Here is a 72,089-nt window from a genome sequence, read left to right on the forward strand (position 1 = left end):
GCTAACAAAAAGGAAGAGGAATTCACAAATGCCATAGCTACAATCAATGAAGCCCTCGCATCTGCTGACCAAAAGGTACTTCATCTTTAAGCTGAAAGGGAACATGTAAATAAAGCACATGCAAAAAAGTTAAAACATTAAATGAGATGCTCAAGGCCAAGTCCATGGGGAGATGGAATAGATGTCCAAAATCCACAAACAGGAAATGGAACAAATCACTCAGCAACTTAAGGACAACCAAGGGTTTTCAGCAAAAAAGCTTCAGAGGATTGAAGAGGCTCAAGGTTTGGAAGCATCAACCAGAAGAGCACAGAAAGCTGCCACATGCAAGATTGAGGACTTGGATGCGGCTAGAATGGTTCGAGAAACGGCAATATCAGCTCTTCTGTCAGTTAAAGACTCAAGAATACGGAATTGGAGCGCCAGCTTGCTATAAGAGAAAGAAGTGCAAGACAAGAGCTGTCGGACAAATTGAGACTGCTGATTGAACAAGCCGTGGAGATAGGTTCATTGGCGGTGACTCCTCGGGCCCCTCCTCAAACTCTAACTCTATTTTTATCTACACTAACCCTCTCATTACTTCAATATGAAATTAACTTATCTGAAGACCTCAGCTTAGGTGATTTAACACTAATTAAGCAAAATACAAAACGAGATGCAAAACCAACTATAATAATGGATTTTCTTTGGGGGGATTTAGTACTAATAGACCCTAGTGATATACTCTTTTATCCCCTGCATCCCATTGTGCTAAACCTACGTAGTTGGTGTCGGGTGTTGCAAAATTCAGACATCCTAAACAACAGTGTCGACAAACTTGACCTATTTGTACACCAAATGATATCCCTACTACACCGGCCAACTACGAGGTTGTAGCACGAAGTTATCAATGGATAATTAGTCATGGGTGGTTAGAGGTCTATAACACACATTAGCACTTAAATCTAACTACATCCACACTTTATCACCCATATGGCATTCTTAATCTTTATTGATATATACATAAACATTTGGAAGCCATGATGACTAATGTCATATATAAATTTGATAAAGTACATATCGAATATCCTGATATAACTCCTAAAGAAATCATAGAACTCTAGGAGTTTATGAAAGTTAACAAGCCCACCCACTCACCCCCTAGCTCCAGAGAGGGTCAAGAGGAAACACGAAGTTCTTCAAATCTTACCACTTATCCTGTTTTTTCATCTATAGTAAGTAAACTACTACATCCATACCCTAGTATTACTCCTACTAAACAAGTTTGACGTGGATTGTATATTCTCTCATCTTCCTTCTATCCCTTTAGAATTTCCCACTGACACTCTCACGCCCATCTACTGCAGATTATGAAGGATTAATCAGAGCTAGAAATCCGTTGCTAAAGCCAAAGCTGATGTTCAAGGTGTTGATGCAAATCACACCATTTGAACCCACCAGACGCATAATGCCAGAAGCTTACTCTGAAGTCACATCTACACGATAGCCGTATGTACCATATCCTCTTCGTGCACCAATTCTAAAACTAGAGGAATTATTGCTAGTAGCAGGAGAAGGAACTTTATGGGCGAATGTGGCAAAGCATACCAAACTGGCCAACCCTCATTTGGTGGATCTACTAGAGATCAGAATTGTTACCTTTATGATCAACTATACTGTTTTCGCCAGTGGTGAAAAGCACATCCTGTACATACACGAGGGGGCTATACCACAATTGTCACACGGATGATGCAAATCCTAGAATAGAAGATTTTGGTGTACAACTAGCATGGCGGAGGGAGTACTTAACCATTCCAGAATAGAGTCAACAATACCAATGTCCACCACCCACACAGAGAGTGGGTCCACTGTATATGCCCATCAAAAGAAGGATGACGCCACTCGAGTTTCATGATGCAAAGCAGTGGGATTCACATGTTTGCTACAGCTTTCCATTATTTGTCCCAACAGCTTTTTTCGATATAGTGCAACAAAGACAGCACATGCTGACATGGATACATGCCTGGCATCGTATCCCAGATCCAACTATCGTGGCGAGTGTCAGATTCCTGAAGCTGATCGTGGTGCTCATTGACCAACCAAAAGAAAGATATGATGGCTTTGAAGCATCTCAAACTCCTCTTTGACATGAACAAAGAACCCAATGAGCGAGGTATGATGTACTACCATTGCCTCAAAACTCTACCATCTTACATGCATGTCACATTTGAAGATATGGTAGACACTAGGTTCTAGACTTCCCACTCTGCATTCGAAAGAACCCTAAAAAAGCTTCAATCTCGCTGAAACTTCTATCAACATGAGTTTGGTGGTATTTAGACCTCGGTAACAAGTTCAGAGGATAGAACCTACATCAGATAGGGGGGATGTTAACCCCATGTTGGATCGACAAATATGCTCCTCCATTTGAGGAAATTAATAAGTGTCATGCAAATGCACTATAAAAGTGACATTATGAGATACTGGCCACCCAAGGCCTTAGTTAGTAAGTTTTGGGCATCCAAGTGTGAATCAGGGCTAGTTGTATATAAGGTATTTTCTCATAATGAATGGACACAATCCCCCTTTGTGCTATGAGAGCTCTTGCCTTGTCTAAGAGAGAGTGTGAGAGTGTACTCTAGTGCATGTGCCTTCTCTATGCTTGTATGCTTGTGTAGAGGAGTGAGAGAGAGAGAGAGATTACCTTGTGTGGTGGTGCAAGCGACTCTATGGTGACAGCGTGGAGGTGGATCTTGGAGGATTGGAGCTTCTCAAAGTGAGCTTAGAGACCTCAAGGGACATGAGCTCGAAGCATTGGTAAGTACCCTACGACAGTTGTGATCTGTTGCTCCTTTCAATGGGGAATGTTTAGAGTTCCTTCTTGGGAGGTGTGGCAGCCCATAACAACATCATTATATAGCTCTCGTGGTGCTCCATCCCACCAGATAAGTGCACCCTTGTGCCATCCATGTGTCCATAAATGCTCACATTACATGTGCCATCTTGTGCATTCCATGTGCTACCTTTTTTACCGTTAACTTCACCTTTTACATCATATAGCCATACAAATCAGACCTAGGATCCAGCTACAACCCTTAGTCTTTCTTTTTTCTTTCTAATGTGTGTATACTCTCCCCCTTTCTCTAGACTTGTTATACTTACCCCCTTGTTCTACACTTGTTGTACTCTCCCCCTTCCTCTACACTTGTTATACCCTCACACATTATTATTTTAACAATCCCCCTCAATGTGATGAGGATCTATCACCTAGCATGCTACACTAGACCTACACTCCAAGTCATGTGCTAGAGTTGCTACACTGGGACCTACACTCCTAGTCATATGTTGGAGTGGTCCATATCATCTTTCCCTTTGGTCTACAATGTCAGCTTTAACTTGACACTCTACAATGGACCTACACTCCTATCGTATGCTAGAGTGGTCCATCTTAGCTTGCCCTATGAGCTATAATGTCAGCTTTGACTTAACACTCTACACACAAGAGGATGGGGTTACAAAACTATGGGTGAGACTCATGCCTCTTTTCTATTTACTACCTTTATCAAACTTTGATTGCTAGGTGTATTGGTTTGTTTTTTGCTTCAGACTCGAAGGTTTTAATAGGCTTGGTCTTCTTGTTTGTGAATGACTCAGTGGCTATGTTCTTAGGTTTTTACGAGAGATATTTCTTTGCCCTCACATGCATACACTCATTCCACACGTGCTCATTCGGCCACGTTAACTCAAGGGTTACATCTTTTTTCAACTCATGGTTGAGGATTTGCTTGATCATATTGGTATCATTTGCAAAGGTTACACATTTTTTGTGAAAATATTTGCTGGTGATGTAGTAGATGGCCAAGCTTTTGTCGATTTTGCTGGGATGATTAGATTAAGATTAAGAACATATTGCCAAAGACATGTAAATGGACCCCAAAACACTCATGTACATTAGGATTTTATTTCTCATGTGTGAACAGCCTCTTATGGGGAGGAACCTTCCCACTAAAATTCTAAACGCTTAGGGTTTCAACCTTACCCACATAAAATATATTTTTCCTTATCTTCTTCTTCTCTTAGTCGAGTGGTTGTACAACAAGGATCCTCGCTTTGGATCACCCTTGAAACAAAGTTTTTTGGTAGCAAAAATTAGTATTTTTTCACTAAAATTGGCTAATCTCACCCAGTTGGTAAAGGAATTTGACATTGATCTCTTCTATGAAACATCACACTATTAGTCGTGCACTTAAACATATGGTTCGATTGAAAATCTAAATTTTCAAATGCTAAATTTCTTCCGTCACAAATATATAGTGTATATGGCATGTCCCAAACTTAAATAGGTAGACAATATAATTATAAAATATTAATAACTTCCTTGTTTTAACTCCAATTCCATCCCCATTTTACACACAAGGAAGGCATATAATGGAGATCTTAACTTAATTTATTGAGTAATTTTTACATGTAATTTCTATTTTAAATTAATTATTATGTATTTTAAAAGTATTCAAAAAGAGTTTTTTTTATAGCACATCTTTATAACAAAAATTATGTATTTTTACTTGATTGAAAGATCCAAGGATATATAATTATGAGGATAATGTGACCACATGGTCAAATTTCAACGGTTAGATTTTTCGAGATCTCTATTGGAAATTTACTTCAAAGTCTCACAACAGCTAAATAGAATTAGTAAATTAATTATAAAATTTTATTTTTATGTGATTATGTAAGAAAGTAGTGCTAATCATGTGGTGAATCTATGAAAAACAATTTGGTTTAATTTGAGTAAGAAAAGGTATTGTTTCATCCATTTTATGTGAAAATAGCTCTACGTGTGCAAGAAAGAGATTAGGGTTAGGGTTAGAGATGCACTCAAGTGGAGTACCAAGTCTGGGTCAGTCAAGTCTAGTCAAAAGAGTGTCAGAGGACATCTAGCTGGTCTAGAGAGACTCTGAAGTTAGAAGTTGAGTTTAGATGATGTAGGAGGAAGATTCGAGAGCCCAAAGGACATTTTCTTGATTGTGGCAAAGGGGAGGATTTCTGTGTCAAATTTCAGTTGATTCTAGATCAGTTGGGGCTATTCAGGTTAGCTAATGGTTAGGGGAGGGCCGGCTGAGCTATGAGAAGCGAAAGTCAGGGTTGTAGGAGCCCTGGGCTGACGTGTGCGGATGATTACAGGAATCAACTGAATCTGTTTGTGGTGAATAAGGTGTCAAACTGGGTATGATGGTCAGAAAGGATTCAACTAAAGGGTGCTGGACAAGTGCAGTGAGGCTCTGGAGTAAGGCTTTGAGGTTGGTAAACAGGGGAGGACACTCTGGAGGAGTAAGGCTTTGAGGTTGGTGTCGGAAATTCCGGACACGGAATCACCTGCCTCTATAGCTGTCCACTCCAATAGCCTTGGAAACACTAACACGAACGGGGGCACCACCAGCCACCGGCTGGAACACTTCTCTCACGGCTCACCACACCACCCACACCAGAAAGACAGCACAAAACAGGGACACCATAATCAAAGTAAACACCCAGCAATTAAATTCCCAGTCAACACATCATACAAGCTTCTCACGACACAGAAGCTTACTCACACAACCATACAAACACTCAGACTTGGATTTACTGTGCCAAGGGAATTCGACCACGGCCTCACAGCCTCTGGAATTGCAACCTTGCGTCTGACAACCAAGCCATCCAGCCACGAACACATCAACACTTTGACCTGTCCTCACTGCCAAGGATACACCACATCCTCAATCGGCACATGATCCACTGCCTCTGCCCACAGTCGACTTTTTCAATCGCCGCGAACCTCTCGCCTGCGTGCTGTGCCAACCACCCAGAAAGAACCCAGCCTCTCTCTCTCTCTCTCTCTTCAGAGGGCGCCCCATCAGCAACCCTCAACTTCCTCTGTAGCCCATCACTTCTGTGTGTGTCGCCAGCAGAGCAGCTACTCCAACACCTCCAACACCAACCATCTTCCTTCACTTCGTGAAGCTCCCTCTTCGCCAACCTTCTCCCTCTTCTATTCTCCCAGCCTCTGCTCCTCTCCATTTTGCAGACGGCCATCACCCCTGCTGAGCCGCCCCAGGGCCCCGACCTCCAAAACCACCACTTCCTAAGTCATTGTCATCACCTCCAACGCCTCCGCCACCACTTCGAAAGCCGCCAGCAGCTGTCTACACCAAGTGTCGTCTGTCGCCACAGCACCAACTTATCGCCTGCACGGCTGCGTCAACCACACCTCTCCATCCACCCCAGTGCGTCTGCGCTCCACCTTCACAGGCGGCCTCCCACCAGCCCGTCGCTCACAGTCTCCAGCCTTTTCTCTGTTGTCGCCAGCGTGCTGCTAGCCACGCTCTGTCCGGCTCCACTCCAGCTAGTCGCCTGTGTCAGTCACCTCTATATCCCGCTTCTCTCACATCCAGTCGACGGTCCCTATCATCGCCAGCAGCTACCACGCATGCCCAGGCAACCTTCTAGGTAGCTCCCCAGTCGACGTCGCCCACCTCCTCTAGCGGACCAAACAAAACCAAGGCTACCTCCTGTACCCTTACTCCCCCAGGTGGCTCCCTCTCTCTCAGCACCAGCCTTTGCTCCTGCACTCGCAAACGACCATCACCCCCCTGCTGAGCCACACACCAGTTCTGTCCCTTGCGCCTCCACTTAAGGTAATCCTCCCTTCCGCTTTTTAGCAACTGCGCCTCTGGCGTCTTCTGGAAGAACCCACGTGGCCACATTTGGCATCCTTGCTTTTTTATTTGATTCTCATGCGCCACCTCCTTCCTACCTTGAACATGCCCATCCAAACTTGACATTGCACACCATCTACAAGGCAACATTGGCCCCATAATATTTAATTGCCCTCATCTCCATGCACGCCTTCAAATACAGCCTACGAGTGCCCACTTTCTATCTAGGGTGAGTAATCTTCTTCTGAATCAAGTTACAAGGCAGAATCCAATTGTTCTACGTCAAGCTAGGGGTTGTTTTTGTCAGTTGGTTATCATCTATTGTTATGAGAGGCTCTTAGAAGAATAATCGAAGGTGCTAGAGGTGAGAGCTGACCAGAGAGGACAATCAAAGGTGGTTGCTAGGCCTGAAATAGAGGTCGGGAGGGTGTTGAAGTGACCAAAGGAGTTAGCTAGATCTAAAAGGATAATTTCCAGTTTGGTTGGAGCCCTTGGAGCTAGGATTCTAGTGTCCCCAAGTTATAATCCCATTGTGTCTTCTTCTTGTGTGCCTGCTGGTAGTGTAGTAGAGGCCATCACCCAAAGGCCACACATTGTTTGGTGCCCCCACTGAGGATTAGAAGGTTCATTAGGGCCTTGTTTACTAGGCTGGAAACCACTTGGGAGTCAGCTTAAGCCTTTTGATGTGATCATGGATTGTCCTAGGTTTAGGGGAGTAGATGGAGAGGATCTAGCTAGGTTTATGAGACAAGTGCAGCTATTTTACCTTTTGAGAAATAGGGATTGTGAAGTAGAATGGTTGAGGGTATTTCCTTGGCTTCTTGATGAATGTGCAAGTCTATGGCTTGAAGATTTGCAAGATTATGTAAAAGACAGTTGGACATTTTTGTAAACAAAGTTTCTCCAAAAGGTTTGTAAGAAAGATGACTCCAATTGAAGCTTGGAGGAAGGTAATTGTGGGTATGCAGGATGATGAGTATGTTACTGATTTCTAGCAGAGGTTTGAAAATGCATGTCATTCATGGGAGAGAAATTTTGCATGTTGAAGAGCTATCTTTGCCTGAGTTGTGTGGTGGTTATGTGAAGATGATGAAGTTGTAGACATGGATCAGTCTATTAAGCCCAGTCTTGAGGTAGATCCCAAATAGACCCTAATTGGCCTTAGGGTTATCTGAGTGGACTAGTGCTTTGCCCTTAGGCTTAGCATGAGATGGAGCCCCAGATTTTCCTTTGCCATGATAAGAGACAACAAATGCTTGATCAGAAGCAAGCATATTAATCCTATTGGAACGAGACTGCTCTTCCTGAAGCAAGAGAGTCACCAACTCATCAAAGATATATAACTCTGAATTTCTCTTTATTAGGAGACGGAGTGTGGTGCAAATCCCTGATATGATTCCAGAGAGTGTTGCTTTTATCATATTTGAATTTCATGCATAGAGGTATGCATAAAAGTTGATTATTTTATTATAAAAGTGTTGCTTTTATCTTATTTGAATTTCATGCATAGAGGTATGCATAAAAGTTGATTATTTTATTATAAAAGTGTTACTTTTATCATATTGAATTTCATGCATAGAGGTATGCATAAAAGTTGATTATTTTATTATAAAAGTGTTGCTTTTATCATATTTGAATTTCATGCATAGAGGTATGCATAAAAGTTGCCAAAGCTGGAAGGAAGACTTGCCAGGTGGATGCTTTTTTTGCAGGAATTCGATTATACAGTGTTGCATACTCCCAGAAATAAGCATGCGGTGGGCGGATTATCTCAGTAGGCTGGAGAATTCACAAGAGACACCAGGAGTGTCAGATCAGTTGTTTGCCAGATGCGAAATTGTTTCGGGTGGAAGGTCAGTCCTTTGACAATTGGTATGACCAAATGTTGCAGTTTTTGACAAATGGAGTGTTACCTTCTAATATGACAACAGATCAAAAGAAGAAATTTGCCTTGAGGAGTAGGCCATTTCTGATTATTGCTAGATCATTATATAGAAGAGGAGCAGATCAGATTATTCACACATGTGTTCCAAATGAAGAACAGAAGTTGCAAGAGGCACATTGCGGAATGGCTGGAGGACATTTTTCAAGAGAAATTACAGGGCGGAAGATTATGCAAGCAGGTCTATGGTGGCCATTGTTGTTAAGAGATGCACACAAGTTTGCCAGAGAATGTGTTCAATGTCAGAAAATTGGTCAACCAACTTAGATGGATCGTATGCAGGATCACCCAGTATTACCACTTGAACCATTTCAGAAATGGGGTCTAGATTTTGTTGGACCAATAAAGCCAAAGGCCAAGAGGACAGGAGTAAGATATATTTTGGTTGCAACACAGATTATGCTACAAAGTGGGTAGAAGCAGTACCTTTGAGGGACAATAAAGCAGCAAGTGTGGCCACAGGTTCCTCTATAAGAACATCATGACTAGATTTGGATGCCCAATTGAATTGGTATCAGATTAGGGTGTTCATTTTCTGAATTCAGTCATTGAGGAGTTGACATCCAAGCACATGATCCTCCACAAGAAATCTACCCCATATCATCCACAAGCAAATGGACAGGTGCTGAAAGCACGAATAAGGTGATGGTGAGGATTTTGAAAAACATTGTTTCAGATAACAGATTTGACTGCAGAACAGCATATACAAAGTGGCAACAGGTATGACACCTTTCAAGTTAGTCTATGGAATTGAAGCAGTTGTTCCGATGTTGTTCCGATGGAATATGTGATACCTAGTTTGAGGCTAGCTGTTCAGCATAGTTTGAGCCTAGAAGATTCAGTTTTGCATCGCCAAAGAGAGTTGCTGAAATTAGAGGAGGATAGGATTTACAATGCATATGCATATGATCAGCACAGAAGACAGGCATGGATGGCAAGGTAGGTGAAGTTCAAGATCTTTCAGAAAGGCGACTAGGTAATGCTGTATAACTCAAGGTTGGGGCCACACCTAGGCAAACTGAAGCTTAGGTATTTTGTGCCATATCACATAGTGGAAGAATTAGGCCAAGGAACATTCCGATTGAGGGATGTGTTTGGAACTCCGATTCAGAAGCCAGTTAATGGGTTCAGATTGAAGAAGTTCTTTCGGAGAATTCTTGAGATTCTTGAATGGATGATAAACAAAGCTGAGGACATTTCAGTTAAGTATGTGGGTGTTGATTTTGAGGAGGAAGATAAATCAGTTTTGGAGTTTGAAGAATGTCATTCAGACGCAGATTGTGGATTATTGGGAGTTAAAAGCGGAATCGGAATACCGTGTTGTCAGTCAGCATGTCATGTGCAGAGTTTTTGCAAGAGGAATTGTCAAATAGGGAGTCAAGGCAACGGAATTGCAAATATTCAAAAGGACAGCACTCATGAGATGACGAGACTGTCCCATTGCCACGTGTGAGAGATTTTCGATGGTGTGCGTTTTTTGGAAAACAATCTGCATGCGGTGCGTTGAACAAAGCAAAAGGAAATGATATAAGTGCATGGGTATGGTGTGACCATCCATCTCAAATTAGCTCGTGCAGGGCGATGATGTTTTCAGAAGGTTTGAGGCGGAGCAGCTTGCGCTCACACATGAACACACAAGTGAGTCAATGACTCAAACAAGGTCAATGAAGACCGCCATGGAGGAGCTGTTGCGACTGAGAAGGGAAAGTGTCCAAATCATTGAGGAGAGCGAGGAAGCAGATTCGAGAGTAGAAGATAACCCGGAGGAGATCGATGTCGATGAAGAGGGATTCGATGTGCAAGACAAAGAAACTGAGGTATGGCTCAAGCGAATTGGCTTGTATGAGTTTGCATGCTTACCATGGGCTGCATGGGAAAAGAACAAGTTTGCGAAGAAGCAGCTGTGTCATCTGAGGGAGAACGCAGGAGGATACATCATAGATGACAAGGAGGTGACGCCGAAGCTTGTCACAAAAGTTTTTCGGGTGCCGTTCATCCAAACACAAAAGTTGAAGAAAATCTCCTAATACTCTGATGCGGGCCGAGTTTGGACCCCCGGAGGGCACAAGGTCATACTATATGGTGAGGAATATAGACAAGCTGAGGAGTACCCATCTATTTTGGTACTTCGACAAAGTATGCATTCTAGCTAAGACAGCCTATATGTCAAAGGAGGCGTTTGCACCCCTCTACAATGCGTGACAGGATGCAGTTAGGGGAAGCACGTGATAAACGCAGGGTACCTTCAGAGGGAAAGTTAGCACCCTACTTGGCGGTAATCTTCGGATATTCGTTACAGGTGCCCACTATTTCATTGATGTCCCCATCAGGGTTTAGTAGAAGCGCGGAGCAGATGACAGTGGGGGAAGCGAAAAAGAGAAAGATAGAGTGGGAGCCATCGGCATCTGACAAGGGGAAGCCTATAGTGCAGATTAACTTGAAGGGCCCGAAGTTAAGTCCTCCACAAAAGCAGAAAGAAGGGTGTAAGTTCAGTTTCTTTCCCCAATTGCCAAGTGTTTCAAAGCCGGATGCAAAGACAAGGACAATTACAATATTCCCTAAGAGGTTTGGGGAAGTGTCGGGGGAGCAGACCCCAGTGACGGCATCGCAAAAGTTAACACCATTTGTCATAAGTGCAAGTTCGAGTTTGCCATGGATTTTTTCAGTGCAGGATGCAATTAAAAGCCTATCTGATTTGAATCGGTTCATCAAGAACCAAGAGGCTATGCTCTTAACACTGGAAGCTCAGAAATTGGATACTAAGCAAGTTGATGTGTTGGAGAGAGAAGTGCAGAAGCTGCAAGACAAGTTGGAAGAAGCGATGGAGGAGAAGAAAAGCTTGCAGGAGGAAGTGGAGCGTGTAGGAGCTGCGATGCAGGCCAAATATGTAGAGCTTTTATAAGCGCTGCGCAAGATTTCGGAGTGTGGGGCGGATGGCCTAAAAGTAGCCACAGAGTCTCAATTTCAGGAAATGGAGGAGATGATCACTCAGTTGATCACAAACAAATCACAAACAATAACTTTTTGCTGAATCGATTGACGCCCTTGGTGAAGATCGAAAAGGCAACCTTTAAATATATGTCTCTGCAGCACATAGTCACACAAGTTTCTATATTAGAGTGGTTTCTTGAAGTATTTAGTGCTCTTCTACATCATGAAGTCTCCTCTTATGTTTGGAGGTCATGCACTCTTAGAAAAATCTCATCAAAGCATGACTAACAATATCAATTCATGGACACATTATGTTGTTGCTCCACTTCAATTAAGTGTTTGCTTTATGGTGGTGGTTGGAGCCACTTTACTAGGTGGACAAACTATGAAAGTATTTTCTTTGTGAAGTTATACATATGGGAGGGTATAAATAGTCATGTCAATATAGCCATAGACATATCTTTGTTTTAAAATTTTAAATCCATGTGTTTGTTGTTAACATTATAAATCTCAACAAAGTAGTAAGTTTATGACTTTATTTTATTTGATTTTACAAGAAATGTATTATACATATAAGGAAGAAGGATCATTCCACCTTTATGCCTTTATTATTGTCTTTGGATTTTTTTGTACTACTACTCACCCAAATCCCATCAATACATTCACTATGACACTTCAACATGCTATCAATCTTATTATGCCTTGATTTCAGCCTATGTGTCTTTACTGGATCTCTTATTGCAGGTAAATTGCACACCCTTATACTCAACTTCTTAATAATTGCACACCCTTATACTCAACTTCTTAATAATTGCAAAAGCATGAAAATCTTCAAATATATAAGGTCTTGTTTCTTGTTGAAAAAGCATGAAAATGTTCAAATATAAAAGGACTTGTTTCTTTTGAAATAGAAAAAAAAAAAGACATTTCTTCCAATTGTTTGCAAATAGGTCTTTTCTTCTTCGGCCCCCATGGCCAGGGGGAGGTACACGAGAGTTTAACAAAAGCAGTTTCATGGATACATAGAATATATAAATGCACAAAGGGGTTTTTCAATTGCAAAAGAGAAAAAATGAAACATTAACATGTAGGTTTATAAGACTCCCTATTTACAAAAAAAAAAAACTCTTTAGAATCTTAAAACCCATGTAAAAAGGATTTCTATATAGCTGAGAATGCATGTGTTATATGGAGTTCCTATATATTGAATCCCTTAAACCTAAGTAGCACAGTAGTTCTCTATTTGATTCATGTGTGATAATGGAATGGAAGACGCAATAAGAATTTTTTGCTTATGTGTGTGCATGTCTTTCTATCTCTCCACATTGTTGCATCATGGGCAATGGTCATATTAATCAGCCATGTTGAAGGTTCATGGACGGACACAAGTGTGTGCGTGTATGGGTGTAGTGAGATGAGGACCTAATAAATCACCAAATGTGTATGTATGTGTGAAATCAAAAGCCAAATGTGTGTGCGTGCATGGGTAGTGAGATGAGGACCTAATAAATCACTAGCCAAATGTGTATGTATGTGTGAAATCAGATGTGTGTATATGTGTGTATGTGTGTATAATCTTGATGTGTGCATACGTGCACGCATGTATCTATATTTGCACAAGCCAAATGTGTATTTATAGAATCTAGATGTGTGTATATATGTGTGTGTATGTATGTGTGTGCATGTATCTATATTTGCACGAGCTAAATGTGTATGTATGTGTGGAATCTAGATGTGTGAATGTGTGTGTGTGTGTGTGTGTGTAATCTAGATGTGTGTATATGTGCATGTATGTATATTTGCACAAACTCATTTTCAGATTCCACTGTGTAATAAAATTAATGTAGTCTCCCTTCTAGCTGTAGATTTCTGCATCTAATAAAATTTCCACCAAACTGCAGGCTTTTCAAGAGAAGCACCTCCCAGGGATTACACCATTCTTGGCTCCGAGATGACTACAACGTTTGGAATCTTCGGTGCCATCTCTATGATGGTGACAAGCTATTCAAATCCTTTAGTTGTGGAGATTCAGGTAAGACAGGTCTCATAACTAATACAAAGTTTAGGTTCACATAAATTCTGTTTCAGGAGCCACGCACTAAGCTCTGGCTTTTTGACACGTTGGTCACATCAGCTATGCTATATGGAGTACAGATCTGGGGGCCTAGCCTAGATCGTCACAGTCGGTCAGGACGCACATACGATGGATGGAGATCGATGGAGAGAACAATTGTGTCCATGATCTCCAGGATGATTCGGGCTAAGGCCTCGGTACCCCATGAGATTATCCGAGCCGAGATGGGAGCACCACCGATCGTAGTAGAGGCTCTTGCCAAATCAGTGTCCTTCATTCATAGCACCCGGGAGCTTCCCCAGCACCGGTATGCACGACTTGCTTTAGAGTCCTCTCATCAGCTAGTCATGGAGGGAGACACTTCATGTTGGTATGCGCAGATAGCATCTTGGTTTGAGCTCCACGAGTTCAGCTTAGATAGACTTCCACCCTTCCAGTACTCTCTGGAGGCACCCTCTCTCACCTTGACACATTCTGAGATTAGTAGAGTCATCAGACAGGACCTCATTCAGTTGGACACTAGGAGGACATGGCTAGAGCCCTCACAGGAGTTGGGGACGAAGATGGCTTTCTATAGAGACCATCTTCTCCACACCACTGAGGATGGCTTTATCTTCTCCACACCACTGAGGATGGCTTTATACTTAGACCGAGCTACATGGATACCCATCTGTCTCATGGATTGAGGTGCGCCATTGGGCAGATCCGCACCTCCTCACATCAATTAGAGATAGAGACAGGCAGATTTATACCTCTAGGGGACAGGATTTGTCAGATTTGTTGGATAGAGCCAGAGACGGAGGAGCACTACATCTGTCGCTGCACAGCATATTATGAGATTCGAGGGCACTACCATTGCCTTTTCAGAGAGGGATTTGGACCACTGGCTAGAGTCATGGACTATTGTGATCAGCGATGCTTGCGTTTTTATCTCCTGGAGATCCGCAGACTCAGAGAGTCCATCATCAGGAGCAGACGCCCGACTGGCAGGGAGTCCACATAGAAACAGATTACTGACTTCTTTAGAGGGACTACCCGGGAGGACACACAGCTAACAGCCCAGCAGCGAGCACCCCGTGGGACTCTAGTTGAGAGAGCTATCCAATTGGGCAGATCTAGATGCCCGAGGGTTCGCGGATCCTCACATCAGAGACGGTGCCTACACCGGAGGATTCAGAGCATCATTGCGAGGCATCGGGCTCGCCCGACCAGGCATCTCACTATGGCAGATATCCAGGCCATCCGACAGAGACCCATGCTAGAGCTCCTAGGATGATTACGACTCCAGCCATATACTGTTGTACTCACTGTCACTTTTGTACTCCCCCATATTCATGTATTCATGTGTCCATGTACTCATGTACCCCATTTTGACTAGTAGCATTAGCTAACCACTCTCCCTAGTTGCTGCTTCTGAATGCGCCCCTTCTACTGGTGTACTGTGGGGCTAGATACTAAGTTCTTTCTTTTCTTTTCCAGACAGTGTATCAGATGTCACATGGTTGTAACTTTGGTCTCATAGGTCACTTTGGCCGTTAATATAACATTTCATTTCATTTCATTTCTCTCTCTCTCTCTCTCTCTCTCTCTCTCTCTCTCTCTCTCTCTCTCTCTAACACACACACTCTCTCTCCATAATGGGGAGCCACCCACCACTGATCGGGGGCAACCTGTTAAGGAGGCTACAATAGTAATCCAGTGGAGGGGCGGACCATCAGCTCCAGAACCTTGGAGGATGAGTCAAGAATTTTTTTTTTTCGAAGGTACATGAAATTTTAGAAACACACACACACACACCCAGCCTCCGTGAGGTGGAGGCGGCCCCGCCGGGATGAGGGCTGGCGAACCCATCGTACATGCTTATAATCAACCCATCAAGGGTAGGTACCTAACAAGGCCCCCAAGACTTGAACACAAGACCTTGGGAGTAGAGACCAACGCTCTACCAGATAAGCTAGCACTCGTTGGTTGAGTCAAGATTTAGAAGAATCTTCTAGGCAACACGGGGGTTGCCACATCATCCAAGAACTAAATGCTCATAACGGTTTACGAGTGGGCACTGTTACCTCGAGGGAGCCACCTACAAGGCGATGTGGCCAGTCGCGCATGTTGAGGCCTAGGGTGGGGGTCCGTGGGGGGCATCATCTATGGGTCTAACACTGAGAGCAAGATTGAGCAACATGACATCTACCTGGCTGTGCAGATGGAGCATTGGTTAGGCTATGTAGACTAGCGTACTCTACCCATCAAGTCACCCTTAAGCCTCGAGAGTGCAATAATCCTCCCAAGGTGGCAATGCAAACTCTAATGGACGATATGCCCACTGTCTTGGCCACCATTGATGCAGCCATTTGGCAGGGACTCCAAAACCTACCCTATCTCCTTTCGGAGGCTGGGAAAGTAGACTATCACAAGGAAACCAGGTACACTTGTGCCAAGGGGTCGGATGCAAGGTCGAGACCACGATGCCATCTTGTGAAAAACGCATAATGCCATCTTGTGAAAAACGCATGAGCATTGCGTATCACGATGGGACTTTGTTGCATCACACAATCAGCCTTTGTGCATGAATCAAACTCCACATGAGAGTAGCCAAGCCCAAGAAAATGGATGTCGGTGATTTTGACAAGCTCGTCGATTTTTGGGATTCAGAGCCTTGTGTGTGTCCCCTTAAGTGTGTGAACCCTTGTTTGTGTGTGTGGTTAAGTGTGCTTGTAGTGTGTGAACACTTTCTTATCGGTGGATAAGATAAGTGTGCCATGTGGCACTTGCTTATTAGTGTGTGTGATTTGTATGGGTCAAAAGACAAGGCTGCAAGCCTATAAAAGCATTGTACTTGGTGAAGGTTTAATAACATCAATCACTTATCATTGAGTTATGCAACACCCTTGAGCATTGTCATTCTATCTCTAGCTCTCTCAGTCTTTCTCTCTCTACACACACCACCTTAGCTTAGGTGCACCTATGTAAACCCTAACCCTAATTACATCTATTTGTATCCTAGCTAGGGCTAGCTTATCAGGGTTTCTGTTGTGTTAGGGTTATGTGATTTTAGGGTTTCTGGAAACTGTGAGCCATGCAGTGCCATCTTCGTTTGTAGTCACATGTGAGAGCCTAGCGTGCAGCCACCTACTGAGCCGTACACCTCATCCATCTACACTCACTTTCACCCCTGTGTGACAACCACCACTACCCATCGAATCTCATCTAGAGTACCTTCAGTTGCCTCGCTGTGGTCGCCTTGCGCCCTTGTCACTGTTATAGCCACCATTAGCTCGCCTACTTGCTCAGCTCCAATAATCACTTCAATGTCACCTAAGCAATGCTACCTGCACCTTATCGCGCCCATGCCATCAAAATCGACGCCATTCACTATCATCGTATGCCACCGTCAATGCCATTGTCAATAGCTGTACTTACAAGTGCCACGGCATCAAAATTAGGGTTTTTAAAAATAAGGTGAAATTCATGAAATTGATGCTCTTATGCTCAATACGGGTTTTTTTGCAAAATCAACCTTCGGGCACCAAATTGAAGCTCCTACACCCCCAAAAATCTGTGGCTTTTTTCGAAAATTTAGAGAAAATAATCAAATTAAAGCCTCCTACATTAAATTGATGCTCGCATAGTGCCATGGAAGGGGCAATGGCATGTTAGGATTTCGATCCTTGTGTGTAAACCCTTGTTTATGTGTGTGTGAACAACCCCTAAAAGGGTTACGTGCGCTTGTAGTGTGAACATTGAATAAGATAAGTGTATCATATGGCAATTGTGTGTGATTTGTACGGGTCAAAAGATAAGGCTACAAGCCTATAACAACATTGTACTTGGTGAAGTTTTAATATCATCAATCAATCAGTTATCATTTAGCCGTGCAATTCTCTCTCTCTCTCTCTCTCTCTCTCTCTCTCTCTCTCTCTCTCTCTCTCTCCAGCTCTCTCTTTCTCTCTCTACACACACACCATGGATATCTTCCATCCACCTTAGCTTAGGTGCACCTATGTAAATCTTATTCCATAATTGATGAAGGTTTCTTAGAGCAAATCTCAAATTTGTCTGGGTGCTTGGTGGCTCCCTACGATCTTGCAAACCTTAACCCTTATTCCATAATCGATGAAGGTTGCCTAGAGCAAATCTCAAATTTGTCTGTGCGCGCGGGTGGCTCCCTACGATCTTGCAAACCAATGAAGAGGCCGTGGGTGACAAGGGAGGATACTGTCAACACTAAGAGCTGGAAATCTGTCTTTGAAAATAGGCAAGGAATAACGCCCTCCCAAGCGGCTTGCCAAAGACCAAAACCGCCTACCCTTGCTAATGAAGAAGCTTAAATACCTACTTGACCAAAACCGCCTACCCTTGTTGCTAATGAAGAAGCTTAAATACCTACTTGACCAACAAAAGATGGAGGGTTATAGAGGATCAGGGAGTGCAAAATCAAGAGGTGGCAGAGAGGCGAAAGGGCACACATAGGAAAAAGCACGGAGGGCGCAGGGGGAATGCAAGTCTGGATAAGCAGTGAAGGAGAGGTGCAAGTGCAGGAGGGGGGCAATTGAAAGAGCAAGGCCGCATCAATGGCGAAAGTGCAAGGGTGGCACAGCTGATAGTGCACAGGGCAAGGAGGGCACAACCTAGTGTGAGGGAGGGGCTGGGGGGTGGAGAGGGCTACACGAGGGGGGCGCGAAGGTAGAGCTAGGCAATGGGGGATGTGTATGGTCTTATGAACCTTTTGATATATTTCATAAAAACTGTCTTCAATCATTATAAATAGTGCCATTAATACACAAAATCTAAAATTCATTTTCAATGAGAATATTTGAAAATAAATATTTACATAACTAACTCCCATATATAAATTATTTTAATTCTAAATATTATTATTTTATTCCTTCATATTTCATTTAAACAACTTTAATTTAAAAATTGACATCATTAAAATTACCCTTAAAACAACCTTACTAAAATTAAAATTGCTCTTAATAAAAAGGACCTTTAAATTAAGGTCTCCTTTCATGAAAACGACCTTCAAATTAAGGTCTCTTTCAAGGATAACACTTGTAGAGTCCTCTTTATTAGCACTTTGGGTGTTTTGGGGCAAAACTGGTAGAATTGTGTAATTGTCATTTATAGATAAGTTCGAACCATTAGGAAAAATTCGGACTAAAAAAGGGCCCTCTAAGAAGAGCTTTGTGATCATTTTTCTAGAAAAAAGAGGGCCACAGTGAACCTTATGTATCCTATGTCAAAACCCCCACATGTGAAATAGATTGGAAAGCTCTTGAAAAAGTAGATTCTAAATCTTCCACCTCCAACAAATTTGGACTTAATATGCTCGAGTTCTGCTTTCCCCACTAAAAGATAGATTTCAACGATTGTGACATCAAAGCCCTTGAAAAGTAGATTCCAAATCTACCACCTCTAACAAATTTGGAGTTGATAAACGTGGATAGTACAATTGTTGGAATCTACCTTTAGTGGAGAAGGAATAACTTGAGACGTAAGAACATACGATTCACTAGAGTCAATTGTTGGAATCTACCTTTTAGTGGAGAAGGAGTAACTTGAGACATAAGAACATACGGTTCACTAGAGTCCCTTTTTTCTAGAAAAGTGATTGACGTAAGATAAATAAGGTTGACCGTGGCCTCTTTTTTCGTTGCTCTTTTTTCTAGAAAAGTGATGACATTGCTCTTCTTAGAGGGTCCTTTTTGAGTCCAAATTTTTCCTAATGATATAATCGCTCTTTGAATTCCTCCCAAGTTGGTAGGATATCTTTTTGGATATCCACCAGTGGATAGCTGTGCCTTTTAAAGGCATGCTAGCATGACAAATTGTAGATTTCATCATGAATGCCTCATCACTAAAGGCTATGTCGAATTGGACATCGAAAGCCATAACCATGCTTGAAAACTTACTGGCTTATCGTAGGCCTTTAACTCTTTGAGCTTTTTAGCATGTGGCTTATCCCCTTCATGTCTTCTCCTTTCTTTCATCAACGGGTAGCCCTTGCCTCGTGTGATAAATTTGCATAATGATGTGATTCATGAGGGATAGTAGCATGTGGCCTATAAGTAAGAGGCCAAGTTTACATGTGGCCTTCCTAGTTGCACATATTCATCTTCATTTGCATTAGCCCTCTCATGTTCATTCTCGTTTGCATGGCTAGCATGAATAACATATGCAATACCTATATGGCGAAAAAATTTCAACGCATGATGCATGTGCTCATTATGCAAGAACTTAAGTGGCAATGTCTTTTTGCCTACATGATGTCAATCATTGTCATCAACATAGCGGGCTCACACGTGAAATCATGTGGGGTAGATGCATGATGAGAAGTCACTGAAGGCTCTTCTAGATTTCTACTTGCGAGAGATTGGGCCACCTGGTCAAATGTGAGGCATGGCCCTCAAATACATCACCTTGAGAATCAAATATGAGAGTGCCAAATCCTTTGGCTTCAGTCTCAATTCCCGTGCCATGGAATCCATAGTGTGATCACAAAAAGATTAATATTTCTTGGCCTCCACAAATATTTGGACGTGTGGGTAGTCCTCATGTAAGAGCTTTAACTCATTCTCCTTAGCTTGGAGAAGCCACAATCTTAGCCTTAGCGCCGAAGGCTCTTCCACTTGTACTATTTCTTTGCCTTGGGACAACTGTCCCACTATACATGATCCTTGACATGAGCTACATGTGCATGCCCATCCCGTAATACATCTTAAGCATGTTAAGACCCTTTAGAGGTGGGAATTTCATCTCTTTTGTGGTTGTCCATAATGACTTTATATGTATCTCAAGTTTAATGTGAACATGGAGTCGTCAGAATGTTACTAGTTGGAAAGAGCGCTAGGAAAAAACCGCCCTTTAAAAAAACTGATTGAATTTACCCATGTTTTTACAAAAACTGATAAAATTTATAGTTTTTTTTGTTGTTGTAAAAACAGGCTAATAATGAGATTTTGAATAGGGAAAACCGATTGTATTCCAACTTGTCTTTTTTCTCACTGGGCTGGGAAAACAGTTTTTCTCTAGCATTGGTTGGAAATACTAGCGGCACGTGGCGTCGCTCTGTTTTTGTGCCACGTTAGTTGTCAGTGACGTCATCAATGAATGTTACCTCGTCTTGTATTTTCGTGCCACGTCACATGGTTGGAAGACTAAGACAGATGACGATGATTATCCACAAGACTAACAAGTGTTATGAGAAATTGCGTCCACGTGGCAAAGCGAATAGCAAGAAGCGGGCGCCAAGTCAGAAATGCGTACGTGTCCCAAAAGCTATCCTCTTCACCCTCACGCATCTCCACTGTTCTTTTCGCTGCTGTTTGCCCTAATCAGGGCTTCAACAAGCCACCGGCATCGCCGAACGATCTGCGAGTTCTTTTCGTTGCAGGAAACTAAGCTTTTTCGCTCTCTCTGCCCTCCTTTTGTTCGCCGAGACCACCAGGTTTTCATCGCCATCGCCAATTTTTTCTTGTAACTCCGTCGCCATCGTGAAAGCTTCGTCTTCGACAGCAGGTTTCTGGTGCGCTAAGTCTTCATTTCCATCGCTGCTGAACTGTTCTTCTTTCTAGCGCAGAGGCAATTCGCTGGAGTGAGGGAAGGAATACAGGTTCTGCTGTCTTCCTGATTTTGCCCCACTCCGATTGAGGTAAAGGTCTTCACCATCTTTATCGCGCTGAAGCTTGAAGATAGGCCACAGAATCATCCTTGCAGGTTGTACTGTTTTGTTCTTTCCCTAAGTCGCTGTTCAAACCATCATCCAACATCAACATCATAATCATCATCGGCAGTAACAACACCAGCATCAACATCAACATCAAACATCATCGCCGGGGCGGCATCATCATCATCATCGGCAGCAACAACACCAGCACCAACATCAATATCGCCGCCGCCGTCTGGTCGTTATCAGCCTTTTCTTCTGTACTGATACTGCAGAAAGCATCATCAGGTTTTCTAACTTCCTTCAGGCTTGTCAGAGCTGGGCTCTGTTCCGTTTTCGGCCAAAGTTGTTGTGAAAAACCATTTTCATCATCATTAGCGCCATCACCATCACCACATCACCGACATCATAGTCGGTCAACAGGGCAACAAACTCTAATTCTGTCTCAAGAACCTCTTTGGAACCTTAACCCTGCTTTATCTTATTTCTGTCTCATAACCCTCTTTGAAACTTTAACGTTTTCATTGCATTAGGGAACAATCTGGCCCCTAACATCAGTCTTCCCTTAGTTCTATCATACTACAGATTTAGACTGCTCTCTTTGGTCATCTGTGGAGTTTAGCAGGGGGTGAATTGGCTCTAATACAGGCTTACTGCATGACAAGGTTCATCAAGTCACAATGCAAAGATTTGTGGACAGCGTTCTAGGAGTTGCCAAAGAGTAAGCAGTTTGTTTTCAGTTAATTCTTCTCGCTATTTTGGAGGTCGTTGAAGCAGGCTGTTTCTGGATGTGCAATTACCTACCTTGTAATGTCCTTCAATGTTTGAATGAGATAACTCCATTTGATGCTACCACGATAAATTCAGGAACTCTGTCTGCACAGCTTTGCAAAGCACTGTGCTGTCTTGACAGTTTGCATGGATAGCATTAATTACTCTTGAATCTGAAGCAATTTGGCATGTTAATGGCATACCCCCCCTGTTGGACATCTATTATATTCTACTAGAAACAGGCTGCGTTTGTGTGAATTTGCCAGTTCATTTGACTGCATATGTCAAAGCAGGTGTTTTTGGAAAAAGGATATGCACATAGCATGAGCACTCCTTGACCTCGTCACTTGAATACTTTTGCTGCTCTTTTCTTTTCAGGTCATTAAAGGCTTTCAGTCAAGAGTCATTCAACAACACCATAAAATTGATCAATGGCATATCAGCATTGATTCTTGCTTTTCTGCCTGGAAAGGCAACTATTTTAGAAGGCATTCAGGGATGGGAGTTGCGCCCTACCTTGAGAGCTCCTCGCTTGCCCCGCTGGATGGAAGAGTATGTTTTATATTTTTTTAAGTTTCTCATTTAACTTGTAAAGTATGGTGGCTTCTGCACGTGAAGTATGTGGCTTTGCATGTGGGAGGTCATGACACATCATTATGCTCTTTAGGTCCTGCACACATGGCATTACGATTTTTGTAAAGGCTGACCAAGTATCTCTCTCTTGAATTGCAGGGGGGTATCGTCTTTTAATCAGTTCATTCATGAGTATGCAGCTGATTCAGATGCAGACTCGGACTCAGAATATGAATCAGGGCTTGAAGACAATGACAGTGTTGCTCCATCTTCACCCTCCTCGCAGGCATCCCAAATTTCAAAAGCTAGCTCTTTTAGGTTTGAGAAGAGAGGCATTTTTAGGTTCAAGGGCGGTACTTTCTCGAGTGTAATTCCGGATTTTTTGAAGCGGCTCCTTGGCATCACTCCTTCAAGACCTCTCAGAAGGTTGGATTCTGCTCTGGATCCTCTGAGACGCAGTGGCTCGTCTAGAAGCTTGTATCGCATGTATGGCTTAGCGAGCAAAGGACTCAGTAGTGTGAAGGATTTTGTTGTTCACCGGACAACTGATCGGAGGCGTGGAGTAATTGAGGTAGGTATCTATATGAGCATTAAAAAGAACCCCTCAGGTTTGATTGTTTCCAGTAGATGGATTGATTTTCAAACTCATGTATTTTCCAAACAGGATTTGCAGCTTGTTGTGGAGCTTTTCATTGAGAGAGTATTTGACGTAGTACGGAAAGTGTTGCTGTACTGCCTTTCACCTTTACAGACCTTGAAGCTTCTCACAAGACAGCTATATATGCATAGCAAGGAGGATAAGGACTCGGTGAAGGTTCAGACAGCCACGCTTGGTGATTCAGATCCTGCTCCTTCAGTTATGAAAGCAAAGCTGCCGCCAGCAATGAATACCGATGCACGTTCATGTGAAGATGTTATTACTGAGCTTGGGTATCTTTTATCATTCATTTTGTAACCCTAGCATTCGACTTATTGTTTTTCCGATTCAGTAATATGGGGCTGAATTAAATTGTTTTTCTCCCCTTTTCCCTAGCTATCCATATGAGGCCATTCAAGTCGTTACAGATGATGGCTACATTCTCATGATGGAAAGGATTCCCAGGTAATTGCCTATCTCTGGTAGCTGTGTAGATGGATTAACCTCAACTTACCAATTTGCACGGGCCATGAAACTTGCAAGCTTCTTTGTATCGTATTCTCAAAAACAGTTTTACAATCCCATAACAAACGTCAGTTCACAGTTTGTTGGGTTCTAGAGCCCACTCGCAGTTGTGGCCCACATAAGGTAGTGCATGAGGGATACCCTTCACCCTAGTGTGAGTCAAAGTCCGTCAGTCCTCATTTGACTAATGTCGAGGACCTGCAAATCCTACAGAATGTCAGCTTGAGTCAGTGTAGAGACACACACTGAGGAAATGCACATGGAGGCAATTGTTGCTTTTTACACAGTTTTTAGGACATGAACATATACTGAATTGCATAAGCCAACCTCCCCCAACATGTGCTTGAAAACTGGCTCTGAAAGGAGAATTTGTGGATAAGAGGAGTGCGTCAGACTCCATTAGGTCTTAGAGAGCATGCATTGTCATTCCTTAGTGAGGTGTGTGGAGATGCGTTTCTTTGTCGAAGAAGCTGGTGGGTGTTGCTCGAGCATGGGGTCTCAGTCTTCCACCCTGGGATTGCCTTTTATTGTGCTCATTTTGGAGATATGTCAAGTCCTAATTTGAAAACAGGGATCCACCCTATCTTACAGTTAACCTATAATGGGTACCGGTACCCATGTGGGGGCCTATGCTGAGCGTGGACCAAATAGGGTCTTTTGAGAGCAGTGCTGTTGAGACTTGGGAGGCTGCTGTTAGCAGTAAAGATTTTGGCATTGAATTGTTCAGGAAGGGAGGCTTCTTCTTCTTGCCACAGGGTGTGAATCATATATTAAACAATCCTAAAATGCCTTATCCCACTTTACACATCATCATCCATGTGGCACTCCCTTTTCCACTCTTTTGGTCAACACTCACACACCATACTTATCTCACCACAATATCTTGCACCTTTAGGGTGCGTTCACATACTCAACCAAATAACCCATTCATTTTACATTGCACATTTCAACACCCTCCTCAATGTAAACTTGGATATGTGCATACAATCTCTCCAATCAATGTGATTAACTCACCTCTCACCCCCATCAATTTGGCATTGCCAATCTCAACACTCCCCCTCAATGCAAATTGGAGTGTTCAACAAGTGTGTGTGCATGTGTCTAGTCAACCTAGACACTTCAAGTCCGATTCGAGTACCATTTTGCTCCGGCGGAACCACCGAGTGCTTTTTGGACACCCATGTGTCCGGGAGAAGGAACCAACCCATAAAGTGCGACGCCTATGCGTGCACAACTGAACGCACACCACAATTACATCCATTTCAAGCACCCGTAGGCTCGGGCAGTGGACCCTTATAAATCTGGGTGAGAAAAATACAATCCTTTTTATGGGATTAAACATGGTGATAGACACAAGATTAAGCATAAAACTTAAGGTGGGTTATACCACACAAGAAACTCGATGACTAGAGAGAGATTGCACACTCAACAATAGCTCTTTCTTCTATTGCATTCACAATGAACCATACAATGATATAGGCTTTCTAGCCTTATCCCACTTCACACATCATCATCCATGTGGCACTCCCCACTCTTTTGGTTAACACTCACACACTATGCATGTGGCATTCTTATCTCACCACAATATCTTGCACCTTTAGGGTGCGTTCACATACTCAACCGAACAAACCCATTCATTTTACATTGCACATTTCAACATCACAGAGAGTATTTCTTGAATGAAAAATGACTTAGACTACAGAAGCAGGGTATAACAGCAAAGTGAATGTAAAGAGGGGAAGAATGAAACCTGTAGCTAGGATAACAGTTTGGGGCAGCCATAGTTCCAATCATTCTCGTATAATTACTGGTGTAAAGTCGCAAACATTTGAAACATTTGCATATGATATTGACCTTTCATACCTCACCCTTTTAAAAAAAATGGGACTTTTTAGCATTGAAATTTGACATAAAACAATTGTCTCTAGTATCTGCAAGTGAGTAGAGTCTAGACTACTAGTTTTTGAACTGTTTAAAATTTGCAGAATTTTCTTCTATGTTTTCACTATCAAACTTCAAAGTTCAAGCTTCAGAATTTCAGATTTTGTAAATTGGTGTGTATGTAGCTCATTTATGTTTTCTAGTCTCCTAGGAAATTAAAATTGGATTGTTTTCTATGCTTGAAGGCACTTAGGGCAGGGGTCTTTAGGGATAGTGTGAAATTGTAACGACCTCTTAGTAAGGGTCAAAAGATAAGGCCTTAGTGCCGATAAATACATTGTACATGGTGCGAGTATTATCATTCATAATACAATCATTGTGTTCATGTGCAATCTCTCTCTCACTTGAGTTCTATTGCATCTCTCTCTCTCTCTCTCTCTTCCATATCCATGTGTATGCTTCCACACACCATGCCACTTGCCCTTCTAGTCACTCACTCCTCATTGAACTTGGCCTTGTTTCCAACATGGTAGAGCTGGCTCCATTAATCGACATGCTTCATCTTCTCCCCTCGGCATTTTGAGGGTTTCTGCATTTTCAGCCTTCCATGAGCATTTGTGTGTTTTTCTCTTCATGAGCCACCCCCTTCATATGTTGCATTTTTTTCTCCCTTCACATGCTGCGTTTTGCCCTATAACAACACCTAAACAGCATGGCAGCCCATGTAGGCCATGAACTTGATGCTGCCCCTATAGTCGCCCTTACAGCTGCATTTCAGACCCACTTATCAGCTCATCATATGGTGCGTTTTCATATGCTGTGACCACTCCATAATTAACATTTTATCTCATGAAGATTACCATGCAATAACAGCCCATAGAGTCAGTGTTTTTTCATGAAAAATCCTATGCTGTAACCAGCATACATTCAGTGTTTTCTTCATCAAGAGGACCCTCTCCTATGCTCCACAAGATGATCCGAACCTGCAACTTTATCAGTCCTTTCATCAAAGGTCTTCTACAAGAGTTCTGAAGCATGGAGGCACACTTCATCAACATCATCTACACCATGAGTGGTAACTTTCCGATGGTTCTCTAATAAGAAGTTTAATGGATCATAAGCTTTTTCAATGGTTTGCTTCCTTCAAGGAGGCACATGTAGCACAGACATGTGCTTCAACTTATGATGCTAAGACCACCACAAGGTCTACGTCCTATGCTTCTTTCATGAAGCCATGGGATCTTCTGGATTCAGCCTTAATGCCTATCTCAAGGCATATTTGTTTGGCATCGACACTCACTTCTTCGACAAACACATCTAATTCCGGGTCCTCTGCCCTGGCCCATGAGCCTAAAAGGATGACCCAAGCATCCATTGCTTGGAGACATCGCCGAAAAAGAATGTTTACCAACATATGTTCGAGGGGGGGATTCTTCCTCAACTTCTAGATCTTATCTATGCATGAGTCAAGGGTTCTGTGCCCGGGTTGTTTCCCAAAATCTGAAATTTTGGATATATTTCGGAGTTTTTTGTAATGCTTGCTATAAAAGGCAAAGATGTTTTTTCTTATCCCAGTTAGGAGTCGAGGGAGGTTGTAGAGGTTTAAGCTGTTAGGGTTAGGGTTTGGAAGGTACTTCAACAGGAGGCGTGAGAGACAGAGAGAGGAACACGAGTGCTCATATATTCATTGTGATAAAATGAAGTACAATAGCCACATAAAAGATGTGACCTAAAAGGTGTGTTCACATGGTCCGGCCATAAAGTGTGGCAGGTGGACCAAATCACTTCTAAATCATTATAAGTGAAACTAAGCTAAAACTGGGGAAAAAAACCTCCACTAACTGATGTAAAAAATGCCCCAGTAACCTACTGATGATCACTAGCACTCCCCTGGGTGCATACACAGCATAAAACCCAACAAACCCCCTTGGAGTGATATGTGATCACTGTACATCATCCACCAAAAGGAAACAAATTCAAAGCAGTGCGGAATGCTTCGAATTTCGGACGTGGTAATGCCTTGGTGAAGATGTCTGCCACATTTTGATCTGTAGGGCAGTAAATCAGACTGATATCACCTGCCTGGAGTCTCTCCCGAACAAAGTGATAGTGAATCTCAATGTGTTTCGTGCGAGCATGAAACACAGGATTCCTGGCCACCGCAATGGCACTCTGACTATCAGTATAGATGGGTGTAGGCTCCTCCACTGAAATATCCATATCAGTCATAAGACGACACAGCCAGACACACTCAACGGTAGTAGTGTAGGCTGCTCTGTACTCTGCCTCACAAGACGAAGTGGCCACTGTGGTCTGTTTCTTGCTTAGCCAAGAAATACATGAAGAGCCAAGAAAGAAACAATTCCACTAGTGGAATGTCTGGTATCAAAATCACCAGCCCAATCTGAATCGCTGTAAGCATATAGCTGCATGTCACCCTCCTCAGGATAAAGCAATCCAAGAGACAAGGTACCCTGCAAATACCGAAATACACGCTTCACAGCTTGCCAATGTGACAATCGCGGGCTGTGCATGAATTTGCACAACTGAGATACGGCATACTGAATATCTGGCCGTGTAGTACACAAGTAAATAAGGTACCCAACAGCCTGAGCATATGTAGTGGCATCAAATAAAATATTGTCATCCTGTAGTGACAGTTTCATCCCACGCTCCATAGGAGTGCTGATAGGCTTGCAATCCTGAAATTTAAACTTCTCCAGAAGTTTAGCAACATACCGAGATTGCAGCAACCCAATGCCCTTGTTATCCTGCACAAAATGTATGCCCAAATAGTAGTGTACGGGCCCCAAATCAGACATGTCAAAAGTCTGTTACAGTATCTCTTTAAAAGCTGCAATTTTGTCATCATTTGATCCCATGAGCAAAAGATCATCTACATAAAGATTGATGACCAGCAGATCTTTCTCTTCTTTCTTTACATACAAAGTGGCTTCTGATGGACTGTTCACAAAGCCTTGAGTGAGCAGGAAAGCATCTATCTTTGCATACCAAGCTCGTGGAGCTTGTTTCAAACCATACAAGGCCTTTTTCAACCTGCATACTTTCCCTTCATGACCATGTTCTGCAAAACCTATGGGCTGATGTACATAAACTTCCTCCTCGAGATCCCCATGTAGGAAAGCAGTCTTGATGTCCAACTGATGAACAACCCAACCAGGATGTGCAGCCAATGCAATGACACTCCTAAGTGTCGACATACGGGATGTAGGAGCAAATGTCTCCTCATAAGCAGTGCCCTTCTTCTGTGCATAGCCCTTTGCAACTAGACGGGCTTTGTACCTGTCAATGGATCCATCTGCATGTCTTTTCAACGTATAGACCCACTTAGTACCAATTGCTTTCTTGCCTTTGGGCAGATCAACCAAATCCCATGTTTGATTCTTTTTAATAGAATCAAGTTCATCCTGCATGGCTTTGTTCCAATGCACATTGTCTCGTGCATCCACAAATGAATCAGGCTCATCATCATCCTGTAAACTGGCTGCCATAACCATATTTAAATCCACGATGTGTGCATGCTCATTGGTCCGTGTTTCCCTACGAGTACGGCCAGCAAGAGGACCCTCTAGATGGCTGTCCTGTAATGTCCTCAAATGCCATCTAGGTATATGTCTGACCTGTGGAGCCTGTTACCCCATATTTGGCTCAACTTCTTGCTCAATCTCCTGCTGAATCTCTGCACCACCTTCATGATTGGCTGGCTGTCCTGCACCCTCATGGGTTGGATCACCAACTGTGGAATGGAACTCCATAGGTAGTAGACCTTCAAACACATCATTTTCAGCCTGATTTGCATCATAACCAGCCATGGATATTTCTGATTTTTCATCAAAAATCACATCCCGACTAGTAAATATCTTCTTGGACAGTGGGTCATATAACCGGTAGCCCTTGCTCTCACGGCTATACCCAACAAAAATACATTTTGTAGCTTTATCATCCAACTTCCTCCTCAACTCTTTGGGTATGTGTGCATATGCAAGACACCCAAAGGTACGAAAATGTGATACCGAAGGATTGCGGCCATGCCAAGCCTCAAAAGGAGTAATGGAAACCAATGCCTTTGTAGGACATCGATTCAAAATATGACAAGCACACATAACAGCTTCCACCCAAAAGATATGTGGTAGCTTCTTTGCCTTTAACATACATCTGGCCATCTCCATGAGTGACCGATTCTTCCTTTCTGCAACCCCATTCTGCTGTGGAGTATGAGTAGTAGTATACTGATGCTTGATACCTCTACTCTCAAGAAAGGAATTCAACATGTGTGACACATATTCCCCCCCTCGGTCAGAACGGAGAGTCTTAACCTTGCATCCTGACTCTGTTTCAGCAAGTGCTACAAAGGCCAAAAATGCATCATATACCTGTGATTTCTGTGTCAACGGATAGACCCAGCATATACGAGAGAAGTCATCAATAAATGTAGCAAAATAGAAGCAACCTCCTAATGACTTCGTCTGCATGGGACCACAAAGATCACTGTGTATAAGCTGCAACTTTGCAGTTGCTCGTAGAGCCTGATCACGTGGAAAGGAAAACCAATGCATTTTTCCCAAAATACATCCTTCACATATGTGATCTGGAGGCTTCTCCATAAGAGGTAGGTCTGTCAACATGTTATGTCGCTGCATAAGCATAAGACTACCAAAATTTACATGCCCCATGCGAGCATGCCATAACTCCGCATCAACCATAGCAGTGAATGCATTATAAGCAGACTGATCCACTGGCTGAAATGCATCCAACTGATAAAGTCCATGACATAATGTACCAGTAAGCATCAAGGTCAAGGCATTAGCTTTGTCTCTGACCATGCATTTGTCATCATCAAAGTTGACTTGCATACCACACTGTGCTAAAGAAGAAATGGACAACAGATTCTTCTTTATCCTTGGTACATATAAGGCATCTGTAAGGGGAAGAATAGAGCCATCAATGACTGTGAGCTGAATCTCCCCAATGCCACGAACTGGATATGAAGCATTATTGGCACACTGAACAGTCTTGCCAACAGGGGCAGGGCATACATTACAAAACAAATCCCTGCGAGATGTGATATGCTTTGAGGCACCACTATCAAAATACCAAGTACATGCATGCTCAGTCACACTGAGTGCCTGTGAAGACCAAGAGGCATCATAACTGCATGTATAGAAACAGTAATCCTTGTCTTCAACAAAAGAAGCGGTCTCCGGAGGAGCTTTAGAGGCATCGTTTACAGACATGCCAGATTCCTTTGCCTTCTCTTTGGCAATCCTCTTCCTACACTCTGTGATGTAGTGACCTGGCTTCTTACAGTAATGGCATTTTTTTTTTCTATTTCTAGAGTGCACTTTTAAGTTTTCACGTGTTTATCACACAGGTCCATAAATAGCCACACACATCTGTAGTATGATGGGAGGAGATTTCACATTGTGAAGTTTTCGTCTAAGTTGCGGCTAGTTGATATTGTGCTTATTCTTTCTATCTTTAGCGGTGCATTTGCCCTATCAACTACTTATTTGCTGTACTGATTCTTTCTATTTGCTACTTCCCTTAGTGCTAGGCTTCATTATGGCTGAGTCTGCCCTGCATCTCCGGAGGTTTGACAGAAACTCAGTACGAAGGGCTTTGTGTGAATACTTGTGTGTGTGTGTGTGTGTGTGTGTGCCGGTTATTTATTAACTTGTTGCAAAGATGATTGTTCACCGGATATCTGGAGCATTGAGTCATGCACTCCATCCTTGTCAATATGGTTTTTTGCCCAGACGGCAAATACAGGATAACATTTCCAATGCATTGATTGCCATTGAATATGCAAAATATACTCAACAAGATGTGTTGATTATGCAAGTGGATGTGGCCAAAGCCTTTGACACGATTCATTGGGATTTTATTTCTCTCATCATGTCCAAGATGGGCTTTGGTCCTAAGTTTTTTTTTTTTTCCGAGAAAAGATCCTTTCATTAGTTATATAATAAAAAACGCCCGCAGGGCTACAACAGATCTCTCCTGCTCATAAGAGAAACAGAGCAGTGAATATAGCATGGCAGCCCGGGAGACTCTCCCTAGGTGCTGCAAAATACAAGCATCAGTACAAAGGACTGAGAGGCTAAATCATACAATAGGGGGGGGGAAGAGCCAAACAGGTGGCCTGTAGTGCCAACGGGGGGATCCCGTGTGAAGGGGCCACAACGCCAAGTGGTGTGAAAGGCCTGGCGCCGCAAGATCGCCTCATCCGAGTCTCCCCGGATGCGGTCGTACACTGTCCTCGCAGGGTGTGGATCAACTCCTGCCAAATACCCCGTACAGTCTCTGCTGGTGGCTCCAATCTCCCCTCAAAGGCCGTAAAGCACCGGGCCCTCCAGGTGAACCAGATGGTGAGGCTGCTGAGGAGCTCCCATCGTAAATCCCGCTCCTGTGTCCAGCTGGCGGACGAGAAATCCGGTGCCGGAACCAGGCGAGGCTGGCCCCTAATAAATCTGATGGCCTGACTGCCCTGCTCCGTCTCATAGCTCATAGCAGGCCCTGACGAAGTCGACCAAGCAGCGGCACCCCACGTAAACATACCCTCTGGAGAGAGGGGAGCCAGAATACGCAGCATCCGCAGCCAGATCTGCTGCGCCTGAGGGCAATCCCAAAGGCAGTGTCTCTGTGTCTCCATAGGGTGGCCGCATCGGACGCAGGCCGCTGGAAGACCGCTGTAAACAAGCCAAGTGCCAACTGCTGAACCCCTGTGGGCGACCAGCCACCACTGAAAAGTCGAGATCCTGCGGGCCTGTCGACTAGCCCAGAGCCGAGCCCAAAAATCCTCCAGGAACTCCTGTGAGAGCCCCTGTAGCCGCCAATGCCCCGCTGCCGCTGGAGAGACCGTCCTCCTCGCCGTCAAAATATGCCGCCCCAGCCGAACAGTATACTGGAAAAAGGTAATCTCTGTGGCCTCGAGGGATGCATAAGGATCGTGCCACTCGTACTCCCCGGGGTCCCACTGTAGCCGGGCCAAGGGGCGCGCTGCATATGCCCATATGCGCCAATCCAGGAGCACATCAGCAGGATCGGGGTCTATATGCCACTTCCGAGAAGCGGCGGCCACTACCCTAATCCTCTGAAAGGTGCACTCTGCAACCAAAGGCGACTCCACCTCCACTCGCTGGAGTCTGCCCTCATCCTGGATCTCATAGTAGAGGCAACTGCCATCCTCAGTGCAAGCTCTGACAGCAATCAGTATCTCCAACTGTGTAAAGGCTCCCATCCACCGTGGGGTCACTGGCTCGAGAGGCGTGAACCACTCCTCTGTGAGTGCCTCCTGAATATCATCTCTCATAATCAACCCCCCTCTGAAGTGACTCAGCCTCTCCACCTGGATCTCCTCTGGGAGACTGCAGAAGGCCTGCCAGTCTCCAAAACTACGAGCTGGGCCTGCCGCTAGAGGCCCCCAGGCTAAACGAGGCCGAGAACCCAGCATATGACGCTGCTCTGTGCGAACCGCTGGGCTCCAGATGAGCGGCTGTTTGGCCCGCTCCTCAACACAAGAAGGAGGTCGCTGAGAGAGCCCCGGTCTCAGCAGCTCCCAAGCTCTGAGGATACTCAAAGCAAATCTGTCCTCCCATCCTCTACTGAGGCCTGTCCTCCTCATCTCTATGAAGATCCAGTGAATCTCTGGTGCCCAAGTGCCCCCTGCTGGGGGCGCCCGAGCCTGCAGCCGCTGCAAGAGGAGCTCTTTCCAAGGCTCTGCGCCTGGAAGCAGCCCTCGAACAATAAGCTTCCCCAATAAGGCTCTGCTCTGATCGACTGGATCTATAATGCCCAAACCTCCCTGAGCCAGCGGAAGTGTAATAACTGCCCATGCAACCTTTGCCCGAGCTGGCTGACCGTCCCGCCCAGACCACAGAAAGTTCCTGATCAGCCTCTGTACCTGGCTGATGCAAGAGCTCGAGAAGATCCAGCAAGACGTAATGTACCACATGGTCGCTAACAGCACCTGATTTGCCACCACCACCCTCCCAGCCAAGGATAGTCGAGCTGTACTCCAATACAAAAGCTTCTTCCGAATGCTCAGAAGAAGCGGGGCAATCTGCTGCTCAGGTGACAAATCTAGGCCAATCTGGCATCCCAAATACCGCACTGCTGTGCCTGGAGGAATCCATCTAAAACCGGGGTCCGGGCTCCATGCCGGAGTGGGAGCACTACTGATCCAAAAGGCCACTGTCTTGCGCCAATTGATCAATGCTCCCGAAGCTGCACTAAAAACCTGGAGCGACTGCTCTGCCCGGAGGAGATTGGCCTCTTGGCCATGCAAAAATAAGCCCGTGTCGTCTGCAAACTCAGCATCAAGCAAGTCCTCCCCCCGGACTGGGAGCTGAAGTCCTCTCAAACCAACCTCCTCTGCCGTCAAATACATGCTCATAGCCTCCGCAAAGAAGAGAAAAAGAAAGGGGGCGAGGGGACACCCCTGACGGACTGATCTGGTCAGCTCAAAACTCGGCCCCCGTCCGCCTGCAATCAACACCTGGCTGCGAGCTGTGGAATACAGAGCCGCCACCCCTCTGATCCATCCTGGCTCAAAGCCCAGGCGAAGCATAGTGCCCTCTAAGAAACCCCAATCAACTCTATCGTATGCCTTCTCAAAATCGAGAAGCATCACGACCAAGTCCTCGCCAAGAAATCTAGCTCTGGCCGTCGCCTCCCAGAAAGTAAAGATGTTGTCAAGGATACTGCGCTCCTTGACAAATCTTGTCTGAGTAGCATGAATCAACTCCCCCAGGAAGGGCTGGATCCTCAAACTCAAGGCCTTTGCTAAGACCTTGTAGACAGTATTGAGGATCGTAATAGGCCTCCAATGCCGAATATCATCTGATACTCCCTCCCCCTTGGGGATAAGATAAATCAAGCCCTCTGAAAAGCTCTGCGGCATCACCCCAGTGTCCAAAACATGCTGAAAGCCCCTGCGGAGGCCTGGCCCCAAAAGGTCCCAATAGCGCATAAAAAAGGCCGGCGTCAGTCCGTCCTCCCCTGGGCAACTATGTCGCGGCAGGACCCTCAAGGCCTCGGCAAGCTCAATCTCTGAAAGAGACGCACCAAGAACTGAACGCATACGATCTGTGACCCTCCTCTGCACATGGGCCCACACAGTCTGTCTGCAAGCATCTCTGCCCTCAGTGGCTGGCTCCGCTGAAAGCAGGTCTCTATAAAATGCAGTGGCAATGGCTCTGATCTCCCCGGGCTCAGTAGCTACCGAACCATCCGGTCTACCAAGCTGGCGGACTCCTGCCCGAGCATGGCGGGGTCCAGTGATCTCGAAAAACTCACCAGTCACTCTATCACCAAGCTGCATCCACTGAGAGGCCTGACGACGATAGTAAAACTCATGTCTCTGCTCCTCTGCCTCTCTAACCTCCTGGCGTGCCTGGCTCAGCTGGGACGCCAACCACTCACATGCCGGCTGCTGCTCCTGGAGGCGCTGTAACGAGGCAAGGCTGCGTCTCAGCCGATGCTCCCTCTCGCGAATCTCTCCCAGCCGTGTCAAAGCTGCAGCGTGCAGAAAAGAGCTAAGCTCGATGAGTCCCTGGGCACACTGGCCTGCTGCATCCTGGTCAGAGCACTGACTATCATGCCAGATCCTCTCAATGTCCTCAGCGAGACTGGGATCTGTAAGTACCCTCTCTGGGATCCTCAACTGCAAGCTGGGCTCCCGTGTCCTCTCCTCCCATGTCAGGATAACTGGCGCATGATCTGAAAATGAGGTGCCAGCGAGAATGCCGACGGAGCCCCCTCGCTCCCCTAACCAGTCGCCCACATAAAAGCGATCAATCCGTGATAGATGAGTCCCTCCCTGTCGGCGATCCGACCGAGAGAAACTAAGACTGTCCTGAGAACGGGAGAAGGCCCCATGCTGCCATGCATCAGTGATCCTCAGTGTCATGCAAAACCGGTCCCAAGCTGCAAGCTCCATGCCGTGCACTGTAACATGACTGCCTCCCACCCTATCGGCCGGGTCCTCAAGCATGTTGAAGTCTCCCCCGACACACCAATGTGCGGCCTCTGGCAGTGCATCCGTAACCTGGGTCCAAAACTCTGCTCTGGCACTAGCATGATTAGGTGCATAGACGTTGAGCACGCCCAATAGCTCATCATGCATCCTCAGAATGACATACTGTGCTCTACCAGGCACAATGATCCCTCGATCCACAATGGCCTGCCGCCATACATCTGCAATGACCATGCAAACTCCTCCCTGTCCACCCAAAGGACCAAACCCTGCAGACCAAAAGGTATCCCATCTACCAGGCATCACCGAACCATATCTCCGGATCCTGCTCTCACCCAAGTGGTGCTCCTGCATCATCAAAATATCAATGCTGCCACCAACCAGGCATCTCTGAAGCTCCTGCCTCAAGCAACCTCGATAGCGTATAAAATGTGCTCCGCCCAGGCCCTGTACATTCCATGAGATGATCCTCATGGATGACCTGCTGAGGTAGATGCTGTCTCAGCCGTGCGGCGGGCCTTCGCAAGCGGCTTGGATGGAGAGTAGTCCCCATCCGGTCGTGCCGCATCTGTGGGCGGGCCATCAGGGGCTTGCCGCTGTGGTGAGGGTCGAGGTCTCCTGCGAGGGCAGGCCTTGGCCAGATGGCCGACCTGCCTGCATATGAAGCACTGGTTCGGGAGCCCCGAGAACTCCACTCTCTGATCAATCCATCCCCCCCCTATCCTAGGTAGCTGAATGACCTTAGGAAGGGAGGAGATGTCAGACACCAAAACTCTGACGGAGGGTAGCCCAGCTGCTCTGGCCACCACTGAAGCTGCTGTGGGGCCAGTCTCGAGTACCGAGCCCACCAATGCTCCTAGCCGAGAGAGAAGCGGAAGATACTCCCGGCGGAGTCCAGGGAAGCAAACTGTAACATGAAAAAGGCGCTCTCCCTGCTCAGCCGCTGCTGGATCAAAGCCATGCTGCCAAGGTCTGAAGAAAGCCCGAGCACCCCTGATGTCAAGGGGACTCATGGCAAGGACCTTGGCCACACTCTGGGCGGTCTCGAACTCGATCTGATAATGTCCCTGGCCCAGAAGCTGTACGTCCAGGATCTTGCCCACATCTGCAAGAAGGCGGGCCTGGGAAGATCCCGGATCTCCCCTCTGCTGGGGCGAGTGCCGACTATACGGCAGATGGTGGAATGGGCCTGAAGGCGTTCCACCTCTGCGGTGAGGCTCGCTTCCTCTTCCGGCGAAAGAGAAAGCCTGATGGGGGTGTCCTCAGGGGCGGGCGAGGGGGCTGCGGATGAGTCCCTCTGAGGCGAGGCGGGAGGAGTCTCCATCAGAGTCTGAAGCTCAGGCGTAGGCGAGGCGAAAGCGGAAATCCTGCAAGAAACGGGCTGCACACAGAGAGGCGGAAGACCGGAGGAAAAAAGGAAAGCAAAACCCCCTGGGGGGCGGAAAACAGCACGAGAGGAGGGGGGGTTTTTTTTTTAAAGAAAAAAAAGAAAAAGAGAAAAGAAAAGAAAAAAAAAGAAAAAAAAAGAAAAAAGAAAAAAGAAAAAAGAAAAAAGAAAAAAAAGGCGGGGAGGAGATAGCTGCGCGAATGAGGCGGGGAGGAGAGCGAATGAGGCGGGGAGGAGATAGCTGCGCGAATGAGGCGGGGAGGAGAATGCTGGCGGAGGGGGGTCAGGGCGAAGCAGAGGAGAGATGGGGATGGGGCGAGAAGACGAGGAGGCGAGGAGGGAGGGGGCGAGAAGGCGAGGAGGGAGCGCAGCAGCAAGGGATGGGGCGCAGCAGCGAAGCAGGCGAAGGGGGGAGGAGAGACGGGCGGCGGGCAAAGCAACAAGGGGGAGGGGCGCAGGAACTACAGCAGGCGGGGGGGGGGCAAGAGCAAGCGTAATGGCGGGGGGGGCGATGGTGTGCAGGTCGCTCAGGCAGGGATGGGGCGTAGCTTCAGCGAGCAGCGTGTCCTCGTTGCTGCACTATCTTATTTTCTGGCTTTGGTCCTAAGTTGGTACACATCATATATTGGTTATATTCTGAGTCCACTTCTCAATGCATCCTTGGTAATCATCTATCACAGGCTTGGAAGTTGACCAGATCCGTGCGTCAAGGCTGTCCTCTTAGTGCTCTATTATATGCAATTGCTACTCACCCATTGCTCTTGCATATGGACTCTCTTACGACGCATGGACATATTCATGGATTGATCATTCCTGGGTCTACCCCTCTTATAGCACAGGCATATGCCGATGACTCATATTTCATGCCAAAGAATACTCAGCAAGATCTTCGGACTCTCATGGATACTCTTTCTCTTTATGGCATTGCAGCTGGTTTGATGGTCAATTTTGGAAAATCCAAGCTCATTCCCTTGAAGAGCTGTGATTGGCATGCCCTTTTATGGCCCGGAGACATTGTGCAATGTCATGAGGTGGTGCGTCATTTAGGGTATCCAATTGGCTGGAATATCACAAGGAAACAACAAATGGAATGGATTTTCCGGAAGCTTCATGACAAGTTAGAATATTGGAAAATTCCCACATGGCCGTTACATGTTAGACTTCGGATAGTCCAATCTATTCTCATGGCATATGTCCAGTTTTACTTACCTTTGCTTCACTGGTCTTCCAGGGATATTTCAGCAGCCATGTCCTAGGCAATGGAATTGTTATGGAAGACTAAGTCACATGTGAAAGCTTTGTGATTACTGAAAATGGATTTTGTATGCTCCCCCAAGATGCATGGTGGTCTTAACATTCTCAATCTCAGATATCACATGCTTGCCCGTAAGGCAACTCTGCTTACTACTTTTTTTCCCCAACAACAGCCCTGGGCCATTATGTTAGCAATCATGTGCTCTACTATGAAATCATCGGTGTATGGCAACTGGATCACTGATCTTTGGGAGGTAGTCTTGGGAAAATTTCAAGGGAGAATTCTAGGTTGTCCCCTTTCCACTTCTTTGTTGCAAGATTGGAAACAGGTTTTATCCTCACTTAAATGGTCTCCTGATAATGAGCATTCTTCCAACTCTTTACGGCAGGAAAGTCTCCATTGGAGTGCTGTTTTTATCACTCCATTAGCTCTTCAGGAGCCCATCAGAGCTTACAATCTTATGAAGCTGGGCATAAGGAAGGTGGAAGATGTGATCAATGATCAGGGACATTTTTAATCATTCCCGGAGGCATCTCGTAGATACTCACTGGGTATGCATCATAGATTCATCTGGAGGAAGCTTGGTCATTTGTTACATCCGTTCCTCCCTGTTCCTCCTCTTGCTCAAGGGGACAGACTAAGGGATTGGACTTTGCAATCTTCAGTTTCTGCTAATCATCCTCTCCCTCTTCATGCTTTGGCTTCTATGAAGGTCTACAGGTCTATTTTGCCACGCCCTTGGATTGCAACTCATGCCAACTCCCTTTGGCATCTGCACAAATCTCTCTTGGTGGAGGTGTAATCTTAAACTACTATGGGCAAGTAAATTACCTTTACAACAAAGGTTATTTTTATGGAGATGCATGGTTGGTGCGCTTTCAGTGGGAGTTAAATTAGTCAAAAGAGGGATAGCGTCCTCTGCTTGTCTCCGATGTTCGTATCAGTTTGAGACAGTTCCTCACTTGCTATGGCTATGTCCTCACTCAAAGTTGCTTTTGGACAGAATTTCAGGTTATTTGCATCTTCGCTTTCCGGGACAGAGATTTGGGAAATTCTTTTGGCTATTTGGCAGATCTTCACATTCCTTGTCAGAGTTTTCCTTGTTCCTCTCTTTGGTTCGATATTGGGCACTATGGATTATATGGCTGCAGCATAATTATGCTTTCTTGGGTCAGCCACTGTCTCATTCATATGAGTCCTTTAGATCCTCACTGAGGCAGTCTTTGTATGATGCCTGTCACGAGGGTGATCTTCATGTCTCTTGCATAGAACTTTTTTACTACTGTTTTTAAGCTCTAGGGTTTAGACATCCTGTTTATGTCAAACCCCTTTGTACATTTATGATATAATGCAATTTCAACTGGTTTTACCAAAAAAAAAAAAAAAGTGTGTGTGTGTGTGTGTGTGTGTGTGTGTGTGTGTGTGTGGAGTGTGTGTGTGAGCATATCTTGATACAGAGTTCTATACCCACTATTGGGCATTGATAACGTTAGTGGGGATGTCGTAGTGTCTAGTCCATACTATGCATAATGGGGTTGATAGTTATATAGTCTTGTGGGTTGACTACCATGAGTATATAACATGCACGTTCCTAAAAGGTGAATTTGGGTATATTCCTGGATTCATCTAGGTATATGATGGGAGGAGTTATGCTTGTGACATCCTCAAAAGCCATCAATCTTTTACTACTGAGCCAGGAATGTGGTCAACCAGAATGTTTCTGCAGAGCTGCTACTATCCAAGGAAGCTTTACGAGCTTGCATTGGCATGGCTGCCAGTTTAGTGAAGATGCGCTGGAGAGCAACTTTGAATGGGTGGGGAGGAGCTGCCAGTTTAGTGAAGATGTGCAGGAGACTTTGAATGGGTGGGGAGGAGCTGGGAAAGGAATAGAAAAACACAGGAGGGAGAATAGGATTTGGAAAAGAGGAGGGAATGGGAGTAGGAAAACAGTGGGTTAGAGTGAGATACAGCGAAGGTTGGGATTTTAACCTGTATAGCAATAGTGGGAGAGCTGGAAGAGGGGCAAAGATGTAGCTGAGCAGCATCGTGCTCGCTGCAGGTGCAGACAACCATATTTTTCAGGCAAAGAGGGGTGGGCAATGGAGGCAAGGTACTGGAAGGAGTGGTGTGGGATGAGTGATTCAATATGTGATTTGGCTATATTTCATGTCTTTATGGTGGGTGCTTCGGATTGTGATTTTTACTTGATCTCTGAAGCTGTTGGCTTTGTCATATAAAGTACAAGTGCAATGAATCTTGATTTTGTACTTATACATTGGGAATGATGAATCATGTAAAAATGAAAAGTAGACCCTGTTGACAGTTGTATGTACTGATTTAGGTAGACAGTGAGGACTTGGTTGGCTGGTTGAATTTCATGTATAGATATTTGGTCCTATTTTCTACTTAATATACTTTTGGTTGATATTTTTGTTGAATGTTGGATGTAGGCGTAACTCTCAGAAGGTTCTTTATCTGCAACATGGGCTGCTGGATAGTTCTCTGGGGTAAGCTGATAAAGGTGTAGAGGTTATATTGTTGTGTCAATTTGGACTTCTCCAGCTAGAGTATAGTAGATAAATAGTTGTAAACTAAAGCACTTGTACTTTTAGCATTGAGCTTTAATGGAGGGTGTGTGTGTGTATGTGTGTGTGTGTGTGTGTTACCATGCAGATGGGTATCAAATGGAGTTGTTGGTTCACAAGCATTTGCAGCTCACGATCAAGGCAAGGGGAGAGTGTTTCTATAATTTAAGGAAAAGATTGGGTTATGGTTTAGCCTGCTTTCTTTAGTCTATGTAAGTGTAAATTTTTAGTATGCTTATTTTAAAGTGCACATGGTAGGATATGATGTCTTTCTTGGGAACTTTCGAGGACTTGCATCAAGAGAGCACGTGGACAAAAACATCTCAGCTCAGAGGTAAATTTCCTTAGTGTTAGTGTGTGCATGCGTGCAAGCGTGTGTGTGTGTGTGTGTGTGTGTGTGAGAGAGAGAGAGAGAGAGAGAGAGAGAGATTAATGTCTACAAAAGACCTAAAGGGTTTATGAGACCAAAAAGAGGTTACATATCATCCCTGACTAAACTGGATGTTAAGACAACATCAAAAAGAAAGCTTGGAACTAAAAGAAAAACAGGGCCTACCTCCTGTTTACACAATGGAGTAGGCAGAGAAACCTCACGTTTCTATTTGACTCTGGAGGGAGACACCTCCCTCTCTCATGACTTGCCGTGTATGTGGGGGCCAGAGGATCACGAGGTTTGGTGTGTGGTTTGTGATATGCCATCTTTGTCTGGCTTAGTGGAGGCTGTGAAGGGGTTGTTGAATCTGTATGATGTGAGACAGAAATCTGTGATGGAGGTGTGGGTAAGGACATGCAGCTCTCCTCTCTATGTGTGGTTGCATCAAAGCCTCTCGGTGTCGGCAGAACTCCAACACGTACATACGTGCTATGTCCCGACCAGCCTAGGGTTAAGGTAACCCGAGTTGGGTGTGGGGACCTGGAGGGTTCACATGTAGGCTAAGGGCACTAGCAAGATGAGGTCTGGATTGGTCGTGGGTCAATAAATAATAGCAAGAGGCTAGTTATAGCTAAAAGCTTATAAATAATAAGGAAAGCTTATCAATAAAGAGAGGGCCAATAATAGTTGGGTTATTGCTATATAAGTATTATTAGCGGTGGACATGAGACCTGACAAGGCATGTAGGACCTCAAGGCCATGAAGTTGCAAGCGGGTGGCTCGATCTGGTGGTATGGGATGCCAGATTGGGGTCATCTATGCTTGGCAGGCTCGTGGCAATCAGACTTCAAGCTTGGGGGTGGTTTAAGGCACTAAACCTACCATTGGGTAGTGAGTCGCTACCACAATTCTTTGCAGTCACGCAATGCGTATGACACTAGGTCTACAAAATCCTTGTTAGGGTCTTTGAGGTATGTGGGTCTAATCCTAGCCCTCTGTGGTCCTATGTTAGATAATCCTTGGTTAGGTCTACAGAGACCTTACAGTGCTGGATCTGACAAGGATACAACCCATGGATGTGGGGATTGATAAGTTGATGGGGGAAGTGCACACGATAGTGCTAGGGAGGCAAGGAAGAGAGATTCCATGCATGGATGTGCAAGGAAAAAAGGATGGAGAAAAAAGCACCATAGGTGCAGGCTGGATGGTCATCCTCTGATGCACAAAAAGCTATGATTTTTGCTCAAGATGTTCCCACGAACTTGGAAGAAGAGTGGGTAGTGGCTAGAAGGCCTAGAGTCTGTTGTGAACAAGATGTCCCATGGCAGAGGTCGACCATCATAGGGGGCAGGCTTGCAAGAAGATGAAGGCGGCCAGAGGAAGGGGATAACAGAAGGGGGTTGTGCAAGCTTATGTGGGTAATAGGACAGCCAGCAGATAGGGGAGAAGGAGAAATCTAGGGTGGCCTGTTGTGGGCCAAGATGAGGTGCAGGGCAGCGCGTAAGTCAAGCTGGCTCATAGAGTGTGATAGGCGCCAACTTTTTCCGGAGGAAAAAGCAGAGGGGGCATCCTGGCCAGCCTTGAGGTGGCTGTATGTGCAACAGCCATGTGGTGCCTTAAGGGCGGTAGTCGGGGCAGTCTCCCCAGGTTGCACACAACAACAAGCCCATGAGGGACCACAGGGGCATAATGTGGCACGCGCACATGCCGGCAATAGTGAGGGTGGCTTGCGCAGAGTATGTTACATGTTACATCATAAGGCTAACCAAGGTTAAGACCCTCAGGTTAGGTTAACCATAGCCTAGGGGTAAGTAGCTATTATGAGATGTGCTATATTTGGCTCCTAGTTTATAGGAGGCGTATATAAGACTTTATGAGTCAATTTGAGAGAGAGCTACTGAGAATTGGACTCGAGGAATCCGTGCTTACATCCGATGGGTGTGTACTGGTGGTATGGGACTCCAAGGACTTTGCACGTGGAGCCACGTCACAGATGCTACTATCCCGCTGTGCTCGGGGGTGAGCTTGAATGGCTCTATGGTTGGGCAGTGAGGTAGATGCCCGAGTCTTTGCGTGTTTTTCCTATTTGTTTATGCTTTATTGCAGGGTCTGTTAGCGTGCGGGCTTTACATGCCAGATCTGCTAGAATTAAGTGGGGGGATTTGGCTAGAATTAAGTGGGGGAAACACTCCAGAAGGAGAGGAGAAAATCGATCGCGTGGATCTTCCAGGTTCCAATCTGTGGGCTGCTTTTTGTCTTCCAAGGCCCAGTGGTATGAGACACAGGACAGAGGGTGGAGCAGAGTCGGGGACGCTCTGGTTGGATGTGCGTAAATGGTTCTCAGAATCGATGCATCTCTATGGAAAAAGTAGGGGCTTTTGTCATGATTGTCTGTGTGCAGCTTGTTCTCTGACAGTCACCATTGCAACTTGTTTATGGGTGAAACACTAGATCTTGGTCGTCTTGGTGCTTAAGACGTTTTATGGCTGCTGGCTGTATAAACAGAGAGCTGGTCGAGTCCTGAAGAAGGTTAGCTATAACCTGTGCGCTTTTGGTTGTGCGCAAGGGGTTTGTGCTTTTTGGGACTCTTCTGCATGCTTTCCCTGTGTACAGCTGCGAACAGCACTACCTTCTGGGCTGCCGACTGAAAGGAGAGGGGAGAAAACCCTATCATAAGACTGGTTTACAGAAGATACAGGGCTGAGAACTGTAGCGTGCCAAAAATTGCCGTATAGTGCTGACTGCTGAGAGACAGTTCAGGCCCACACGCCAATTTACACAGGGATGACTTGCCATCTGAAAAAAGCATGTGTATGGGGTTTTTTGGGCAACTTTGACCATGAGTACCCTTTATGCTAAAAAAGGGAAGAAGAAAGCTGAAAAGCTGGTGCCCAGCTATTCTGGGTTGTACTTGATATTTTGGGTGTTTGGTTTCTTTTTTTGGGGGTACAAGCTCATAATAGCCCGCATGCTTCAAGTGTGGGCTGTAAGTCGACCTCTGTGAGGTGTCTCTACTCTAAAAGTTGAAGGTACAATACTCTACCCATTCAAGGCAGCCATTTTATGCTTTCTACACTCTTTGATTCCCTACAGATCTCTTAATCTTCTACTCCATGGAGGAACAACAAACAATTTCAGGGGTGCATGTGGATGCTTTTGGTGGCCAGTCCATGACGATGTCATCTGTTTATGACTCGAGTGATGCTACATGCAGTCCACTGAAGTGCCTCTCACCACTTAAGTGCACATGACTTCGACGCCTCAGGTACCATCTCAGTATTTGGGACAGCCAGCTCCAATGGCAAGTTCTAGTATTGATTCTAATCTTTACTCTGCTTTTTCTCAATTCTCACAGCCACATCATCAATATATGGGCTATGTGCTGTCTTCTCTACCATCTGGACAGCCATCACCCGCTCCTCAACCTTCTACATCTCCTTTTGTGGATTCTTTGTATTCCACTGTGCTTGATTTATAGAGACAGCTGGCGAAGCTACGCTCCCAAGCTTCCCAAGATGCAACTAGTAATCCTCCTCCTTTACGGGTTTACTTCCACCCAAAACCTTTTTCTGGTGAGGAGTGAGGAACTTTACTTGGATGGTATCATGGTTGGCTTGTGAAGTGGACTGCATTTTTTGATCTGTACAAGTACACTGATGCTCAACACATTAGTCAAATTCAAATTATGCTTCAGCATAAAGCATTTGCCTAGTGGAAGGACCTCCGAGTGAAGCCGACAACGTGGGCTGATTTTCAGCATGTGTTTAAGACATAGTTTGTCTCTATAAACAAGATAGACGACTTTCGACAGTTGTTTAAATTGGAGATGGGAAAAAGGAGCTTGGACAACTATTCCCAGGAGTCGAAAGATTTGGTGAACCGCTGCAAGGCCCTTGAGGAGCCACATGTGTTGGTTTACATGCTATACTTGTTTGGCCTTCTGTCGGACCATCAGAATGAGGTTCTCCGGAACTATATTCACTCTCTGGATGACTATCTACTGTCATGCCAAAACTTGTGATGATACCCTGCTCGTCAAAAGGGGTGGTAAGCTTGGAGGTGATATCTCATGCAAGAGCCGAAAATCCTATGAAGACAGGAAGTGAGGGCATGTTGTAGCATCCCTGGAGGGTCAGTCATCACAGCGCAATCCCAAGAAGCACTCTAGAGGCAAGAGAAGGTCTGCGTCACTTACCGAGGAGCAGGTAGCGAAGGCGCGAAAAGACAACCTGTGCTTCGAGTGCAACCATCTGGGCCATCACTATAGGGATCGTCTTCGGGAGGGTAAGACCTCGGGACACATTACGAAACTAGAAGGTAACTCTTTGATCTCTTCTGTTCAAATCCATCATTTGGATAGTAGTAGTTGCTAGGGGTGTCAGATTAGTGAGTTTGCCTTTGATCCGCATAATCTCCTCCAAAGTGAGGGATCTATAGGCGGCCATTGGGTGTGGATTCTATTTGACAACGGCTCTACCCACAATTTTATTTCTTCACGTTGTTTGGTGCAGACACTCCGGCTACCCATGGTGGCAAGTGATCATGTTACGTGGCCAATCTACAGACGTGAAAGTGGGGGATCGAACAATGCCTAGGGTGGAAGGAAGTCAAGATTCAGAAATGTCGGGAGGCTTTGGACTTCCACATCATGAACCTTGACAGGGTGGAGGTGATCTTGGGAATGTCCTGTTTTTTTTTATGAGAGAGAGAGAGAGAGAGAGAGAGGTTTAAAGTCAATACTTAGAACTAGATTTTAATTATTGGTAGTAGATCTAAAAGCACAACTAAAAAGTATTCTCTTCAATCTCTCTTTTTTAGCATGAGACATTATCGATATTTACCATTGTGTCAATTGAACTGAATGAATTTATAGCTTCACAACTGGGTAGAGTGAGAGTGGAGCTCTTTGGCTGTTTGCCACTTTGCTTTACATGGCAACCTTGCCAGGATAAGCACAGCAGACAGTTTTCTGACATTGTGTTTGTCTTGACTTGGCAGATACTGGCGATATTCTATCAATGAGCATGGCACACAGGATATCCCAGCAATGATAAATAAAATTCATGCAATAAAAATGGAAGAGCTCAAATGCCTCGAGATAATCTCCAGTGAAATTTCTGACTTCATCTCACGTCAACCATACACAATATGTGGTGTGGCTCACAGTCTAGGTGGTGCTGGGTTGCTAATGTATGTCGTAACAAGACGCCTTGAGAAAAAACCACATCGTTTGTCTCGCCTTATCCTACTTTCACCAGCAGGCTTTCATAAGGAAGCTCCATTATTGTGTGGCCTTGTACAGTACATTTTTCCAGCTATGGCCCCTTTATTAGCACCTTTAGTACCTGGTCTTTACATTCGCACACAAATTTTCAGGGGACTCTTCAACAAGTTGGCACGAGACTTTCAAAACTACCCTGCACTTGGTGGTCTTGTACAAACTCTTTGTAGCTACATTGTTGGAGGAGATAGTTCAAATTGGGTAGAGGCACTTGGACAAAGCCATTACAACATGTGTGACATGCCAGGTGTAGCTTATCGGGTTGTCATACATCTAACGCAGATGAGACGTGCAGACCGTTTCCAGATGTATGATTTTGGATCAGCCTCTGCAAACATGGAGGCATATGGTACCCCTTATCCTTTGGATATAGGGGCTAACTATGGAGTGATTGATATTCCAGTTGATGTTGTTGCTGGTCGGAAGGATAAACTCATTCCAAGGGCTATGGTAAAGAGGCATTATCAGGCCCTCAAGGAGAAAGGCTGCACTGTCTCTTACAGTGAATTTGAATATGCACATTTGGATTTCACCTTTGCCCACCGGGAGGAGTTACTTGCATATGTAATGTCAAAGTTGCTCCTTGTCACTCCCCCAAAATCATCTGGATCTACCGGCAAGGCAAGTGTATCAAAAACAGGCCGGACAAAAGCAGAGTCTAGAAGGGATTCAAAGAGATCAAAAACTAGTAGAACTGGTATGCTATCTGAAAATACAGGCAACGGTGTTGCAGATAACATAAATTTGCTTTACGCACCTGATAAGCATCAGCCTGCAACAGTGCTCTCATCTGAGGCTTGGGATGACAAAATCTGGGAATAACACAAGTACATTTTGGGCAAATGTTACGTTCTCTTATTTGTTGTGGCCAATGACACACTCTTAGCAATTTCAGGGGAAGTAGGCAACAACTTCCAATCCAAAATTGATTGAGCATCTTACCAAATCGAATGCAGTGGATGCATGGCTTACCAAATCGAATGCAGTGGATGCATGGCGTAACTGGGTTGATGCAGTGCCTATTGGCAGGCCAGGGGCTGGATAAGTTTGAGTAAGCATTCTGTGTTGCTGTTTAAACAATCGACTGTAAAAGAGTCATGTTTATGGTTTTAGTGTATGACTCGTGTACACATCAGGTCGAGTGGTCTGAAATCGCTCGCCTTACATGTATCTTGGTCTGCATTCATGTCGTGTGTTTGTGGACAAGTGCATACATATGACATCAGAGTGTAAGGGTGGTGTGTGCCTACGATGGTTTATAGACCAATTTTTATAAGCAGAGTGCCCAGTACACACCACAAAAGTACCTATATTTTTGTAATGGTGGTTGGTCGATAACAAACAATCTACTTTCTTGACATGGTTAAGTCGTGTGTGTGTGTGTGGATGGTATGTGGGCCTTTGCGAGATATGTAATGATGTGATTAAAGTGATTGGATACGTTGTACCAGGTAATATTGCATCCTTTTCTCTGATGTATCACATACCACAAGAGGTAAGTACAAGTCTTTCTGCTCATGACATTTGGCATATGCTGAAGTGTCTGCCTGTAAGGATGGTGTGTGTAAGGCAATTGAGCTTTAAGGGGTGGCCCCAAGTGTTACGTGGTTATGAAGAACCAAATTAGTTGTAGAGTTTCAAGAGGGCAAATGTTGAATACACGATACACTAGCAATGTTTTATTCTTTCACCCCTGCTGCCACATGCTCCTCTAATCAGGTTCTTACTTCCAGTTGCCACATCTCCACACGTCTTCCAATCAAGTTCCTACTTTTGCTTATCACCCCATCTATAGCAATAAAAAATTAAAAGAAAGATGTTAACAGAAAGTTATCATCCCATAGTGATTATTTTGTTTTGGAGTGGCTAATCCCCCCTTGAGATAGGTTCAGCTTAGCCTTAAACTTGGCCTTTCCAGATCGGCAGGGGAAGGAAAAACTCCTGTAAAAAACAATATTTACATCAAATCGAAATGTGAAGAAAATCCTTGTTCAAGGTAACAATTTGTACTTCAATTCATGGTGAAAAGGAGTGATGTAAGACTAGAAACTAATCTCCTGAACGCTGAGTCACTGTGTACCATGTACATTGGAGCTTGATAGCTGGATCTAGTTGTTAAACTTCTAGAAACTTGGAAAGTGTCAGCTGTGGTCTTCTTTTGCAGGCTAAAATTTGAAGTTGGGCATTTTCAAGTCTTTCTTTTGAAGAGGTTTTCCAAAGAAGGCTTGCTTTGACATGGCTATGCTAGTATCTCTGGGACAAGATACAAGTTTTCCATATAAAAGATCACACTTAGTCTAAGGATAACTTGCAAGCCCCTTGCACATGCACACGTGAAGGGTAGACCTAGGACCTGTCATGGTCTCCAATCATAGAAGGGGAGATTTGGAGGAATGTAAATAAGAGCATGCCAATTCTGGTCTCTGTGGGATTTCCTCTGTACGCTGACATGGCTGTGCAAAAAAATTTGTGTTATCATTGTGTGTCCTAGGTGTTTTGGTCTCACTTGTCCTAGAGGCCATTGCAACTCATTGCAACTGCTCTTTCTTACATAAAAGAGAGGGGACTTCAGTAAAAGGGCCATGTTTCTTAGCCTATGTAGCCTATGCAACGAAGGTGGTAATTTGTAATGTCACATCAGACCTACTATGGTATTATTATTATTTTTGGATGTCAATGCTATGTAATAATGTATACGTGCCGAATGTTTAGAAGACCAAACTAGACACATAAGAGCTACAATGCATCTTTCTAAGACGCAATATTGAGTCGAAAAGTTATCATATCAACAATGTAGACCATATTAGACACATAAGAGCCACAATATATCATTCTAGGATGCAACATTGAGTCCAAAAGTTATCGTATCAACAATGTAGTGAATCATGGTGAGATATATAGTCACTAACTAACTCACCGTGTGGCATTTGCACTCAAAGTTCACATTTTATTTTTCATTATATACCAATAGCTCTAGGGGAGACCACCATTGTAAGGGAAAAACAAAGTTACAAATTTTTTTTTTTTTGAGAGATCTACATACACACCCACACACACACCTAGAGTAGATCCTTCTCGTCTCTTTACGATGACATCCTCAACAACAACAAGACGTGAGACTCGAATCCGGCACCTTTACTTTGACACTTTTTAGTCTCAACTGACTCACCTATGCAATGAGAGTTACAGACAAATGTATTTCTAACTCTTGAAATGGACAAGTTTAGGACTTGAGAACTTTGAAAATTTTATCTTTTAAAATCATAAAATTCCTCAAAAAGTTAAGATGTAAACATTTTGGGTGAAAGGTCTTTTTTGCATGTTATATATATTTAATGAACTAATTGTATGTCTGTTCATGTCAAGAACCTTCTTGCTCTCTAGTAAGGAACCATAGTGTTAGTAGGTTGATTTGTCTTGGATCATGGAAGTCTCAATTGGCAAGGCAAATGAGGCCAAGAGGTGTGTCAATCTCTCTACTCTCAACCTTCTAAGTAATCCTTCCAAAAGGCAATGATTAAGCTAGGAAGCTTGAACCACCCTAACCCCTGTTTGCTTATTATTGATACATGCGCACTATCCATAGACTTAAAACCATATGACAGAACGGCCTTCCCTTCATGGAAGCACACCTAAATAAAAATGTGTAAAAACATAAAAAATTACTGTAACATAGCCTTGAATAACATCTAATGCCACTCAGCTTCTTGAAAAGTATGGTCTCTATTGAAGCCAAGTAACAAAAACATGCCAAGGCATTTATATCATCCTGGAGCAAGAGAAACAGCTTGCTGAACTCGCTCTAGGGGCCATCCTAAGCCAAGTTAAGACTGTAACCTTGTCCTCTTCTGTCATCTCCCTTCCCACCCCAATGCTTCCCTCTACCACCCTCTTTCTCTCTCTTCTTCTCTAAGGCATCCATTAAAAAATGTTGTTCCTCCTCCTCGCCTTTGCTACTAGTCAAACAAAGTCTTCTCTGCTCCCTCTCTGATAAGCCTCTTCCAAGGTGTTGGCTTTACCTGCTTACCGGGCAACTACTTGTATGCAGCACTTATGCCATTGATCTGCATTTACAACTAAAGAAAAAGTTCAATCATCATGGATCAAATTCTCTGGAGAAAATTTTACATGATGGCAAACCAAAGTGAGGCTTTTACTCATGAGAGATAGTCTATGGAACATAGTAAAAGGGATAGATGAGAACCTAGAGGGAGCTACCACCTCTCCAAAAGTCAAGGCATGGGTGGACCAAAATGAAAAAGCACTTGCCGATGTTGGCCTGGGTCTTGCAGATAATTTAATACATCACATAACTTCGACAAGACTGCAAGGGAGGTATGGAAAAACTATTTGGCAATAAGATTGATAATTCAAAATTGTTCTTGAAACAAAAATACTATACATTGAAAATGAAGGAGCATCACTCACTTCAAGAACACTTAAGCACTATTGGTTCTTTGTTACAACAAATTGTTGCCCTCACTGCCAACATTGATATAGATGACAAGAAGGTTTCCCTCTTGTCTAGTCTCGAGGACATAGACAAGTTCAAGGAAGTCCTCTCTATACTTAGAGTGTCTAGAGAGATGACTTATGACAGCATGATAGTAGTCCTTTTTGACAAGAACAGGAGGTTACAAGATCAACGCATAGTGGTCCTTGACATGGAGAAAGGCTTCTTCTCAAAACAAAGAAGCAAATTCAAAGGCAAGGTAGGATATTCACCTACTATAGAAAGTTGGGCCATACTGAAGACAAGTACTTAAGAAAGCTGGGCCATACTGAAGACAAGTACTTAAGAAAATGGCTAAGGAACAAGAAAAGAACCATGCAAACTTGGTGGCAAGAGAAGAAGATGCAAATTTAAATGAGGAAGAACCAGAGAAGCTAGCAACAACACCTGATAAAGCCTTTACTGTTGAATTCTTCTTTGCCCAGGATGTCCCTTGAAATCTAAAAAATAATATTGTGTGTGTGCTTTTTGCCGCCTTAATGTTTTTACCACCTTGTGTTATAAAAGGCTATGTAATTTCATCATGGGGTAGCTATGGAGGCTAAAGAATCACATGCATGGTTAAGCTCCATTTGCAGGCTTGGGTGTGATCTGTCAAGTTGATCATTGTGATCTTTTGTATCACATGGTGCCAGTGAGCCCAAATCACCATGTGTATGAAGGCTTATCCTCATAACAACTCCCCTTGATTATGAAGGAGGATTTGTTGGGTATTTCAGTGTCTCTTGTGTGTGCCAATCTTGTGTGTGTCCGCCTTCTGTGTGTGTACTTGTGAGTTTGTTTGTGTAAGTGTGTGTGAAGGAGGTGTGAACCCGCCCTTAACTGCACATAAGATAAGTATGCCATGTGTACTTATCTTATTAGTGTATGTGATTTATGTGAGTCAAAGGATAAGGTTTGTAACCTAGTATAAAAAAAGAATATACTTGGTGTACTTTACATCCATAATCAATCTAATCAACATTGAGTCATGTAATATCATCTCTCTAGAGCATTGTTACTCTCTCTCTCTCTCTCTCTCTCTCTCTCTCTCTCTCTCTCTCTCTCTCTCTCTCTCTCTCTCTCTACATGTCACTTCTCTCTATACTTGGTGTACTTTACATCCATAATCAATCTAATCAACATTGAGTCATGTAATATCATCTCTCTAGAGCATTGTTACTCTCTCTCTCTCTCTATACATGTCACTTCTCTCTCCAATCAAGATGGAGCACCACCCTCCATAGCTATACCTGCATCAAACCCTAATAGCCTAGAGATGCTACTCATCAAAACAATCTTTCCTCTAGCAATTCATGTGGACTTCAGCTTAGAAGTCCATTTGTAAAACATATTCCCGCTTCGTTTTGTGAATGCCATTACAATCCAAGGTGGCAGATCTGCCCTTCACAAGCCATTGTCATTGAAATGATACATGACTAACACAATGGAGTGTACACTAGGTCCTAGCAGCTACATTGAAATAATGCATGAAAACCCGATGGTCAAAGAAAACGAAGAATTTCAATATCAATTTAGCTAGAACACTTGGACAAGATACTATGCAGTTACATGGAAATAATGCATGAAAACCCAATGGTCAAAGAAAACGAAGAATTTTAATATCAATTTAGCTAGAACACTTGGACAAGATACTATGCAGTTATTGCATTAGGAGCTAAATTGAAACAACAAATTGTTAACCCATCTTTGCTATGCACAAGACAAGATTTAAGAGAGTGCTACCTAAGAAGTCACATGAAAGAAGGACAATACAACAATTAAGCATGTCTTCTGTACGGGTGAGGTGTTCTTCAATCAAGTATTGGGAAAGAGGCTCGAAAGAGGGCAACTTGGCAACATTAGGTCTAGTGTGAGATAGTCTATCGGTGGACTGTGGAGGTCATCTATTATTAGGATAGGTCTACACAAACATTAGGTGGCCTAAAGGCACAATTGTTAACACAAAGAGAGTTCTTCAAGATGGATGCACTACCTAAAAACCATGAGTTGTTTGGCGTTAGAGAGTGTTTAACATGAGAACAGGCCCACAAAGCAAAAAAAAACTAAGCATTGGCTTTAATTGAGCATCCACAAATTATTCACTACTAACAGAAGGGGGAGACACAACACGAGAGGCAGCTTCCTTAAAGACATCTTCTTTTGGCGGGTGGAGGGAGCAGAAGACATCGCCGCAGCGGACAGAGTTCATGTTGCCGAGGTTGCTCAGGCTGCACAAGCCACATGGCAAGAGAGGGTCATCATGGAGCGGTGGTAGGTTGGGAGGGAGGCGGAGGGAGCAACAGTGCGAGCCAGCAGGAGGGGCGGAGGAGCAACGTGACGTGGGCGGAGAAGCTGGCGGAGTTGGCCACATGCGGGGGTGTCTGCCGTGGGCGGAGGAGCTGGCGGAGTTGGCCACATGCGGGGGTGGCGGGTTCCCTTGTGTAGAGCACTAGGGGTTTTTTTTTCCATTTTTTTAATGATTAATGTCAGGTCAAAAACCACACCTTTTTTTGGTAATAATTAAGAAAATAAAAAGTAGAAATATATATTTAAATAAAATAAACGAACGTGGGGGTGGTTTTTTTGGACAAGGGAAAAATAAACACACAAGTGGAAAAAGAAAAAACTTGGGGTTGGTTTTTATTTTAATTTTTTATTTTTTAATTAATTAATAAAATAAAAGAGGAAAATAATATAAAGAAACAAAGGTGGGTGGTGTTGTGTGTGCAAGTGTGCGGGTGAAGATTGTGCACATGCACACACGTTTATGTGAGTGTGCGGTGTATGTGTGCGCATGCATGGTGAAAGGGATGGTCATGCATGTGTAAATACAAAAATGTGTGTACGTACGTGCATGTGTGATTGTAGATACACATGTGAGCGTGTGCACATACATTTACAAATGTGTGAGGGTGGGGTGTGTGTGAGTACGAATGTAAAGGGGTGGGAGAACATGCACATGGAAAGGTGGATGCAAGTGTTGGTGCTCGCATGTGTGCGTAAAGATATGTGTAGGATGAAAATGTGCAAGTGAATGTGCACATGAGGTTCATGCGGGGTGCACGTATGGGCACATGCACATGTAGGTAAATGCATGTGCACCGGTTGAGGTGTGAAAATACATGCAATTGGGGCACGCATGAATGTGCATGCATGTGTGCAAGGTGAGACTATGTGCACATGCCAATGTGCGGTGCAAGTGGGTATAGTGTTAGTGCATGTGTTAATGGGTAAAGATGTGTGAATATGTGGGTGCATGCATGCACAAATGTGTGTGCACCTGGTGCAAATATGTAGTGCAAGTGTATGTAGTGCATGTGTACGTGGCATGTGTACGTGTTAATGGGTCAACACATGTGTGCGTGTTAAGCATGTGAATATGTGGGTGCACGCACATATAAATGTGTATACGGTGCAAGTGGGTGTAGTGCATGTTCGTGTGTTAACGATGAAGGTGTGTGAATATATAGGTGCATGCACGTGGTGCAAATGTGCATGTTTTTATGATTTTTGATATGTTTTTGGGTTTTTTAGTGTTTTTTATCATTCCCGGTAATTGTACAATTCAGTGGGGGGCCTACATTACACATGTACACATATGGGCATGCATGCGCTCAGCAAGACAGTCGAGGGCAAATAATCGTTTGGACACCACTGCGATCGGCTTTGCTATGCTAGTGCACTTGATTGAGTTGTGCCTTTTGTTGAAATAGCAATGTGTGAAAGTGTAACAAGTGTAGAGCAAGAGGGAGAGCATGCACATTAAATAGGAAGAAGAAAGACTAAGGGTCCTAACTCAAAGGTTGATTTATATGATCACTTGTGAAAGGTGAAGTCAATGGTCAAAAAGGTGGAAAGCACAAGGTGGCACATGGAGTATATGAACATTCATGGACACATAGATGGCACAAGGGTGCACATATCTTGTGGACAAGGGCGCTATAAAATCATGTAATCCTTGGCTTGTTTGAAGAGCGTAATTAATGAAGATTGTTATTTGGTTTTTTGAGCTTATTATCTTGTTTAATCTCTTGGTGGTTAATATTTAATTAGTAAGACTATTAAAATCATGGCACTCGTAGTATATTTTGATGCATCATAAGTTGTCACATTTTAACTTCTTTCTAGTCATAGCTCGCAAGTTGGTGTTGCGAATGGGATGCACATAGGTGTTGTGGGGTCATGGAGATCTTTTTGAGCCCTTGAGTTGTGCACGGTGCCATAGAAGTGTGTGCACGGTTCCATTTGGGCTTTGGCACCATGGGCGGCTCTTCTTTAATGGGAACAAGGATGGGTAGGGTCACTGCACACGGGCAAGGGGTTGCCTCAGAGGCATGGCTTTGGGTCTCTACACCCACTTGGAATTGATGTTTGCATTTGTGGGGGGGTTCATGGCACGGGTTTCTTTGATCTCAACACCCATATATGGGGGTTTTTGTTATATGCACATTATGTGTGTATATACTAGGAGGCTAACCCACATTAGGCTTGTGAGCATGGGAGCCTGGGAACAAGCTCTAGTGGAGCATGGGTTAGGACTAATCTTAAGGGTTAAGGTTAGGGTCAGGCATCCAAGGATCACACATGGGAAATGAAGAGTCAAGAGTCACTTGAGGGCCCTCCTATATAATAAGGGCATGGGGCACACTCAAGGAAGGCTTGGGGGCTTGGAGGCTAAGCCTATGTTATCTTGAGGCTTAGGCTATGGTCTCTTGATGTTAGCTTGAGGCTAGGTTATGTTATGGTCTCTTGTGTAGAGGATCATATCTACTCACCTACCATTTCACACTATAGCTACATGCTATTGGATTGGAGTTATACCTCTTGTTGATGGTATGGGACATTAAGGTAAAGGTATGATATATTTCATTATATTTCATGTGTGCCCTGGGCTCGGGGATGGTCGGGTGGATGAGTTTATGCCTGATTTATGCATAACAATTATCTAGAGAGATCTTAGAGTTTTAACAGTGGTATCAGAGCAATCTCTAGTTAATTGTTGTTATTTTTCTTTTTTATTGTAATTTTTGAAGTAAATTTTAATATTTACTAATAAAAATATTATTTTATTGATTTGTGTTTATGATTTACACATGGATCATCGATATGGCGATTGGAACGCGTGTTACTACTATTCAATGGACGAATCGACGTTGCAGGGAAATTCTGTGAGTTTAATGCTATTTTTTCCTTTTTTGTGGTTTAAAATAAGCATTAATGGAATTTTTTATGAAAATACCACATATTTTATTGTGGATATTCTTGGTAGAATGGATTCCCTAAATTTTTAGAGTTTTTAGGAATTTTTTCCTAATTTTTAGAAAAATTTTCAGTATTTTTATGGTTAAAAATGTATTTTTTATACATTTTTGCGGGTTTTTCCGCAGATATGCGATTAAATTTTTGCTGATTTTCTGCTGAAATGTAGTAGGGGGCAGCATATTGATGCATTGAATGCTCTCCTGTGTGCGTGGGACCCTCTTCATCTCTAAATTCCAAATTTTCCTTCTATTTTCCTCTCGCGTGTATAAACACCTCTTAAAAAAGCACATTTCTCTGTTAACAAAGAGAGAAGAAGGGGGTGAAGAGAGAAATGAATGGAGAAGAAGGAGAGGAGAGAGAGGAGAAGAGAGAGGGGAGAAGAGAGAGGGAGTCCCTCTCACCCTCTCCCTCTCGTTTTTTTGCGCACGCTGGGGGGGAGGGGGGAGGGAGTTCGCTGTAGGCCGGCGAAAAAAACGCCACCCCTCCCCTAAAAAATCATTTGGTATGGTTTAAAAAAATCTTATTAAATTTTTTTAAAATTATTTTTTTAAAAGAGTTTTTTTTAATTCCAAAAAAAAAGCTTTTCAAAGCTTAGAAAAAAAGCTGAAAAAAGAGAGGAAAATATGAATTTTGAGAAAAACAAATTCTCTGAAAATTTCTAAAATTATTTTCTTGGAATCTCTTGGCTTTCCGCATTCTTGGGAAACCTTTTGGCTTTCCGAATTCCGGAAAATCTTTTGACCTTTCGGATTCGGGAAACTTCTAAAATTATTTTCTTGGAATCTCTTGGCTTTCCGCATTCTTGGGAAACCTTTTGGCTTTCCGAATTCCGAAAAATCTTTTGACCTTTCGGATTCTAGAAACTTTTGACCTTTCACATTCCGATTTTTAAAATTATTTTCTTGGAATCTCTTGGCTTTCCGCATTCTTGGAAAACCTTTTGGCTTTCCGAATTCCGAAAAATCTTTTGACCTTTCGGATTTCGGAAACTTTTGACCTTTCACATTCCGATTTTTTTTTTGTCTTTTCATTTTCCCGAAACTGTTGGCTTTCCGTATTCCGGGAAAACCGTTGGGATTCCGAAACTTTTTGACCATTCATATTCTAAATGCGTTTGGGGTTAATTAAAATTTTTTAAAAATTCTTAAAAATTAGTGAAAAATTAGACTGTTTATTTTAAATTTCTAAAAAATGTGGGATTGATGTTTGGCATGTGGTGTGTCCATTCGGGCACCCGGGACCATTCAAATTCCTTTAAAAATATATTTTTTGACCCAAAAAATTAAAAAATCCATTAAAATTATAATTTTTCATTGGATTTAAGAATTATCGGGCGGAATTGGAAATTTCGTGAATGATGGGATTCTCAGGAAAAATAAGGAATATTCTAGAAATTATTTTTAGAAATCTTAAAAATTGGTATTTTTAAAATATCAATGGTATTTTGGCAAATCTAATTGCTAAAAATTTTCTGGAAAAATATAGGTTTGGAATGCCATAAGATAGGTTTGGTGGAATTCAAAATTATCGTATTTTGAGGCCCTATAAAATTAGAAAAAATTAGGAAAAATTCATGATAATTCTTTTTCTCGAGAATTTATTATTTTCGAAGAGGGTTATTTAATATTGAAGTATGTTTTCTCATGCTGACATTAGATAGATGCGGGTTATTCGCATATTATTAATATGATTGTACCTCGTATTAGTACATATTTTTGTTTGGATTAATTCTAAACGATGTCTTCATGATTTTTTACCATTGTTTAGCCATTCTTTTACATGTTCCTTAATTTCTTTTGATGGCTATAATCTGCGTTCAAAGCGTGTTTCACCTTTGACACTTTTCCATGATAATTTATCTTGCACTTGCACTTGTTTAAGTGTGGTCTATGCTTAATTTTCTAAGCCTAAGACAAATTCTATCATGGGTCAATTGATCGGTTTATTTTGGTGGATTTTATTGAATGTTTTCCAAGTTTTATTTGGACTCATCGAGTTCTGCCTAGATCACTTGTGTCTAGGGGTTTGTAATGAGTGCTACACACACGTGTTTTCACTTGCTTACTTTGGAGTTTTGTTTGAACGACACTACGTTCATATACTCCGGATTAATGAGTTGGCCACCAATTTTAAATGCTTCTTTTGGTATGATTAATGATCATTAGATGGCATACATTGATTTTTATGATCAACTATGGTTTTTATGGATTTGAGGAGCTTCTATGCTTTGATCCATGGTTTTATTAGGATCTTTTGGATAATTTCATGTGCTTTGAAGGTAGCATTTACCTTCGTTTTTTTGCACGTAATTTTGGACTATGTTTCTCGTACTTTTGTACATATTCCAACTTGATACCTAGTTGCTTATATATCTAGGTGATTTATTTTTCTACCCTAACTTTATTATGTTTTGGGTAGTTATCATTAGAAAGGCGCCAATAATTCACTTTCTTTTCTAATGATGTACTCGAAAAGTGTTATTCCTTGATGTGGTCTCAGGTATATAGAGACAGGTTTTAGTATGTGAAAGTCTGGGATAAGGCCATCTTATTCCTTTTATACAAGATTTTATTTATATTTCCTAGACGGCATAGTAGGGAGTTTCAAATTAATAAGGTATGTATGGGTGGTATCATGGTGGTATGGGACACTAGCGATTCCTCACATATATTATCTTATGGGATAATTTGGGCTCAAGATTGTTGCTTTGCTTACATCACTTAGCATGTTAACCTCAACATTCAAAGACAATCTCATTTTCTAAATTCACTAGAAGTTGTAGTGTAGGCATTCTCTAGATAAACTTCTTTTATCTATAGCCTGCATGTATTGATGAGTGTAATCTCGTCGGCATATTCACTTGTTGAAATCTTTTTCTTTAGGGTTCAACAAGTTTATCTTGTTGTGTTTGGATTAAGGAAATTTGGATTCTTCCTTTGTTGGCATTTCTTTCTCTAGTTTCGTACTTTAGGTGATTTATACAATCAACCTGATGGTTTACGGATGAACATATGTGACTCACTGAGACGCTGATGACACTCTATGTTGATATGGGTAACTTGGGACGTCGATTATTCCATGTGTAGATGTGGGTACGACGGGGCGCCAATGAATCCCTGGTTCGTGCTGTTATAATGCCATGTTTTCCTACTTTATTCCGAATGGTTTACAACGAGGAAACTACTTCGAGTATGAATTCCTCTGATCATCCATAGTCCGATGGGCAAACAGAGTGTATGAATCAGATTGTAGAGGATATGCTTCGTGCATATGTCTTTGGAAAAGCATCAAATTAGAAAAAAAATCTTCCAATGATGGAATTTGCCTATAATAGTTCTAAACATACGGCTATTGGTTTTTGTCCGTTCATACTTATGTATGGGTATCAACTCAAGGCACCTATTGATGTCGGTCTTAAGGACATCAAGCTTGATGCGTCGAGGGATTTCTTGCGTGTGATATGCAGGAAATGCTGACCAAAGCTCGAGATTCTATCATCAGTGCTCATGATAGGACACGGTTCTATGCTGATAGAGGACACTCAATTTGGTCTTTTGAACCACGAGCATTGGTTTATTTAAAAGTTCCTAAAGATTTTCAGACTTTGTCAAAAGGAAAATGCTTGAATTTATCTCTTAGATATTGTGGTCCATTTCGGTTTATACATCGGATTGGCTTGGTTGCGTATGAACTTAAACTACCTCCACATGTTAGAGTTCATCCATTCTTTCATATCAAAAGATTGAAAGGGAAACTGGGAGGTTAAGAACTCGTTGAAGTCAAAGAATTATCCTATGTTCCACATGAACCTGATAAGGTACTTGAATTTAGGGAAAGGAAACTCTGTATAGTTGACTAATCCCTGAGGTTAAAACTAGGTGGAAAGATTGGGGAATAGAGGATTTGACTTAGGAGTTGGTTGAGATTGTTCAGCGCACTTCTTCTTCTTTTCATTGCAAGAGTGCAATGTTTTGAGAGAGGGGAAGTATGTTATATGCACATTATGTGTGCATATACTAGGAGGCTAACCCACATTAGGCTTGTGAGCATGGGAGCATGGGAATAAGCTCTAGTGGAACATGGGTTAGGACTAACCTTAAGGGTTAAGGTTAGGGTCAGGCATCCAAGGGTCACACATGGGAAATGGAGAGTCAAGAGTCCCTTGAGGGCCCTCCTATATAATAGGAGCATGGGGCACACTCAAGGAAGACTTGGGGGCTTGGAGGCCAAGACTATGTTATCTTGAGGCTTAGGCTATGGTCTCTTGATGTTAGCTTGAGGCTAGGTTATGTTATGGTCTCTTGTGTAGAGGATTATATCTACTCACCTACCATTTCACACTATAGCTACATGCTATTGGATTGGAGTTATACCTCTTGTTGATGGTATGGGACATCAAGGTAAAGGTATGATGTATTTCATTATATTTCATGTGTGCATCCCTTGGGCTCGAGGGTGGTCGGGTGGATGAGTTTATGCCTGATTTATGCATGTTTATGCATAACAATTATCTAGAGAGATCTTAGGGTTTTAACAGTTTCCTTCATAGAATCCTTGTGCTTCTAGCCATTTTATCGGGATCTAACAAACCGTAGAATTTTGGGGTGGTATGTGTACTGAGAGACCGTCACCTGGATCTTTTAGGCTTTTGGGGTTATGCGGATGGTGAGGATTTTGGGACCCAGACGGTGAAGTTTTGGGACCCAGACGGGTATGAGCTCCCTTCGTAGAAGCCCTAGGCTTCTAGTAGCTTGATGGGGATCCAATGGGACTTGAGGTTTTGGATAGAACTCTATAGCATGGCGCTCCCATTTGGTAGATCTCCCTTCGTAGAAGCCCTAGGCTTCTAGTAGCTTGATGGGGATCCAATGGGACTTGAGGTTTTGGATAGAACTCTATAGCATGGCGCTCCCATTTGGTAGATCTCCATTAAAGGTCGGGTTTTATGCCAAATGGTGGTTGCCAGGTCCTTGCATAAGCATTGTACTTACCCTAGCTAGCTAGGGTACTCTTGGGTAGCCACTCCTTCTTAGTGACCTCCTTGAAGGGTTATTGAGGTTGAGGCCTTTTTGTCTTTGTCAATGAGGTTTTGGATCTCCATAATGGTTTGAAAAGGTGGCCGTGTGATAAGGAGAGTGTTTTTTAGTGTTAGATGTTACCTGAGGTGGTGGTTTTTGTAAGTAGAGGACGAGGCTTGGGATGTTGATAGCTTCAAGGTGCCCTCGTCCACCAAGGATATGGTAACCATCCCAAAGGGGAGCTCGAGCCTCGTGGTCCTTCACCAACTAACGATGCAATCCATGGCCATGATCCATTCCATCCCAAGGATGATGCTCTCTTTTAATGTACCTGTGGGGCAATCGAGGGTCACAAAAAACTTGCATGGAGTCCGAAAATCGGCCTACTACATGTGCTGAATTTGAAAGTGCATTCATGAAATATTTCTTCCAAAGAATGAGATGGATCGTAATTGGGAAGCATGGGACAATTGCGAGATGAGAAATCTCACATTGACCCAGTACATCTCCAATCATAGAGAAATCATTCTCAAGTTGAAAGTTATGGATGACTTTCAAAAAATTCGTGGATTTATTCACGGATTATATTTGGACTATAAGAATCAAGTTAAACAAAATGAGCCAAAAATGTTAGAAGAAGCAATTAAGTTTGCTCAAATTTTTCATGACACTATCGAAAAGAAAAAGCGTGCGCAGAATGCATAAGAGACATCTAGTGTGTCCAAGGATTCTAAGCATCAAGGTCAAAATAAAAGAAAGGGACCTAACGAAAAGAATGACCAATCTAAGAAGTCTAAAGAACCACACAAATTTCTAAAGCATGAAGATTTTGAAGAGCTAAAAAAGAAAATTTATGTTTTCACTGCATGGAAAAAGGTCATAGTAAACTACAGTGTCCTAAGCTAAAAGAAAATGAAAAGAACCAACATGATTAAAGTAAAGAAAAGCAAGTGCACACTATTCAAGTGCTCCCTCTAGAGACTTCTCGTAAGTTTAAAGAGGTTCAAGTTTATCATGCTGATTCTACTCATGCGTGTTGTGTCACGTCATCGATGTGGGCACCAACATTTGGACCACATGAGTTGGTTCGAATGCATGGTCACGTTAAAGGTCACAAGGTGTGAATTATGATTAATGATAGTGCCACACACAATTTCTTGAACTATAATTTAGGCAAGAAATTAAAGTTGCCACAAAGTCCAAGTGATCATAAGTCTGAGGTTTCTTTGATTAACGCGGCTATGATAAAAAATGTCTGGGATACAGTAGTTGTGATATTCCATTAGTCATTCAAGGTCATGAGATGCATTTGGATTTTCAAGTTATGCATATCACTCGAGCGGATGCTCGAGCGGATGTTATTCTAGGTCGTGAGTGGCTATATAACATTGGTCCATCTTTGTCTATAAGTTATTTGCATAATTCTTTTGAGTTTGAAGTAGATGGTAAGAAAGTGCACTTACAAGGTGAACATGATGTACCCTCCTTGTTATAGGTATATATTTTATCATATTTTTAATGAATTAATAATCGTACAAAAATATGTTTAATTTAATTTGTGCAGGATTCAACTTAATGGAATGTGCAAGTGAGCACAAGACAAAAATATGTTTAATTTAATTTGTGCAGGATTCAACCTAATGGAATGTGCAAGTGAGCACAAGATTAATATATTTGTGCAAGTGAGCACAAGATTAATATATGTGCAAATGTACACAAATTTATTTTATATAACAAGGCCCATTAGTAATTATATTTGAGCAAATCCAATTTGTACGCTCATCTATTCTTAGCTCCTTAGGCTATTTTTATGAATAAAATTCTCTAAATACTCAAGTCGTGGAAGTGGACCTACACACTTGAGGGAGATTGCACCCAATCTGGTCTTCTATGTGGTATTCTCTATCCTTTACTTTTGATGGTGATGTTATTCTAATTCTCTTGCCTTTTATTATGCTAAGTTATTACTTTTTAATTCAATTCAAGTCTTTGTTTCAATTATGATGTGATTTGAGATTTTAAATTATTTTCTTCAAGAAGTACAAAAGGGTCCTGTGACAGTGGTATCAAAGCTTTGGTTTAATTTAATCTTCTTGAAATGGTCAAAGACTTGTGGACAAAGAGGTGAACGAGACAAAGGCACAGGTGATTTTGGTAAATTTTTTAATTTAATTTGAAGTAGAATAGGTTTATGTTTATGTATGGTTGAAAGAAAGCTTGTCTTTAACCATTGGACAAAAAATCTCTATCAATCTATTGCCCAAAGAGTAAAGCTAGGTGGAAAACCATTAGTGGGTTTTTCAAAACCACAAAACTACCTTCCTCAACACTAATCCTCTTCATAATCTGTCCGTATGGATGAAATCAGCAAATTGAGAAGGTCAAATCTTTGATTTCAGAATCGTTAAACCTTGTTTCCTTTCTGTGCATTGGTAGATTTATCTTTTTAATGAAACAAAGAAAAAATCTTTTCTTTTTATAAAATTTTTAAAAAAACTTTAGTCCTTAAAAAGAAACAAAGAAAAAATCTTTTCTTTTTATAAAATTTTTAAAAAAACTTTAGTCCTTTTCTTCTACTGGCGGCAGCGCGACGATCTCAAGAGGCGTTTTTCTCCTTGGCGATGGCAAACGAATTTCTTTTTTTTTTTTTTATAGCGTTGCGTGATGTTTGTAAAAGAAGACAAGCTTCTTTGCAAAAGCTTTATTACAAGCTCTGCTTAAAGCTTTTAAAAGAATTAAAAATAAAAATAAATAAATAAAATATTATAATAAAAACAAAAAGAGAAGCGATGGCCAGCAGGTAGTTCAATGTTTATTTATTTTATTATTATTATTTTTTATCCTTCTTCACTACTACAGGGTAGTGCGGGCTGCACCATGAAGAAGCGTTGAATTTTTATTCTTTTTAAGAGCTTCATTAAGTGAACTAAATCCAAAACTCTATATATATATATATATATATATATATATATATATATATATTCTTTTTATTCTTTTTAAGAGCTTCATTAAGTGAACTAAATCCAAAACTAGTTTTGGATTTAGTTCACTTAAACTAAATGAAGCTCTTAAAAAGAATAATATATATATATATATATTCTTTTTATTCTTTTTAAGAGCTTCATTTAGTTTTGGATTTAGTTCACTTAATGAAGCTCTTAAAAAGAATAAAAAGAATATATATATAATAAAAAGAATAAACTAAATGAAGCTCTTAAAAAGAATAATATATATATATATATATTCTTTTTATTCTTTTTAAGAGCTTCATTTAGTTTTGGATTTAGTTCACTTAATGAAGCTCTTAAAAAGAATAAAAAGAATATATATATTCTGCTCTTAAAAAGAATAAAAAGAATATATATATTCTTTTTATTCTTTTTAAGAGCTTCATTAAGTGAACTAAATCCAAAACTAAATGAAGCTCTTAAAAAGAATAAAAAGAATATATATATATATATATATATATATATATATATATATATAGAGAGAGAGAGAGAGAGAGAGAGAGAGAGAGAGCCTCATTTTCCTTATGCGTTGGCATTTGTGGCTTTAAACCCCTATTTCCATAAGCTTTAAAAGTTTTAAAATAAATCTTTTAGTAAAACCTTAAACTCAAACGATAAGCGATTATTAAATCTTCTACTCTTTTCATTGTTTAAATATGTGTGTGTGTGTGTGTATATATATATATATATATATATATATATGTATATATATATATATATATATATATATATATGTATATATATATAACAAGAGTTTTAAAACCTTAAAATTTTATATTACGATCTATTAAAACTAAATTCAAAGGTCTTCAAATGTTTTTATCTCTTATCTTTTATCTAAGTTAAATCTCCCATGATTATATTATTATTATTATCAATTCTTTCACAAAATACCGAAGTTGCTCCAAGGCCTTTCTTCAAGGCTTAGAAAAGACCCTAAATTTTTTGTTTCAAAGTAATTGTTTTTGGATGCAGAGATTACAATATTTTCAAGATGTGCAAAACTTCAAGAGTTTTCATATTTTTATTGTTGTTGTGATATTTGAACACCACTTTTATCGTTTATTATCAACTCATTACACCTTGAGGTAATTTTTATTATCTGTGATTATTAATTACATCAGTTATATCTACATTTGTTTATCTAACACTTTACCATGTAGATGTGCTTCCCCAACATCATATGAGTACGCATTCAACCCATTTATTAATTATTTAAATGAAAGATCCCTGCCCCCTCCACGGCGCAACGGATTCGGGGGTGCCAGCAGCGAAAGTAGCACTCCTTGCGTGGGGCAGGATCCCTCACTCGGGGCCTCGCCCCCCCTCCCTCCCCCGCACCGATATCCGGACAAGAGACTAATCCCTCGGTTCTTCAAAAACCGAACCCGTAAAAACTTCTCTCACCCAAAAAGCACGGGCAATTCTCCAGGATATTTGTACTCTAACGTAGTCAGGGCTACTGACCAAACTGATCTGACCAAACCTGTGAGTCACTTGGTCAGATAAAGGAAGATACTTGCACTTGGATCATAGAAACCAACGCTTTTTTCCCCATTGAGAGGCACAGCCATTGATTCTTTTTCCATAGAGCAATTACTATCCGGGATTTACTTCATCTATCATACTATAACAGAATTGAGTCTCATTTTACGGATCCATCAGTCCAGCCTTAACCCCATCCAGTCCCATAGGTTAGCCAACCGCCCAACCACTATAGTGATGGGATCCAATTAGGAATTTGGTTAGGTTTTGTCCCGGGTACTAGGGAAAAGAGTTCCCAGGCCCCCTAGCTAGATATTCATGTAAATTTAACGCCAGTCACACCACTTACACACCCAATATGAAATTGCCTTTTTCACAGATTCAGTTATCTTTAAAACAATCATTTAATGAACCCATAGCGTCACTAATCATAATCCTCCAAAATATCTGATTGAATCCTAATTTCCAATCATTCCTTCATCGGTGTACCTATGGCAACCAGAACGCTCACCGCCTGTCCACTCAGGGGCCTTTTCGATAGTTCCTAGCTCATAGTAATCGGCAATATATTCACTTATAAAAATCAAGATGGAATCTCCATTGAAGATCAGCAAAACATCAACCAACAGATCTATATAAAAGAGCCATGGACTCATTCGTTAAGGACCAGCAAGGTCAATCAACCAGATCCATGCCTGGTTTCAGAAAACAACTCTTAGTCTTTGTTCCAATATCTTCTCCGACGCACGTGTGGGTATCTTCGATGACCCAGAGCCCGAGCACCGTATGGTCAGCGCCCTCTAGGATCCTTTGCAGGTGACCTAGCGGTTCACTCATAGGCCGCTTCCTTGGTCCCTCATCCACCGTACCGAAAGCTCACCATTTGAATCGAACCAAGGCTGGTCAAGACCTCAGCCGACCTTGCTACGCGAGACGTCCTTCGTTGACTCTCCGTCAGCTGTTGTAACTTTATCAACTAGGTCTCCACGACCTCGTTCACAAGACGGTCAAAATGCTTCCCTAGCATTTTTGACATAAAACAGTCATTTAAAAACAAGTCATAAATACAGTTCCTATAATGAACTCTCGTCTTTCACATTGTTCCACATCCGTCCACATTACTTAATCCATATCCAATTCATATGTATACCCATTCTCATCCAATCACATCATTTTTCATCTCATCACATCTTTCCTCATTTACATCTCATCCACTCGTATCAACCCATATTCACATCCCATCACACCTCATTCATTTCACATCTATCTCAATTTACATCACATCTCATCTCATCTCATTCATTCTTATCCCGATTCACATCTCATTCATTCACTCACATCGATATCACATCCTTTCACATACACATCCACATCCATTCTTTTACATACACATCCACATCCATTCTTCCACATACACATCCACATTCATTCTTCCACATACACATACACATTCATTCTCATTACATCACATCTTATCACATCCTATGTTCATCTTATCACATCCATTTTCATTCTCTTGCATCTCGTTTACATCCTATCACTTCCCATACACATCTTATCGTATCCTATTTTCACCCATTCACATGTTATTTCCATTTAATAACTTTTTCGAGGTTGATCCCAATAATGGGACTTTTTCTAAAATTCTGCCAATTGCTTGGCCTAATTAAAGGTTCTTTTTCTCAACAACGACTATTTCCATATTCATTCACAATTTCTCAAATGAATTATATTCAATATTTCTCTTTTGAATAAAAGAATTCATGGGATTTACAGAAATCAATTCTACCCATATTTTCACTTTTGATAAGTAATCACAAATTGAATTATACTAAAAATTTCTCTTCTTCTCATTTAATTTCTTGAATCTCAAATACCATGGGAATTCCTCTTTTTGCATTTAATTAATTGCATTCCAATTTCATGGGTATTCCTCTTTTATCATCAAATATTTCTCATAAAGTAATTTCATCTAAAATAAAATACCCATTTATTCAATATGCTAGGAATTTCTCTTTTCCCATCTAAATGATGGAATTCCAATTGTCATAGGAATTTCTCTTTTAAAATTTAAATATTTCACATAGATAAAATAAATTTATCTAAATTTCATCTTTGAATTGAATTAAAATACTCATTAATTTCAATATGCTAGGAATTACACTTTCCTCATTTAAATATTTGAATTCCAATATGGTGGAAATTCCTCTTTCATTATTTAAACTTATCTTATGCAAAAAGATAAATTTAACTAAAATTCTTCTTTAATTTTTAAGTAAAATATACATTATTTTAGCATCCCAATTTTTCTCTTACTTCATTGGAATACCTGGATTTCCATTGTCATGGGGGATTACTCTTTTAACATAAAAATGGATTACTAGAAATTTCTCTTTTTCATATTTAACTATTTATGTATAAACCTAAAAATTAATTTTCTATGATTATAATGAGAATCATTCAATTAATCTAGGATGATTAATCCTAGAATATGGTATGAAGTCCTCTTTTCACAATATAGATGAAAATAATTTATGTGTTTATTTTTCAAAAATTTTACCATAGCTCCACTGCTATTACTGATAATTCTCAATAAATTTGAAAGAATAAAGTTTAGTATTATTCATGTGACTAGAATAACCACTAATTGGATCATTATCCAATTATGGATTGATTCTTAATTTTACCATAAATTAAATAGCATAAAAGTATTTAAAAGCCATTATTTTAGCCTCCAATTAGACAAGCAAAGAAATTACTTTTAGATTTGAGAAATGCTTCATGAGAAGCTTCATTCAAATTGAGAATAGGTCATAGGAATGACCATTCTTTGGGGGAGAGAGAGAAATGCTTAAAAACCATTATAAATTAAGCATAAATAAAAATTTATGTGTTTCTTCATTACAATACATTAAAGAACTTCAATAGTATTCAAAAGCCATTCAAATTAATGCTTCTCAAGCTTGAGAGGGGTTGAGAAGAGAAACATTTGGAGATTTAAGAAAAAGAAGACAATAATCCACACTTTACCTCCTAAATTACTTGATTCTTTGATCACAGTAGAGGCCCCCAACCAATCAATTGGTTTGGTATGTTGATGAAGTCTCCAAGGAAGATTGAAGAGAGAGAGAAGCTCCAATCTCTTTAATTTGTAGAGGATTTTGAGAGAATAATAGAAAATATCATTATTTCAGTATAATACTGGCATGTTATAGTTCTCATATTTTTTTACAAAGGGCTAAGGATCTATTTATAGGTGAGGGAGGCCTCTAACCAAGTCCAACTAGTTTCTAGAATTTTCCAAGTTCAGTTTGACTGAATTTGGACAAGATTTGGACCCAATTTGGCTCCCTTTTGATTTGGTTTGATCTAGGAGAGAGGAGAGATAAAAATATCACAATATTTTTGAGTTTAAAACTCTACCACACATGAAATAGGCGCCAAATATCTCATTTTTTTAGTAATACTCATAGTTTTTTACTAATAAACCTTGTCCTTAGTCAACTCTTCATCTTATGTGAGCATTTTTTTAGTAATACTCATAGTTTTTTACTAATAAACCTTGTCCTTAGTCAACTTTTCATCTTATGTGAGCATTTACTCATTTTTGGGGGTTTTTCTTTTATAAATTGGATTTATCTCCTCTCCACACGTGGATTGATCTTATTAGCCCATAGGAACCTTAATTGGACCATAATCCAAAAATTTCTGAAAATCTAGACTCTTAGACTAAGGTCCTTTATAATTCTTTTCAATTAATTCCAAATGCACATTGGAAAGTTTTTTTTGAATTTTTGTTTCAAGGGAAACCATTTTAGACACTAGGAGGATTTTTATATCCAAAAATATCTCAATTTTAGATTACCTCTCTCTAAATATTTTCTCTCTCTAAGTCCAAAACAGGGTAAAACAGAATCTTTCTTTTATTTCAAAGAGGGGAATAATTACAAGATCAGAAGGGGAGGTTCTTACACCTGTACACCTCAAAAGCTGGAGGGAGGAATCTTATATCATCCTATCCCCCTTAAAAAACGCGAGATGTCCTCATCTCGTAGGTGGAGTATGATCTCTTTCATCCTCTTCTTCTTCTTCAATCACTTCCAGCATTACTGCCTTGGAAGTAATTTGGGAACATCACTCTTTGACTTCACCTATTCTGAGGCGAAGGTCTTGCATTACTTTGGATTGAAACTGCGGGTTGGTTAAAGGAGCTACCTCTGGGATTTCTCTGATTTTGTCGGAAAGAAACCTGATTACTCTAAAAGGAAGGAGCTGGAGTCTCGAATCTTGATCCCTGATTTTCTCGCCCTGAAAACCTTGTTCCAAAAGGTGTTGGGCAATCCATACTGCGATGTCCAAATCCTTGACAGTTATAGCATTTCACTCCCTTGTTCAAGGGTGAAACTTCTGAAGTTGAATTCCAAGGGATTGAGTTCCGAAAAAAGGACATTTCTTCCATTTTGGAATTTCCCATATCCTGGGCTTTGACCCTTACATCTCTTAGACGGTAGAAGGTTGGAATCACCTTCTAGAGCTAAAAACCTTTTGAAAGGTGATGGTGCTGGCTTCGACAGGACCTTGACATCAAGGACCTTGGCGAAATGCTTCGCCATCCGCACTGCTTCGGCCATGGAAACCGGCTTGGCATTCTTCACTAGGATATTCAAAGGTTCGTTCAGTCCCTGAATGAACCTGGCCATCAGCTGTTCTTCATCCCAGCGGTGGCGAGTATTTGAGGAGGAGAGCGAACGCTTGGTGATATACTTCAATAGTTCTGCTCCCCTGGGTTAACTCTAAGAATTTGTTCATCTTTGTTTCCAAAAAGCCGGGAGGACAGAATCTCTTCCTTAGGTGAATTTTGAGATCATTCCATGTCTGAGTGTTTCGATCCACACGGTTTGTCTCGCAGTGGTTTCTCCATGCTACTCTGGCTATTTCTACTATCTTCAGCCTTGCAAGAGCCATTTTGCTCTTCTCATTGTACCCGGTGACATCGAAGTACTCTTCCATTGCTTCGATCCACTTCTCCACAATCTCGCCCAAGTTTTCCCCTTCACCCTTAAAAGGTCCAAGCTGCGATCTATGAAAAGTTTTACAATCATCCAAGTCGAGCTCTTTCTCATCGAGTTGGGGGTTATCATTCCTACCACGACGACCTCGATCCATGATCCTATCAATATGAAAATTCTTGTTAAGTCCTTTTATTTACAATTCAAATCCGACTTTAGATTCAACTGATTCTGGGGTTCTTTAGATTGGTTAGGTGTCCACAAAATCATGGAATAAAGATCCCTTATATAGAACTCATTATCAAATAACAATTCATTCAGAACATATCATTCATATTCTTAACACAATAATGGTCCATCATACCGAAAATTCCATCTGAACATTCCTCCATGGAAGTTTCAGTTAAGCAAGTTCTTAATTTGTCATCCATTAACGTGATCTACCGGGTCAAGTGTTAACAGTAGCAATCTGACAGCACAATCCACTAATCTCATAGTGATTTGTTGAAGTCATTATCATCATTCCAGTTACGAACATCATTACAGGGATTCGTCCCATTCATCCTCATTATGGCTTTGCTCAACTATTCGCTTTTCAACCAAAATTCAAGAATAATCATTCTTCAATCAGAATCCAAATCAACTCATCAGTTCTCAACTAGAGTTTTAAAATCATATCAACCACATTCGAATTCATCATCTGGATAGCATTTATGCTTATAATTTTAAGTCTTAGATCTACTCGTATATACTGCCAGTAAAGAACTGCAGTTATACCCTCGGTATATACGGGTAGTCACACGATCCTTGGAAATACCATCATGACTAGGCCTCAAGCAAGTCAGGGATTCCATACAATTGCGGTACTTTCATCTAAAGACCCAATTACCAATTTACGAATTTCAGTATGAATATTAATTTGTATGAATTTCATCACACAATTCCAACCTTTTACTGATACTTCATAAATTTTTGACATTTTTGGCTTCTTAGTTGATTCACTTTAGTCAATTCGCTCTGATACCAGTTGAAAGATCCTTGCCCCTCCGCACGCAACGGATTTTGGGGGGGGAGGGTGCTAGCAACAGAAGTAACACTCCTTGTGCGGGGCAGGATCCCTCACTCGAGGCCTCGCCCCCACGGATATTCAGACAAGAGACTAATCCCTCGATTCTTCAAAAACCGAACCCAAAAAAACTTCCCTCGTGCCCAGAAAGCACGGGCAATTCCTCCAGGATATTTGTACTCTAACGTAGTCAG

General features: G+C 42.3%; 1 protein-coding gene across 6 annotated transcripts; it reads left to right on the forward strand.

Annotated features, from left to right (window-relative positions):
* Positions 1-20,888: 20,888 nt before the first annotated feature.
* Positions 20,889-48,028, forward strand: LOC147614860 (uncharacterized). Of its 6 annotated transcripts, XM_086780183.1 has the most exons (11): positions 20,919-21,068; positions 21,201-21,272; positions 21,953-22,008; positions 22,437-22,610; positions 22,791-23,202; positions 23,296-23,561; positions 23,665-23,733; positions 40,764-40,820; positions 40,987-41,039; positions 41,157-41,232; positions 46,270-48,028. In XM_086780183.1, exons 3-11 carry the CDS (start codon positions 21,968-21,970, stop codon positions 47,372-47,374), a joined length of 2,253 nt encoding a protein of 750 aa, XP_086636309.1. In that variant the 5' UTR covers positions 20,919-21,068; positions 21,201-21,272; positions 21,953-21,967; the 3' UTR covers positions 47,375-48,028. The 6 variants fall into 6 exon arrangements, with proteins under 6 accessions (XP_086636303.1, XP_086636308.1, XP_086636304.1 ...); XM_086780182.1 differs by having other exon boundaries at positions 20,910-21,272; XM_086780178.1 differs by having other exon boundaries at positions 20,915-21,097; positions 21,201-22,008.
* Positions 48,029-72,089: the final 24,061 nt, after the last annotated feature.

The sequence above is a fragment of the Cibotium barometz genome, chromosome 41, assembly GCF_041138505.1.
Source record: "Cibotium barometz isolate CiBa-2024 chromosome 41, ASM4113850v1, whole genome shotgun sequence".
In the NCBI taxonomy this organism is placed as follows: domain Eukaryota; kingdom Viridiplantae; phylum Streptophyta; class Polypodiopsida; order Cyatheales; family Cibotiaceae; genus Cibotium; species Cibotium barometz.

Bases quoted from the DNA above. Each gene is read 5' to 3' on its own strand.
- LOC147614860 (XM_086780177.1), top strand. From the start codon at position 21,968: ATGCAAAGATTTGTGGACAGCGTTCTAGGAGTTGCCAAAGA. The intron at 22,611-22,790 runs GTATGTTTTATA...CTTGAATTGCAG, and splicing joins TTGCCCCGCTGGATGGAAGA to GGGGGTATCGTCTTTTAATC. The intron at 41,233-46,269 runs GTAAATTTCCTT...TTGACTTGGCAG, and splicing joins AAAAACATCTCAGCTCAGAG to ATACTGGCGATATTCTATCA.